Raw genomic sequence first — 61,302 nt, forward strand, 5'->3', positions numbered from 1 at the left:
AAGATATTTAAAAAATTATTAATCACATTTTTTTTAAGAAAATAGTTTATTTATTTATTAAAGTGGTTGTTTTCCCTTTATTTTTTTTGGTAAAACAATAAGACAGACAAGTCATGCCATTTGATGTGGTCCACTTGTTAGAAATGGCCCGGAAGATACCAATGATCTTTCTAACTAAGAATCTTTAAATACAGCATGTCTCTTTGCTATATTTTCGTCAAGTTTTACTTCTCTTCTTCTTGTGCCTCTTACTCTCTATCTGGCTTGTCTTCTCTTTCATAATTCTATTTCTCTAAAACATGGAAATCGAAAATGAACATGTTCAAAAGAATTCTTTTGAGGTATGATTTCTCTCTTTCTCCTTCCTTCTCTCCTAAATCTTTTTTTGTTCTTTTTTCGTTCATTGGGTTATTATAAATTTAGGAAAGAATAAACTCTTTTTTTTGTTTGATGTATACCTTTGCACATTGCCTTAGTGGCTTCTCTCTTGATTAAGAATTATAAGATCACTCTTCTTCTCAAGATTTAACTATTTCTATGCTTTTTTGTGTGTTCCTCATGGTTTAATGTTTGGAAGTGCTTCTACGATGATTTTCTTCTATATTCGAGTACTCAATTAATTCAAAATGAATTTTCTCCTGAGACACAAATATTTTGATTCTCAGTGATAGCTGAAGTTTTTTAGGTTCTATCCCGCCCAAAATCGGTTTAAACCCTGGGAAAAAGTTTTATTTGTTATAGATAGATGATAATTCATTTCAAAAAAGTACAAAATGAAGATTTTCAGGAGTAATCTTATTTTGTTTAGAAATAACTTGAAAACAACTTGAACTATGGTTGGGGAAAATAATGCTCTCCAGCCTTCTTGACCCCTATAGAGTACAGAGAGGTGAAAATCTTGTCTAAGATTATGTTTATTCATACATGTATTCTCCTTTCCTTCTTTTAACATATAATTTTTCAATTTCTATAGCTTCTTATTTGGTTATCAAACAATTTCTATCTATTTTCTTGAATTAATAAAATATCTCAGACCCAAATAAAATAAAATATAGTTATCTGAAGTCACAGACCAAGTTCCAAGTCTCAGTCATGAAAGTGATTTAATTTTTGTGATTTTTAATGCCTTTCCTATTAAAAAGGTTGGGGAAGTGAAGGATTTGGGTTTTGGAAGGAAGGTTTCTTGTTTATCTATTGTATATAAGTAAACGGCAATAGATTTGAATAGAAATTTTATTTTTAATATGACACGTATCAATAAGACACAAACAAAGTCACCTAATCCTTTGACCCAATAACAATATTAAATACCAATTACACATGACTGCTCAACAATCAAATTAGTAATTTGAATTCAAATTCATCAATAGTTCTACATCAAGAAACTCAAAACAGATAAGAATTGTCTAGTAAATGAATCATAGATCTAGAAGCTGATAAGTCTAAGACTTTCTGTAAAACTATTATAAAAGTTACACTACTTCCATCAATAAACAACTGAAAAAAACCCATATCACTCTAATTCTGTGTCATCTTCTTCGTCTTCTTTTCAAATCCTAACTTAACATGATGGTGATCTGGGTGTTAGAGTACTAATTACACATGAACTAATCAACAACTGAATCAATAATTTAAAGACTTCTCAACAACAGAATTGATTCGGTTGTTGAAGAATCCATAGGTAACTGGTATACAAATAGAAATACAGATTTTATAGAAGAAGGTTGTACCTACTACACAAGCTTCCATGGTTAGCTAAGACTCCAGTGGTTTAAGTTTGAATACAATAATGTCTTTGCCAACGTCAGTAGACAATTTCTTCACGTTTGGCATAGGTTTCTGTCATGCCTACCTCCAAAACCAGATCTTTCTCAAGGCAAGGTTGGGAGCCTAATGGAAGGTTAATTTGAAGTCTTTTACAGTGTAATAACGATTCAAAGCTGGGAATTAAGCTATGATATTTGAAATTAAGGTTTATAATATATTATGAGTGTGATCTTACCTAGTCATAGTTTGCGTTTGTGCTAGTTTAAAAATTCTATCCTAGGTTCCTTGACTGATTTAACTGTAAATAGTAGTTCGATTCAAACTTCATTTTCACAGGCATATTATCATGATTTCACTCATATTCAAACGCAAGAGAAACACAATCCTAATATTTTCATCTTAATTATGTAATTAGGGCGGACCTAGGACTCAACATGGAGAGGGGGAAAACAATAATTAAAATTTTTAGTGCTAATATTTAGAAAGAAAACCGAAATTTTTAGAAAGACAAGAGCAAGTGAAAAGCCGTGAAAAGCCACAAATAAAAGCATCAATATCATAATGGAACTCGACTCTCAGAAAAGAAGAAGAAGAAGAAAGAAAGAAAGAGACTCAAAGAAAAAAAGGGAGAGAAAGGGAGAAAATACCAACAAGTTATAGAGTTATTGTTAAAGTATGCTATCAGAGTTTGAGTTATAGTTAAAGTATCAACAAGTACTAGAGTTTGAACCCTTATATATTCTAACTCCTGTAATACAAAGACTATAAATAAATCTGTTTAGCCCCCATAGAACTCACGGTGACTAAAATATTTGCTCTATCGCCAACATAACATGCCCTGACGTCCATTCTTTTTGATCTCTTCATCTGACTTTTATCTTCTTTTTATTTGGGAAAAATCGAAATATCCAAAGATGACGAAAGAGAAAACAGCAGAAGAGAAAGCCATAGATGATTGGCTTCCCATATCTTCAGACCGAAGTGCAAAGTGGTGGTACTCAGCCTTCCACAATGTCACTGCCATGGTTGGTGCTGGTGTCCTCAGTCTTCCCTATGCCATGGCTCAGCTTGGCTGGTAAATATGTTTAATATTAAACCAAATCATGTTCTATTATGCTTGATCCGAATTAATTTTTTATCTGAAACCAAATTGGCTTCTTATGCTTCTGGGTTTTATTGTTTCAGGGGTCCTGGTGTGGTTATCCTTGTTTTATCATGGTTAATCACTCTTTTCACGCTGTGGCAAATGGTTGAAATGCATGAGATGGTTCCAGGGAAGCGATTTGATAGGTACCATGAATTGGGTCAGCACGCTTTTGGTGAGAAACTTGGTCTCTGGATTGTGGTTCCTCAGCAATTGATTTGTGAAGTTGGAGTGGATATTGTCTACATGGTCACAGGAGGCCAATCACTGCAGAAGTTCCATGACCTTGTAAGACCTAATGGCCCACAAATCAAGCAGACATACTTCATCATGATTTTTGCTTCTTGTCACTTTGTTCTTTCTTTCCTTCCCAACTTCAACTCCATCACCATTGTTTCTCTAGCTGCTGCTGTCATGTCCTTGAGGTACTTCTCTTTCCACCACTTCTCAACTGTAGTTCCTAAATGTGAATCTTGTTAGTATTCTTAATTAATAACTCTTCTCCTTTGTTTCTTTTATAGCTATTCTACAATTGCTTGGGCAGCTACAGTTTCCAGGGGAGTTCAGCAAAATGTGCAATATGGCTATCCAGGGACAACCACTGCAGCAACTGTTTTTGACTTCATGGGTGCCCTTGGTAATGTTGCTTTTGCCTATGCTGGACACAATGTGGTATTGGAGATCCAAGCAACAATCCCTTCTACACCTGATAAGCCATCCAAGGTACCTATGTGGAGAGGTGTGCTTTTTGCCTATGGTGTTGTTGCCATATGTTACTTCCCAGTCGCCCTCATCGGTTACTGGATGTTTGGCAATGGTGTGGCGGATAACATTCTAATTTCACTAAGCAAACCTGTATGGTTGATTGCCATGGCTAACCTGTTTGTGGTCATCCATGTTATTGGAAGTTACCAGGTGCAGTTTCACATCATCTCCATAGCATTCTTTTTTATTGTAGTATTAATCAGTTGTAATTAACATAGCCATCTTATCAACTCATCTAATTTTCTTCTTCAATCTTTGAATGTAGATTTATGCCATGCCAGTGTTTGACATGATAGAAACTACATTGGTGAAGAAGTTTCATTTCAGGCCTTGTTTTAGGCTTCGCTTCTTCGCAAGAACCACATACGTTGGTACGTAATTACTTTCTTACCTCAAATATGCAAATTAGGGTTTCATAAAGAGACTTAGGGTTACTACAACACTCTCTCCTTAATCACTAGTTTTGTAAGAGGATGAATTCTACCTAAGTCTCTTATCATATGTAACTTCTAAAACTCCTTTCCTTTCTTGGGCTCGTCTGCTTGTTGATCATCTTCTTTTGTTTTTTTTCGATTGCAGCATTGACGATGTTCATCGGTATGACCTTCCCATTCTTTGGTGCACTTCTTGGATTCTTTGGAGGATTTGCTTTTGCGCCAACAACATATTATGTGAGAGCTCATCTTCACACTTATTTCTATATTTGTTGAATCTATATTTTATGTTAACTTATCTCATATTTCTTGTGAAATTTTTAGCTTCCTTGCATCATGTGGCTTGCCATATACAAGCCCAAGAAATTCAGCTTATCTTGGACTGCGAACTGGGTAAGTTAAACAAAGCTAGAATTGCAATATTGTTGTTTTCCTTATAATATTTGATGTTTAATTTGTTGCAGTGGTAGTACTTGAGCTGATAATGAATTTTGAATTCATGTTTGATCTACAGTTCTGCATAACTGTTGGAGTACTATTGACGATCATCGCACCCATCGGGGGGCTAAGACAGATTATTGTTCAGGCCAGTACCTACAAATTTTACTCCTAGATCATCATATTGGTAGAGAAACCAAGAGAAGGTTGTTGTTTTTAGATGATCAGAAAAAGATGAGGATGATGATGAAGCTAGCCATGGCCATTGCTTATCTTTTACAAGAATGTCTGTATATTTATTTCTTTCTGAAAACCCTAGTGGTTGCTGATGATGTTTATAGATAATGGCTCCTTTGTATATAATGGATTAACACATGGGGGATGTTATGGAAATTTGTTATGACAAAAACGTTCTGAACCCATGTCGATCGTAAAGTTGTTTTTCATCAAAATTTGATTTAATAATCTCAATGGATCGGTTCAGTTGGCAAAGACCAATACTAGCTAAAATCTCCTTGAGACCGAGGCTTTACTCCTAAACAGCAAAAAAAAGTTCATATTATATATATATGGAAGGTAGCAGCTAAACGGACGTGTAAATATGTTAACTGAAGGTTTCTAAAGTCTCAACACTTAATTAATGGGCAGAAAAGAAGAAGAAAGAACATAGACAATCAATTAAGATGGAAAGTTACCCTTAAGTTGTGGGGGAAAATCTAAATTGTTAATGAATGGCTCAAATGGAATTCAATAGATTTAACAACGAGATCTCAATGAGCATTTAGCTAATTCATTCACACTTTCGTTCTGCTATATATATACACACTAGTAAAACCGCAAGTGGACTTTATCTTCCACTAAGCTTGTGGTCATCTAATCGATAGTGTGTTGGTTTTTCCATTCTACTACTTTGTAATCAGAAGAGTTGAGAAGTCTAGGTAGTGGGAGGGATTGAACCAAGCGTACAGCTTCTTTGGTTGCTAGCAGTTCCATATAAGTTGTTGAAACACTAGTTGAGACAATTGTTCATACTATTATAAATGTGATGTCCCGCATCTTTTTATATTATTATTTTATTATTGTGTGTGAATGTTCCAGTCTTTAAGATTATTAAAGGATCATGATGGTTGGTTTGATAGCCGATATTTCGGGGTTTCGTTCGATGGCATCAACAGCCACCGACACCCCTTGTGTTGGCGACATTCCGAACCTTGGTTACAAGTAATAACTAGACAACAAAATCCCATCTTCTACAATAGTTCCAATACTTAATAAAGTATTTACCCTAAAACACATGGTAGAATAATGTATGAATTATGTTGGATTTGAACCAACATACCCTTGATAATTTCAAGGGCTCTACCATATTGAGATAAGAATTCAGTTCGAGTAGAAACATAAGTGGATGATTTTAATTTTCAAGCATCTTAGAGGAGAAAACACATAAAAGTGGGACAAATCACATTTGAAACACAATTGCCCTACCCACAAAAAATTTAAAAAAATTAAAAAATGTTGAAGTCAAATTTTGATTGATAAAATCCTAAAATTCTGCTACCTAGATGATGTTTATATACCTTGCAAGCAACTACCTCTAGCTGCAAGGGAGGCAACTTGTTTAGTTCGGACAATGATTCAATCAAAACCTAAGTCTTAAAAAATCAAAATAAAGAATAAACTTCAATGTATTCAGACTTCAGTCCTTAACTCTGATATGGAGTATGTTAAAAGTTTTCTTTTGTAAGTGTGAAGCTCTCCATTAAGGTGGATTGTAACCATTAAAACAAATATGTTTTAAATTATTATATGGCGAGCTTGCAACCTTGCAATGCATAGGGAAAACAATCATATATTTCAATTTCTATAAATAAAAAATAATAATAATAATAAAATCAGTAAGAAGCTTTTTAGTGTTATTTTGTGCTGAATTTTGAAAAATAAACTTGCACTTTGTACCAAATGCTTCAATGGTTAGACTATTCAATTGATGTATATACATTTAAGAAATTAAATGAGTACGTAGGGTCAGGAAATTAATAAGTATAAGAGCAAATTGCACTGGCAACCAAAAATGGAGGCTTTAAAGCACTGACACCCCAAAATTGGATTTTCATCGAATATATTTGTCAATTTATCATTGAAAACCTTTCAGACATTGTTTATTATAGAGATATTTTTCAAAAATAAATAGTAATTTAACGGTTTTTAGTGATAAATTTGACAAATATATCCAATCCAATAAAAATCTAATTTTGGGGTCTCTGTGCTTTTTAAACATAAAGTGGGGGTGTCAGTGCTTTAAGGCCTCTATTTTGGGGTGCCAGTGCAATTTGCTCCAAGTATAAACATTTAACAGGGGGCAATTGGAAGGGAGAAGAGATGAAGAAAGCATCGCCAATCCAAATTCAAAACATTGATCTATAAAGAATACTTAGTTTTTAGGGCCATAGGCCCACAGGGGAAAGGTTTGGAGGTACAAAAGTTTGAACCCAAGACCTCTTCTATACAATAGACTATCATCACAGTATTAAAACCATATGCATTCTTCTATGGGATTTACATCATTTGTAGCTATAGGACATTAACTATCCATCAACCCCTTAAGAAGAGTCTGCCACATGAATATTGACGGATTCAATGGTAAAAAATATATATATTTTTCTAAAAACAAAGTAGTGATAAGGAGAAAGTGCAATAATTCAGAGTATCACTACCTTGTTTTTCAAGAAACATGTTCTACTCTTGATCATCATATCCATATAATGGACTCTCCTTAAAGAGTTTAGATCCTCTGCCCCTAACCTGCCTCTGTGCTACATGCTCCCACAATCAAATGAGGTGTGGGACCCATAAACAGAGGGCTTGCAAGTGTTAGGCCAAGTAGTATGGATTCAACACTCATGTGAATGTAAAGCATGGGGGCAAAGAAACAATTGATGCCCTTGTGGCTGAAGAAGATGTAGACTCGCTTATATAATATTATATTCACTGCTTCCATGGCTGTGGTTTGTTGTTTTACTTTACGTGGTTGGTGTGCCTATTCCTCTCTGTTTTTTATTGTATAAAAATTGAACCGGACCAAAATTAGAGCATAAGGAAAACCCAAAAAGAGACTGAAACTGACCAGATTAATGGTTATCGGGTCATTTGGTTGGTTTTGGTCTTAAGAATTCTAAAGTCCGGCAAATTATCAATCTGATCGGGTTGAACCAAACCGAACCGATATTTCATGAGGGTATTTACGGTAATGAAATATGAAAAGCAGTCTCGGAACAAACCGCGTGATTCATTCCTCATGGAGTCCAGTTCAGAGAACGTGAATTGAGCCTGGGAGATCTTTACGGAGAAAATGGTGAAGAAAGCGTTAACTCTGTATGCTTTCTATGCTTTCTAGGCACACGCGCTCTCTCTCTCCATCACTTTTCTCATCAAATCCCTAATCTTCAAGTACCCGATCGGTTGATTTATCTGAAGAATTCACTGATTCGTCATTTGCTCGTGGGATCTCTCATTCCGAAGCCTAAAGCTTCCCCTATTGTCCGTTCTCGTACTTTCCTGTAGAGTTCGGATCCATCTGTCAGGTAATCTAAGTCTAAAAGTGTTCAATTTTGCTTCCCCATCTCTCTTTCTACTGTAGATTTGTTCTCTCACTGACCTTGTTTTTGAATTTGATACAATAGGGTCAAATAATGCGTATCATGCATCCATGGAGAAGCCCTAGTGCTGGTTTCTCTTGCCACGTTCTTCTCCTCCTCGTTTGCTTTGTGCTGCTGGTACCCTATCTTGTTTTCGCTCAGGTATTTGTTCTAATTGGTGATTGGATCTATTGTCTTCTGAGTTCTGAAACCTGGAAATGATGCATTTTTCATTTAAGTTTATTTATTTTTGAATTTCAGGAAGTTGAGGTAGAGAGCGGAGCTGATAAGGATTCGTTCAGTGAATCTGGTAAAGCCTTGAACCGCCGTAGCAAAGTAAGCTGGTTTATCTTCTACTCTTCTTTTATGCTTATAGAATTTTAATGTTATTACAGTTTTTCATTTGTGTTTTAAAATTAATTATATTTTTCTTATATTTACTGTGAACTTTCGTCTTTGAATTATTTACAAATTTGTTGGGACAGATTTTTCTTGATAAACAACTTGGGAAAAATGTTGCTGCTGGAGATAAGAATGACCCGGATCTACTTAGTCTTACTGGAATGTCGGAAGGTCTGGGGGTTCTTGATGCGTTCTTTGCTAGTCTATCAATGATCATTGTTACCGAGGTTAGGGCACCTGGTTATTGTTATTTTAATTATGGGTAGTTTGAATTTTTGCTATTTTGAGAATCTCTCACCGAGGATTGAATGGCATCTCTAATTGCATTGTTTACATCCTGGCAAACCATCGTGTAGTTCACTGATCTTATAGCTACTGATGATTGCATTCATTTAACCTATTGGCTTAACCATGTCAGTTAATTTAACCAAGGGGGAAAAAGGAAAAACTACATCAGTCAAGGACCCGTTAAGAGTTAATATAGCTGGGCCAACTTGGAGATTGCCTTTTGCTAATTCCACTTGCCCGTAGAAGTAGGTGAAAAGCTGCTAACATCCATGCTGGGATGCATGCAATGCTACTATGTCTTATAAATTCTATTCATTGTTAAAAGTGTATTAGATAAATGCTGTTTAACGATGCTGTTATTGCTAGATTGGAGATGAGACATTTATAATAGCGGCACTTATGGCAATGCGGCATCCCAAATCGATTGTTCTATCAGGTGCTCTCAGTGCACTTTATCTGATGACAGTAAGTTATCCAATCCCTTCTTGTTTATGGGAGTCTTACCGATGCCTCCTTAAAAAGTACAATTTTTCTCTGAAAGCTGTTTCTTCTTCTTTTCTCCCCATTCTTGTGTCATGGTCATATTTTGAATAAAAAACATTGTTGTGCTACTTTTGGGTGTTCACAGCACCAGGTCTTATGGGTTACGTTTCATATAGAAGAGATTGCCTTCTAGTTTCCTCATTATTAAGTTTAAATTCATTATGCATGGAGTTAGGTGCTTTCCACGGGTCTTGGTAGGATTGTGCCAAATCTGATATCAAGGAAGCATACCAACAGTGCAGCAACAGGTACTTTGTTGTTCATAATGTAGCCATGAAGGGCTTTATTTCTCCTTAACGGATGGCCATTTTTTTTTTCTGTTGATTTATTTTCCTTTTTCTTCATGGTGAGCAACTTGCTATTGCATGTATTGCAAGCATTTTTTACACAGCCTTCTGCAAAAGGAACTCAATATAAAGCATTTCTTGGGTTTCTGGTGGAGTGGATGTGCTGAAGAGACCAACCCATTCACAACAAAGCATAAACCTTTATGCAATTTTTATACTTTGTGTCCATGATAGAGCCATTTTTACCTGGTTCGGTTGGGTTGAGTGACTGCTTTCCAAACTTGATTGAGGAATTGGAGCATAGGTGTGTATTCTTTTACCTTTTTCCAGATAAAGTGAAGTTAAACCTTTTATTCATGTGCAGTACTATATGCATTTTTTGGCCTGCGGCTTCTTTACATTGCTTGGAGATCCAATTCAAAGTCATCTCAGAAAAAGGAAATGGAAGAAGTATGTATTTCTCTGTTCATCAGCAGTTGCAAATGTCTTTGATGCTTTACATCAACTATAAACAGAAAATGGGGGAAAATAAGTAAATAAATAACCTGAGCTTTTTGCCACCCCTATCTTAAATTCTACCCAACATAAGGGACACTTCTTTTCTCTGAACTGTTTGATTGTCTCATGCAACTCATCCTAAACCCATTTTAGACTGCAGTGTAAGTTTTCAATCTGATAGGATTTACTGCATTTTATGCTTCCAAACATGCATCTAATGGATGACCTCGAACAGAGCTGATCGGAGAGCAAGGATCCATGTAGCCGACTCCATTAGTTGGGTTAAGGATGGATAATTATTGTATACGACCCCTAGATCATTTGGGTAAAATGTGATGTCAAAAGATATGTTCTTCTTGTTGCCTTTCTTTTTTGAATAAATTTATATCAGCTTATCCATGCAGTTCTTTCGAATTGTTCCATCCCGGAATTAATTCATTAGTGTGTCTGATAATCATGGCCAAATTGATAATATTCACACATTCTTTTGTCCCCTTTTGGGGGGCATTACTATGTCCAATGCGAATTTTGCATTTCAATGTGTGACAGATGTATTCCTTGAATTCTTAAAGGAAAGTTGTATAGCACTGCTGCCCGACCAGCTATGATGTATGGGGCAGAGTGTTGGACAGCTCACAAAGTGTCATATGGAGAAGCTTTGTATGGTAAGAGATGATGATGTTAAGACGGATGTGCAACAAAACTATCACAAATTAATTAAGGGATGATTGCACTAGAGCTGATTGGGAGTTGCTCCAATCAGTGATAATGTCTGAGATTCTCATTTGGGAGGCTATGGACACACTCAATGGTGGTTTAGGGATGCTCCTGTATAGAGGAGCTATCTAATCCTGATTGAAGATAGTAGAAAGAGCTAGGGCCAGGCTTAAATGATCATAAGGGAGGTTATGAGCAATGATATGTGTAGTCTGGGCCTCTTACCAAGTATAACCTTATATAGAGCCTATTGAGGGCAAGGATCCATGTTGCCGACTACATATAGCTGAGATTTTTCTGGCTTTCTGGGCTTTTTGCCTTTTTCCTGTTACTTCTATTTATCAATTCACACTTGTCACCTTACGCCTTTTATTATTATTATTTTTTGTGTGCTAAGTATGACCTCGTATAGACTATTTGAGGGCAAATATCCATGTTGTCTGAGATTTTCCTGCCTTCGTTGGTTGGGCCTCTTCCTCTTACTTTTGCTTATCATTTCACACTTGTCAAATTATGCCTATTTTTTGTTTATTTTCATTCCTCTTACTTTTTAGTTAGATTTCCCTTCTTTATTTTGCAAGTATCAATGTAGCTCTCTCCATTCAGTTGGTATGAGCCTGAGTTTCTTATTGTTGTTATTTTGTTTTCTTGTGTTTCTAAATTTAATTGGACGCTAACATGCCTAGCCAGCATGTAATTCTTGGGACTTCTGAATGAGTCATTCTGTTTTCAGGGCTTGGATATTTCAGTATTTATGAAATCCCGTGCTTTTAGGCAAAGATAAAGCATTAGCCATATGATTTATCTGATTTTCCATGTATGAGGAATTGCTAACAGATCAGTGACTGTGATCCTGTTTACATGTTATACTGCCAGGTGGATGCTTAGATTGTTTTGTTTCTAATTCGGAAGACTAGCTTCTATTTTAACACATTGTTGGTACAATTTCATCTGACCACTTTATATTGTTTTGGGAATTGACATACTGTTGTAATGTTGTTTACCTTCAACTGGACTGAATTTGGGGATCTTCAATTGGACTTTGTTCAATATCTTGTTTTGGGGGCTCTTGTGAAGTACTGCACAGTGCACATGCACACATCCTAAACCAAGAGTGGGAGTATGTGGGTGAAATGTTGGACCTAGTTGTTGCTTAGTTATCCAATTCTTATTATTTATGTTTGTTTTTTTTTTCTAGGTTTGTGTTAAGTTGTTCATTGATGCAATTTACTTTTCTTGTTTAGATATTGTCATAGTTGTCACGGCGACGAGGTGGTGCAAGGCGGTTTTAGCTAGTTGGAGCGATGAGTTGACGAGGCGCCCTCCGAGGCGCTTTTGAGGCGGTCGAGGCATTTTAGTGTACATCTCATAGACTAATTCATTATAAACATATCTTATATATAATAAAAAAACTAATATTAGCCATTTAGCCTACCTCAAGTCATTCAACATACTACAAACCACACATAGTAGGTCCTAAATAAATTTCAAGTATCATACTATCATTAACAAGAATCAAGATACGATCGAAGAAGGTTTACTGATCGAAGCAAAGCTGATGGAAACAAAGCATCAATCTTAACTGTTTGATGCTAAAAACAAATGGTTTGCACATGATGCATCAACCAAGCTTCTGAAAAATTCATGCTTGGGAGCAAATCGTAGGAAGAAAAAAAAAGCAGCATACAGTGATAATACAGTTATACACCAAGCAGTATGCAACAACCAAACCAGAAAAAAAGAAGAAAAAAAAGCAAGTTGTAACAATCGCAGGAAAAAAAACAAATCCGGCGACATACCGTCGCCTGAGATGGTGACCGACGCCGCTGCAACTTGATCGTTGCAACTACGGTGGCCTTCGTATGAGCCTATGAGGGGGGGGGGGGGAAGAAGCAGAAGTAAGAGAGTAGAGTGACCAGAAGTAAGAAAGAAAAAAAAGAGTATTTTGGTGACTTACCATCGCCTGAGATGGAGACCAGAGTGACCGGAAATGACTCGCTGCAAGCCTGCAACCGCCGGAGGGATTGCAGAAGAAAGAAGAAGGCTAAGATATGGTGGAGTTGCAGAAGAAAGAAGAAGAAAGAGAGTCGCATAAGTCCAAATCCTCCAAAGGTTGTTGCCGGTGACGCTGGCTGTCGCCGGTGATGACGCTAGCTGTTGCCGGTGTCACTGGTGTCACCGGTGGCCGCTGTCGAAGTCAGAGACGAAGAGAGTTGCAGAGGGAGAGTAGCAGAGAGCGAGAGGTTAGGGCTGAGTTTCGATCTATTTCAATAATTCAATCTCGTTTTTCCTTTTTTTTTTTTTATAATTAATTTAATGTTACAAATGATAATATGTAATAATATGTAACAGCTATATAACAACTCACCCATTAGATCTTTCCGATTGGAATCTACGTTTCAAATTAATTTTTACCTTTGATTTGGAATCAAATAATTTACAATTTCTAAACCCCCAATAAGGCGATCGCCCAATGCAATAAGGCGTTTGAGTCATTTGAGTCGACGACTCGGAGACGCCTCATCTCTGAGGCGACCGCCTTATTCACTTTGCCTGAGGCGATGGTCGCCATAGGCCCTAGATACACGCCAAGGCGTCGCCTAGGCGATGCCTTGACAACTATGGATATAGTATATGGATGTTGGATGGTCACATTTATTGTTCATGAAAAAACCAATATCCTCACTCAGAGATGGCTCAAATGTTTTTGCTGGTGCCACATATACACACTTTCTAAATTTTTAGATTGGGGGCACCATGTGGTGATAGCTTGCTGATTGTGAGTCACAGGTTTCTGTTGTGTGTGGGATACTGAACCCAGTTGGTTAACTATCCAATCCTTGTTATTTGAAGCCATATGCATGTCTTTTTTGTTCTGGGTATCTGCTAAGTTCATTGATGCAACTTTTTCCTGTTCAGATATAGTATGTGGATGCTGAATAGTCAAATTTATTGTTCATTAAACCAAGATGGCTCAAGTGTTTTTTGCTAGGGCCTCCCAAAGGGTGGGTGTTTCAGTTGCAGATGAGCTGACTGCCTTATTTTTGGGTTTTAGGGCATTATATCCTCTTGGATACCAGCATCTGTTCTATAGTAGGGTTTGCTCAAATTAGGTTGGAACGGTAAGAATTTATCTCTATAGATTTGAGCAGTAGATCGTCAGCTTTTAGGAGGGTTATTTTATTTTTTTCTGGCCTATGTCCAGTGTGAATGAGGAATTGGTAGGCAGTCTTTGCATTTTGGTGGACATTCAATTCCATGAGCTCTTGATGTCATTGTATTGCTCTCTTTTTTGTAGCTTATACTAATCGGCTACTCTGGAAAGATTGATGTCTTCAATCGAAGTATGGAGATCTTCATGTACCCAAAAGCTTGCTTCTTATAAAAAAAAATAATCATAATAATAGTAAATTGGGTTAGGCATTGGTAGCTTGAGGGGTGGGTGGCTTGTACTATCAATGCTATGGTATTTCTACAACATGCATATAGGTATATTGAGTCATGCTTGTGATTATCATTATCATCCTGTCTTGTTATTAATGCAGGTAGAGGAGAAACTCGAGGGAGGGCAAGGGAAAACAACAATTCGCCGTTTTTTTTCAAGGTTTTGCACGCCAATCTTCTTGGAGGTATTTCTTGCTTATGGTGAATCTAGTTACATATCTTTATCCTTGAATTTGAAAGTCAAGGCTTACCTACAAAAATATGGGGTACGCAGGGAAGTAGAGTTGTAAAATGTTAGCACGTATAAAGTATATGTTAAACATCATATTATAAAATTACATTTTGTTGTAGACTCTAATGATATTCTTGCTGATATTTTTTTTAGGGCGGGCATCTAGAAATTTTATTGATTCCGAAGTATTGCTCACATTATTTTTGTTTGTTTGGAATGCAGTCATTTATTCTAACATTTTTGGCAGAGTGGGGCGACCGTAGCCAGATAGCAACGATAGCTGTAAGCTATTTTCTACACTTGGTTGAATCTATGTTGTCATTTATGATTTCAACTAGTTCTGTATTTATCTGGACCCGAGCTGCGTCATCTTATATTATGCAACTGCTAATAATTTCCCATGAAATTGGCTTGTGACTTCCATGTTCTATATACTACCATTAATTGCAAATTCCAACTAACTTCATTCTCCCTTTCGCCACAGACACTTTTATTTGACAGTAGTGATTGGATCTCTCTCATTGTTAGTGAACTTGGCTTCATAGATGCAAACTGGTTCTATTTGATTTGATCAGTGGAATTCTTTTTCTGCTGCAGTTGGCAACCCACAAGAACTCTTTCGGAGTAGCTGTAGGAGCATCAATAGGCCATACACTCTGCACTTCACTTGCAGTAGTAGGGGGAAGCATGCTGGCGTCTAAGATATCACAACGCACAGTTGCTACAGTTGGGGGCTTATTGTTTCTTGGCTTTTCTGTATCTTCATACTTCTACCCTCCACTATAATCATGATTCTGTAAATTTCAACCAAGATACTGATAGTTGACACCAGATCTGGGCTGATTCTTTTGTACATTTAGTGGAAAGATTTTTGTAAACAAGATTGCTTTCCACGATGTCTGATTTTTTTTCCCTTCTATTTTGATCTGCATTCTGTCTCGAACACATTGGACATTTATTGTACTAACCTTTAAATGTCCAATAGAATTCTATTTGGCTTGTGAGCATATTGAAGGTTTTACTGTATGGATCATCAGGTTATTTAATTCAGGATAAAAATTTAAACGTTTGCTGATTAATAAAAACATAACAATTTGTGATGATTGTGCATTATTCCCTCAATCCTTCCACAATCAAAAGGACTAGAGGTTCCCCCCCCCCCCCACTGCGTCCGAAAAAGAAAAAAAAACAAAAGAGAGATTTTTACGTGTGGGTCCTAATCAAAATAACACCGTTAGTATTCATTAAGTATATTTAAATTTCAAATGTGGAAGAATCAAAATGTTCCTCAAGTTATTTAATACATTATCTTATTATAAATAAATGTATGTATTTTTTTTAACCATATAATTAATGCTTAATGACCAGTTAACTCTTTTTAAAACTATATATTAACACAGTGCATTAAATAATTTGATGGGTATTTTAGTAAAAAATTCAAAAAAAAGAAAGAAATTGAAATTGATTATTATTAATATTATTTTTTTGTAAAAAAAAAACTTCAATCTAAAAACTAGGGAGTGAAAGTAGGCCAATTAGGAATAAAGTTAGAATTGCATTAATCAAAATAAGGTGTAAGATGTTTGATACCTGCAATGATGGGATCTACGTCGCCGAATGGGCGCGAACCCACACCCCCTTCCCGTGGAGTGCTCTTTTATCGCTAGACTAACCCCTCATTGGCTAAAATTAAAGGGGCGTTGCGAGAATTGAACTCGCGACCTCTCGCACCCGAAGCGAGAATTATACCACTAGACCAAACGCCCGGAATCTTTAATTGGAATGTAGCCCAACACTTCTTTCCAATCTGATTCGATGATGTCCTTTTAATTGGAATTGATTGAAAGTTATTCTCTTCATCTTTTAGGTTGGATCGGTCCGATCCGAGATCGAACTCGATGCCTGATTCCGCTTTTAGATGCCAAATTTAATTTGAAATTGAAAGCTTTTAAATTCTGATGATGGCCCCTGACTTCTGATTCAACGCTTGCAATGCGCGTAGCGCCATAGACATATGCCACCATCACCCGTTGGGCATCCCTCAGCAAACTGGATTATAGATTTCCCGCCCTTTATCCTTCGCCTCTTGGCCACTTCTCAATCAACAAGATTTACTACCTCTACCTTTACTACCATTACTACCAAAAACTTCTTGGAGGCAGCTCCAAGCAGTAACTATCTTATCCCTTCTTTTTCGTCCACTGAATATCAGCACCGGACCCATTTCAGATCTACAGGCAATCCGTCAAACAGAAAGGAAGTCGAGTCTCTTCATGCTCAAGCTGTCAAGAACTGTTCCGCCCGACATGGGCAAGTGGGCAATCATCTGTTGAATTTGTATGTTAAATGTTCCAATTTGGACGAAGCCCAGAAGCTGTTTGAGGAAATTCCCATTCGAGATGTTCGAACATGGACAATTCTGATCACGGGTTTTGCCCAATTGGGTCCTGCTAAATTGGGGGTTGGTCTCTTCCGTCGGATGCAGTATGATGGGGTTTGTCCAAATTGTTTCACTTTGACTAGTGTTTTGAAGTGTTGTTCATGTCTTAACGATCTTCAGAAAGCTAAGGAAATTCATGGATGGGTACTACGGAAGGGGGTCGGATTCGATGTTGTTTTGGAGAATGCTATGATTGATCATTATATCAAACACGGAAAGTTTGATTATGCAAGAATAATCTTTGAATCAATGCCCAACAGAGATACAGTATCATGGAATATAATGATTGGTGCATATCTGCACATTGGAGATGTGGATAAATCAATTGAGTTATTTAGACGATTGCCGGTTAAAGATGTTGCCAGTTGGAATACAGTCATAGCTGGGCTGATGCAAAATGGATCCAACAAGAAGGCCCTGGAATTTCTCTATCAGATGGGAGAAATTGGACCTCAGTTTAAGAATATCACTTTCTCCATAGCTTTAGCCATATTTGCTTCTTTATCTCTGTTGGAACTAGGAAAACAGACACATGGCAAAGTACTAAGAGTCGGACTTCAGAGTGATGGATTTATAAGGAATTCACTTATTGATATGTACTGCAAATGTGGGAAGATGGAAAAGGCATTGGCTATCTTAAAAAACTCACTTCAGGCTTCTGATTGCATGCAATGCTCCAATAATTCTCATGCTGCTTCAGTGTCAAGTAATGTTCTGTGGAGCTCAATATTGTCTGGGTATGTTCAACATAACAGAGTTGAAGATGCTCTCAGGCTTTTCAGAGAGATGGTACATGAAGGGGTTGAGGTAGATCAATTCATTCTTACAAGCATTGCTTCGGCATGTGCTAATGCTGGAATTCTAGAGCAGGGATTACAGATTCATGCCCTAATTCAGAAAAGTGGACACAAGTTTGATGTTTTCTTGGGGTCTGCAATTATCGACATGTATGCAAAATGTGGAAGCCTGGATGATGCTCGATCAATTTTCCTTCAAACCAATAATCGAAATACTGTGTTATGGACGTCAATGATATCTGGTTGTGCCTTACATGGTCAAGGGAAGGAATCCATCCTTCTTTTTGAACTGATGTTGAAAGAGGGAGTCAAGCCAAATGAGGTAAGTTTTGTAGGGGTTTTATCTGGGTGTAGCCATGCAGGGCTTGTTGAAGAAGGCCATGCATATTTTAGGTCGATGCAAGAGGATTTTGGCATTGTTCCTGGGGTTGAGCATTTTACTTGTATGGTTGATCTTCTTGGGCGAGCAGGTCAGCTCCATGAGGCAGAGGAGTTTATCCACAGGAGTGGTATCTCACGTATCTCTTCTGTGTGGAAAGCACTCTTATCTGCTTGCCGACTTCACAAAGAAGTTGTGATGGGGAAGCGGGTGTCTGAGCAACTTCTTGAACTTGAACCATTCAGCGCAGGGCCATATGTTCTATTTTCAAATATTTGTGCAACTTCTCGTAGGTGGGAAGAAGTTGCAGAAACTAGGACTGTGATGGAACAAAGAGGCATTAAAAAGAACCCTGGGCAATCTTGGATTCAACTGAAAAATCAACTCTATAAATTTTTCATGGGAGATAGGTCTCATCCACAAGCAACAGAGATATACTCTTACTTGGAGAAGCTAATCAGTAGATTGAAGGAGATTGGTTACTCAGTGGACACGGAGCTGGTAATGCATGATCTGGAGGAAGAACAGAGAGAAATTCTTCTTGGCTTCCACAGTGAAAAGCTTGCAGTAACTTATGCTCTCATGAGCACACCTTCTGGATCACTTATTCGGGTTATGAAGAACCTTCGAATTTGTACTGATTGTCATACCTTCGTCAAATATACTTCACAGGTTATGGGTAGGGAAATAGTTGTGAGGGACCCATATCGGTTTCACCATTTTAAGGATGGAAAGTGTTCATGTGGAGATTACTGGTAACAAAGGCAGAACATGTGATTAGTGTTATCCATTTTCTTCTAATTTATGAGCCTTTATAAAGATGGTTTGAAATCCAGATTCAGTAGTTTGTTTCTCAGCTTCACTGCCTTTGCATGTCTTTCTCCCCAGAAGTATAACAACTTAAGTGGCAAAACAAGCATGCGGCACACCTCTTTTGCCACACCATCTTGCCATGGTGTAAGTTTTGTTTCACTTGTGCCTAAATCTATTCCAAATGAAAGCATCTTTGTTCGATTTTTTCTGGAATAGAAAGCTAGATATGTACAGCTCAAATGCTGTAATTATCAGGGGAGAATGGAATAACTGGTGACTGTCGTTTATCTGATGGGAAGTTTTGGTGAGGTTCTTCAAACCCCTTGGTGGTTGGATCTTGGAAGAGGGTTCCCATGTTGCAAAGGCATACTCATCAAACAGCTTTTTCAACTTTCAGCTAACAGTCATACTTAATCTCTCTCTGGTGGCTGTAATTAATCTCTGAAACATACACATCAGTCATCATTTAATCATTTTCAACTTTCCCTAGTTGATGATCATTCATCATTTTCTTATAGCTTGAGGGGAAAAAATGCATCAATCTGTTGATTTGGCCATCATTTCTTTCCACATTTCCTTGTGATTCTTTGTAGAAGTCTTAATTTCTGTGGAACCATGTTACTCTATTGGATCATGAAAAGCAAATCTGAATACTTATTCTATCTACCAGCTGATGAATTTAATATGCTTTAATATCTATTTAAGTATCATTAATAGAGAAAGTCTGGATCAAATTAATAGATTCTCCAAAACCCACATGAACTATGAACTGGTTGGAGTAAGTTGGCGAAATCTTTGCCAAGATCTCTTACAAAAGCCAACTATAAAATGACACAATACCTCCTAAGTAGTTAAATTTCCTTTTCTCCTTTAAAAGTTTGTGTCAAACCAAAGAGATTGTGATTTGAATTTGCATCTAAATTGTGTAATTCCTAAGTAGAGACAAGGAAGGTCAGGTGGTTTCCATCACTACTTGACAAAGTTGTAAAATTATGAGAACATTGTGCCTAGACTATGTAAGGACTTTAAATTCTGCTTTTAAAATGATAGAGAATGATAAGCTCATCCTCTCCCTGTAAGGTATTCTAACTCATGATTTTCCCCTTCAGAGATACTCTACACTCTTGAGTCATCCCTCCCCACCCAAGTAACCATCAAAAGACAATGATTTGGATCTGACCTGAAGTTAAGATTTGAGTGATTGTTAAGTATTGCTACCTAAAATTGACTGAGTCTTACAAATTTGTTAATGGGATTTCAGTTATTAAACTTGTTTAATGGAGGAACTTCAACATTAATTAGATGATCAGATTACTGTGCATAAGGTTCTAAATCTCAGTTTCAAGATTTGTTTCAACCGAGGTTTCTCATGTCTTAATTTAAACTAGGGTTTTCTTTATTAAAATTTACCATGCCATGAACTAGTCGAACGACTCGATCGAAACTAGAGTGGTTAAAACTAGTAGGAATTATTCAAAATAAATATCGAGAACACCAAGATATCAATGTGAAATCCTGATTGATCAATATTACGTATGGGTTTTTCTTGAAAACTTCAAAAATCAAGATATCTAGAGTCATTGACATTTTATCATACAATAATTTGTTACAAACTCAAGTTTTGTAATCCTTGGATCTAGAGAAATCACAATTCCCCAAACACCACCCTTCCCCTCTCCCTAAGAGAAGTTAATTAGTTTCAAATCCAACTTACAAAAAAAATAACATAAATAGGTGAGAAAACCAAATTTAGATACTTAGAAAAAGTACCTTGGCATGAACTAAATTCATTAATTTGCATTTAAAGATGAAAAGAAATCTTCTTAGTCTCTATCCATGCTTAACTATCTAATCTTTTACTTGAAAACCAAGAAATATCTAATAGAGAACTAATTTTGAACCAATACGTAAATCCCTTATAAATTACTTAAGGACCATACTGGATTTCTCTTTAGGAAAGGAGTATAAATTAAGTCAAAAAATAAACCCAGAAACCAAAAAGGAAAAAAAAGGAAAAATGGTTGGCTTAGTCTGCAAGAGAGGCAGGTAATCTGAGGAACTCATATCTGATTAAGATAAGTTAATTAGAAGGAATAAGAGCTTCTTAAATGAAGAAATTTATTTCGTGGGGCTTGATCGCATCACCTATTAAATAGACAAGTAATCAGCAAAAGTGAGTTTTAATTGCAGAGTTTAAACTACTAACAGCTCCAACTATCCAATCCACTCCATCATAAGAGAATTTCCTATTTCTCTCACCAAACTTGGGTGGATCCAACCTTTCCAATTCATACGTAAAATCATTCTTACTTGGAAATAAAGCCAACAACAACATTCGATATAATAAAAACCATTTTGAGATCACATTGTTCCCTAGCTAAACCACCACCCACATCCCTTCCTCTTTCTACTCTTCTTTCTTCTTTTCTCTACTTCTAGTTTCCTCTTCTGTTCATGAAGCCATGAGAAACCAAATGGAAAGGCTCGTTGTTCTTCCCTTCTCCATCGGCTGTGTCTCTGAATCGAGTGTCGCTGTAGGCTCTAACTATCCCAAGAAAACAAAACAAGGAACTAATAATCTATCTGGAACAAGTATGTATTCTCTCCCCCTCTCTCTCTTTCTGGGTTTCTATATAAACTTCTTGTCTTGTGAGGTTATTTTAATTGTTGTACGTATTTGCATCCTTGTGAAGAAGGACAAGAAGAAGGAGAGAGCATATCTGGTGAAAAAATGAGGAATTTGCTGGCTTTTCCAAAGCCTAGCATCTCAGCAGGGTTACAGAGGTTGATGAAGAGCTTCAAGAGCATATCTCAATTATTTGGTAAGTGGGTTTAAAAAGGAATGATTGATTTGTTGTTGTTCTAATTTGAATACTTATTTCTGTTGGATTTTTAATGATAGTTTACAAAGATGATGAGGTTGAAGAGATGGAGATTGGGTTTCCTACAGATGTGAAGCATGTAACCCACATAGGATGGGATGGTTCTGCTACAGCTAACAACCCCTTGAAGGGTTGGGAGAACCTCAAAGCTCCAGAAGTGCGATCACTTCCTAATATCTCTCTAAGGCAGTTTGAGTTAGCCATGGCTGCACAGGCTGATCATGCACCACCACCAGTTCTTGTGATTAATTCTTCTTCTCAGGTTTCTTAAATTAATTTAAATCACTGCTCGATCGACAATGATAATAGGTATTGGTGATGATGATGTTGTTGATGTTGCTGGCTGCATGGGATTGCATCAGGGAAATGAAATGTGTATAAGTGTGGAATTAATCATTTTTGATAAATTGATACCTTCTTCCCTGCTCCTTAATGCTTTTAATTAATTTTTTTTAGCTCATTCTTAACTTTTGGAAGCTTTCATTAGAAGATGACAGATTTTACAACTTCGATCACCTGTTCAACTGTCTTATAACTTTGGTAGCATTTACATGTAAAGTTCTAAAAATTGGACCACCATTTCTGTTGAGGGGTTACTTCTCATTAGTTGCTGATCATAGCCATTCAATAAATGAAGTGTGTGGACCATCCATCACCTCATTCAATAACTGGTCCTCCCAAAGTGGTCTTATGGCTCTCAAGTGTCCAATAATGATAATATATAAAATCAATTTGTGTGCCACTTTTTTTGTTTTTTTTCATTTAATTGTGGGGGGTGGAAATTTCAGAGATATCTCAAAGCCACCCTTTTGATTACAACATTAATTAGTTAGAGAAAATAATAAATATATCTTTATTTGTATTATTCTATATCTTATCTTAATAATATAAAATGACGAATGAAAAGAGAAGAAGAAATTTATAAAAGAAAAAAGAATATAAAATATAATTTTATTTTTATTTTTATTAAGGGCAACACTAAGAAGTTACAAGAGATTGAGGCAATTCAAGAATTATAAAATTATCTCATGATTTCAAAGAATTTGCCATCATAATATATTATTGTGCAAATTTAAGACGCACTTGAAAGGGAGGAGCCAGGATTTAACATTAGGGATGGTCACAATGACCTTTCAATACATTCTCTTTACCCTTAAAAGTTTCTTCAACAAGAGAGGGGCGCAAATGCTTATATTTCAGCCAAATTAATGATGATAAAAAAATTTAAAAAAATCAATTTGGGTGTCACGTTTTTCTTTTTCTTTTTCCTAGGGAGGAGTGTATGTGGAGATTTCAAAGATATCTCAAAGTTATCCTTTTCATTACAACCATTAATTAGGTAGAGGAAATAATGAGTATATTTGTTTGTATTATTCTATACCTTATCTTATAATATAAAATGCCAAAAGAAAAATAAAATAAAAATATTTTATTTTATTAAAGGCAACCCTATGAAATTTCAAATGATTAAAGTAATTCAAGAATTATAAAATTATCTCATGACTTCAAAGAATTTGTCATTAGAATGTATTATTGTGCAAATTTAAGAGACACTTGGAAGGGCTGAGCCATGATTTAACATTAGGGAGTTTTAGAATAACCTTTCAACACAATGTCTTTACCCTTAAAAGTTTCTCCAATAAAAAGTGGGGATAGGGAGTGCAAAGGTTGATATTTCAATCAAATTAATGACAACCGAAGAATAAAAAATAAAAATAAAAAGAAATGATACGGAAGTTTCATACCTAACCAGGTAGAAACCGGACAGGTCCCCACATCGGTCGGCCACCTCATGGCACTCGTCTCTTAGATCATCGGGTTATACCCAGATGTGGCTCCACATGTAATCGGGATATAGCCGATTGAGTTGACCAAGGCACAATGAACGCTCGACTAATACGGCAACCTTTCTCTATTAAGAAGGTCAACTCCATCGACGATTGCACGGGACTAATAGCAGGAAGGCGTGATCTCAGGAGATATGACAGCCCCCGTCGGATAAACTTACCAAATGCATATAAGGTAACATAATCAGTATAAGATTGGAGACATACCTATCCGTGTGTAGCTTTTGCACGAGACCTCACTTTATTCATTATTTGATTTTGCCATCGGAGGCAGCTGCCCGGCACACAAACCGGCCCGCATCTAACATTTCTTGCAGGTCTCATCGTCCCGAATACAAGAGGAGGCTCAATCGGATCCAGAAGTTTAACTGAGACGCATCAAGAAAGAAAAAAAAAAGAAGACCAGAAATGGGTTTCTTTAAAAAATATTTAAATAAATTGGATTTGAAACATGAACCTCCAGTCTGGGGGAGCTCCGGCCATATCAATTTGTCATAGTTTTGAAGTATACGTATATTTCATCAACTATCTTGCAAATGTAGCTGAATTTTTTTTTCTTTTTTAATTAAAACTAGATCGAAACCTTAGTTATGTAGTTATAGATAACCTGTCTGTTGTACCAAAAAAAAAAAGATAACCTGTCCGTCTACTTGAGCCCTAATAGTTTATCTACTTTACACAAAACTGTTCTTAAAAAGAAAAAGAAGAAGAAAAAAAATTATAGAACTCCTTTAGAAACATTTAGTTGTATCCAGAGCACATCACTCCAGCCAGACTCTTTCATTACGTGATCACACTCACTAAATCTAATCTTTAAACCCCAGAAATTAGAAGTTGTTTAACCCCTTGTGTGTTTTTATCCTTTTAATTTATAAATTAAAAGTAAAAAATCTATATCCATCAAAAGTTGTTCAAATACCATCAAAGTACTCCACCCAACTGTCTACCTATTGTAATCCTTACTCTATCGCTTTTCTATTGATAGAAAACAAAAAATTAGAAAAAGTTTTGAATAAATCAAATATGTTACATCATCACTTAATAACAGGGCACCAATAATTAAAAGCAAAATCTAAGGTTGGACTAACGATTTCAAAAAGATACATAGGATAAAACATTAGTTAAGTTATAATACACGGGACAGTATGTAATAATTATTTTAATTATTAAATTAATACTTTAAATAAGAAAGAGTAAAATTAGGGTTAGGGTTTGAATAAATTATGGTAAACTCAACTCTATTAGGGTTAATCAAGAACAACCTGACCTTATCCAATCGTTAATTAGGGAGAGACCCTAACAGCGTAAGGATTTTTAAGCACTGATAGGATTGAGTAGAATTTGGGTTTTAATTTCAGTCTCTAGGATGGAGACACCCCGGCCCGTTGACGGATTTTTTATTTGCTACAGCGGTTGTAGCCAGAAGCCAACAGTTACAATCGCGCCATGTGTATTAATACGCATCCAACGGTTTAAATTGAAAGTATGCAGGGGAGGGGATGTTGATAAATATGATTTAAATTTTTTTATATTTAAAGGTTTTAATTTTTCAAATTTATAAAAAGAAGCCCCTCGCTCATACCCCATTTTTAAACCTTCTCCATCTCAGATCTGAATTTTAAACATTCTTCTACTTCTTCTTCGCATTTGTCTTGCTCAATCTGTAAGTATTTGCAAGTTGATTGTGTCTAAACGGGGCATAAGAGGACTAGATTGTACTTCAAGGGAGGAACAAACTCAAACATCGGTCTAACCTAGAAGAAAATTATGTGGAGATCCCCAATCTGGAGCTCTGGCGAGACTTAATGGAAAGTGACTTGGTCCACAACTACTTGAGAATCGACCTTACCTCTCAAGAACAATTTGACAGTTTCTTCATTGTTTAAATTTTGATTTTGATATCTGTTCAGCTTATCTCTTTGATTCAACGGTTTCTCAAGAACATTGTTTCTTTAGCTAGGTTTCACAGCAAGGTACTATTTTTCTTCTCTTTCTTTGTTCAATTTGCTTGTATCTGGAGATCCTAGTTGTGGAACAAAGGTTTGTTCTAATTTTACTTCTTTTAGGATTTTAAATCTTTTTAATTCTTATGAAAACTTCCTTGCTTTTTTTCAAGTTGCGATGAGTCATTAACATGTTTTAGAACGAAAATACATTAAATAGGGCTGCAAAATGGAATTTTCAAAATTGCAATTTTTTCACAAAACCAAGTTGGTTGCCTGGGGCAACTAGGGTAGTCAACCAACCCCTGAAACTTTTGTTCAGGAGCGGAACCAATGCCCTGAAAGTCCAAGCTCTACCCTGGTTCCTATTCTATGCTATAGAAGGGTTCTATCTAATTTTGGGGACCTTCTACACGTGTCCTCACAATATATTTGATCCATCTACTAAGTTCGTCAACGTCCGAGTTAGATTTCCTTCCAAACTCTGACAAAACTCTCAACTCAATATCATTTCTATATATTTCCATTGGTTCAGAATACAACCCAATGGTCTCCACTTAGATGACCCACAATTGCCTTTTACCTACGCTCCAAATTTTCAGACCTACAATAAGGATTTTCGAGTTAGGATTTTGGGGGATTTCATAATTCTCCCTTCACCCATCTTCTTCCTACCCCTTGCGTCGCTATCTCTCAATCTCTCTCTAACTCACCATGAAAGTGGAAAGACATAAAACTTGAACAAAATCTGCGTGATTGGTCAACCAAGGTTCAGCGGCGCTGCCTCCGACATGGGCTGCAACCCACTAGATTGCTACCCAACAGTCATTGTAGGCAGTGTGGTGCAAGGCGGTAATCGGCGGAGACTACTATTGCATTAGCTCGGGAGGTGATCTTATTAAGGTAACGGTGGTTGGGAAAGATAATGGCTGATCCAATGTAGAAGCCTCCACCATGGAAGTAGATGAGGAGAGGTAGTTTCTTTTTGTTATTAACATCTTGATTGTCAGAGTTTAGGAAGGTATAAACAAGCAGAGATGCCAAATTCCAGTGAGAAATGATGTCTTTTGATGAGACATGGGTTTTTGGATTGTTGAGAGGAGGGACAAAGTTTGAACGCATGAGTTGCTCGACTTGGCCCATTTTGTAGACATGAACGAGAGGGAAAAGCTCTTTTGCTTCTTCTTGGTCACTGCAATCCATGGCTACTGGAGTCTGGGATGGAAGGGAAGAAGCAGTGGAGGGGTAGACAATGGAGACTGATAGTGAGTTACTTCAATCAAAGAGAGGACACCCTCCACCTATACGACAAAATGCCTATGAAAATTTGAAATTCTTTTCTTACTGTCAAGGCAATTACTCTAGAGGATGACTGAACCCCCACAAAAACAATACAAAGAGAGCATCGATCGCTCTGTTCCTCAAAGAACCACTTTGTTGTGCTTTCTTCTTCAACTACGTTCCTTTTCTTCTGAATGAAGAAACAAATTTACTGATCGTGGCTAGTACTGGAGGTTTGACCACCAGGTTACAGAGATCCTAATGCTTCGATCTTCAATTCTCCAAAACCACGTAACTGGAAACCGCCTCCTCTCCCTCTAACATACAACTTAGCAGTTTTCGCTTGAATTGCTGCAGGCCCTCTATGTTGATATGAATTTCAAAAAACCAGTAAGATTCAGACAATCTGTGTGCCCATAGATGAAGATGGGTGAAGGGATTCTCACTTCACCCACCTATGGATTAGATAAGAGAGGGTTAATGTTAAAAGGGCATTTAGGTAATTGTACCCATCACTTAACATCAAAACTTAACTATGGCCCTGTGGGTAACTTGTAATGCATGTGGATACTATGTAATTTTAAACATAATAGTGGGTGGTTACAAGTTTCACCTCTAAAATAGTGGGTGCCGTGTAATGTGCTAAAAATAAATGATGTAAGTTATAATGTAGAAACTTTGCTATACTGCAACGTGGCACATGAACAATAAGCCAATCTTGCAAGTTAAGAGTTCAAACTTGAATGTACAATATCATTCACCTTAGTTTAGATCGCTTAGATGCATTATACCTAAACAAAACATCCCTCTTTTCTCTTTTAGGAATATTTTTCTTACAAATGGAACGGCACGTTTCAAAAGAACATCTCACACATCTCTCCTATAAGTCCTTTTCTCCTAAAAGATCCACCCTCATCATTCTCTATGTATTTTATTAGTAAACGCAAAAGTATGAATATTGCATAACTACTAAGATGGTCTACATATGTCCATTTTGGTACAGTCGGAGTGCAAAAAAAATCGTGTTCACCAATAATTCAACAATAGTTCCTTTGGTGTTGTCTTGACCTTCTAGTCTTAGGCTTTGCTTTTCTATAGCTCATTTTGTTTATTTGCTTTGAGTCATTTGGTGTTGTTGATCATTGTCTTTGTTTTCTATATATTAACACCCCAAAACTTCTTTCCTTGTAGGTTAAGGAATTTTTTTTCATTCATTAAAATAAAAGAAAAAAAAAATAACATGTCATTGCTAACTGAAGCAGTGTTGAGCGCCCCTCTTTTTCTGTCCGTTGCCCAAATTTCATCCTTCAAATACTTTTTAGAAGATTTAACAATACTTTATAAAAAAAAATTTGAATATAAGATTCCTTTAACAAGATACTAAATTGCCATAGAATTTTACGTGGCATATTTTCTTATTCAATCATAATAAAAGACAAAATTTCACTTAGAATATAAGATTCTTTAACAATATGCTAAATTGCGAATAGAATTTTTATGGCATATTTTCTTATCTAATCATAACAAAAGACAAAATTTCACCTTCATTTCCAGGCGACATTTGTACCAGTAATTCAAAAAAGGAGACTACTTTAAGAACCAAAGAAGAGATGTAAAGTGGCGTCATTTTCAATCCTTAAAAGGAAAGACAAGGAGTAGGGGAGTTAACCGTTCCAATGTAGGGTAGATGGAATCATGGAAAGAGTAAATGGAGGACAAAAGAAGTAATGGTGATGAGACCGCGAATGCGGCTTGTAATAGGAAAAAACAAAATGAACTTGAATATTGCGCATTAAATGCGCAATGCTTACTGCTTAAATCTGGACTCGGGACTGTAGGCAGTACAAAGATGCACATTAAATGCGCAATACTGAAGTGAAACTAGAAAAAATAACCATGTGATTGGATGGGACTGACTCAAATACTGTGCTTAAATTCGCAATATCTACTGCTAACAGTCGATATTGAAATCTTGATTTCAACAGTTCTTCTTACATATGGTTCTCGACCGTTGGCAGACAGTGTACAATGTACAACACTGAAGTTAAACCCCGATTGAAAAGACAAGGAAGAGCTTTGGTGGAAGATAACTAGAAAGAAGAAATAGCAAGAAAAAGCCAGGGAAAGAAACCAGCTTAGAGTGAGGAGAAAAGACAAGGAAGAGCGTTCCCTCCAGAAAACTGTTCCAAGTTCATTTTTTTTGTGTTTGGGAATGCACGATTTTTGGTTGTTTTTGGTCAAATCGTAGTTTTTTTTTTGGTCAACAAATAAAATTCATATCATTAAGTACAAGAGTGTAAGTGACGCCAGAAAAGAGACATCAACCATGAATCGTAATTTTGTTTAATTGACCAGATAATGGTGGGTGAGTCACAAACTGAGAAGTAATGATTTTTTAATTTCAGAAGTACTGTTACCCAAAAAACATAAAATAAAAATTCAGAAGTATTTAACTGAACAGATACAACCAGGGGAGTTAGAACTAATGCATTTCAGATATCACCCGGAGAATGTGAACTTGCTCTTCCACTGTCCACCGCACTCCTCTTCCTCTCACTCTGACCTCTCTGTGTGTGTGGGCAATAGTGACCAAAGATGACTATGTCACTGCTAGAGGTATTGCAATGAAAAGCTTTAACAAAGCTTACTGGGTAGAGAGGTGTCTTAACTCATTGATCGTTTTTTCTTTCTTGTGATTCCAGGGTTTCACCAAGTCCCTTGCAATGACTGTGCTTTCTGAGGTTGGGGACTACACCTTCTGCGTTGCTGCGGTAAGCAGATGGTTGTTATATTGCTAGTCTTGCTTGTGTTCATGTGATTTGTTTCTCCCCGTTAAATTGGTTTCTTCTGTCATTTCGATGCATAAGAGTTCCTTTCTGAACTCATTGCACTGGCCAACGTATAGCAACTTTCCAATTCAAAAAAGACTTGTTTATCCACTGTCAAATGTACTTCACTGGGTGTGAAGATTCTTTTGGTAATACTACTGGAGGATTGTTTCTTCCCTTTGTACTTGCCTCCGCCTTTATGTAGTTTCTTTATAAAATTTGCCTCATCAACTTCACCTCAGAATTGTAGTCTCCAAACCTTACACTCTGGGGGAACCAGGGGTGGATCTCCTTGAACCTGGTTTGGACCTGCTCAATGAGACAAAAAGGTGAATAGGTTGACATCGAGGACTAGGAAGCCACCTCTGATGATCAACTTAGTAAGTAGAAGCAGCAACTTTCCCCAGAGGATTGGGATTTGTGGCCCTAAACTAAGAAGATGCAAAGCTGAGGAACCATTTCACTAGAGTTGGAGTGAATAACGAGTTACTTCAACTGAAATTAGTTTTTGGTACTTATGGGAGAACTTGTTTACTCCTAGTCGTTGGATGACTTGTCCTGATCCTACACTTCAGAGTCCCTATTGGGGTTGCTACAGCTTAATATTCTGTTTTCTTAATTGGACTTGTAATTTCCATTGTGGTTGCATCAGTCTTGCAAGCTTTATTTGAGTGTCCCGAGTTCCCTTTGTGGTCGTTTCCTTCACGTTGGCATGTCCGGCTGCCCTTGCGTTAGTGGGATTAGTTACCATTTATGGTTCCATTCTCATTATGATAGGGGTGTCAATTTGTAGCTTGAACAATTATAACCAAATTCCACCGGCTTGAACCAAACCTTAATGGGCTGTGTTTGGGCTAAGGGGGGCAGTGCTCGCACTAGTCCGAACCGAACTGCAACCCGTTATAACCCGTTTTATAGTTTTACTACTCTTCTTATGAATGACAAATTAGAAAAAAGAGAAATAAGAAGAGCATGCCTCAAAGTTTACAACTGTCATGTGTGAGTTCCATGTATTATGGTTAAACTAATGTACTAAATTTCCTTTTTCTTTTGGTTTTTTTTTTTTGGGGGGGGGGGGGTTATGCGATTGTTGGTTGGTGCATCTTCTCATGAAGAACTTTTTTGGATATCCTTGTTTGGTAGTTGTTTATTTATTTATTTTGTTATGTGATTATGTTGTTTATATGTTTTTCTTGTGTTATGAATTTACAAGACCTTTAAAAAAGAATCATATCTGCTGATTTTAAGGTGGTGCTAGAATTTGAAACTGCTAAGCACATTCTTCTTGAATATTATGACAAAAAATGTTGGATTACAGTTGCCCTTCGAATGCAATTTAACATGATTGTGGTTATTACTCTTCCAAGCACCGTTGCCATCATAATTATCCATCTGTGAATATGTGTTGTCTTTTTCTACTTCTTAGATATATGATTTCCTTTTTTACTTTGTTATATAACCTTGCTGTCTTATAGTTTGTTATAGTCTGATTGTTTCCAAAGTCTTTTATGTAGTCTAAACCATTAGCCCAAACCGTTAGTCAACCCGAACCCAAACCGCACCAAACTGAAACCGGTCTGAAACTGTTATTTTCCTAAAGGGCCGTGTTTGGGCTAAGTGTTTCTTAGCCCGAAACAGTTAAGCCCAGCCCGAAACCACTCCAAACTGCACCCAAGAAAGCTGGCTGAACCCTCTAGGAGGGATATTTTGGTCACTTTAATCCTAATTTGGTGGCTGGTTTTTATTTTCAGAATTTTATCTTTATTTTCTAATGAGTTTTAGTCAGTTAGGAAGTCCAGTTTGAGTTGGTTGTAGATTAGATAGACTCTTTTAGGAAGAGGGTTCCTATCTTTTAGGAGGGTTCTTATCTTTTAGGAGGATTCTTATGATCAGAGTTTGTTTTGAGTTAGTTATTGAGTCCTTGGTTATCTTAAACTATAGCACATGTGCCATTAGAGTTTTAATTAAAATAGAATTCAGGCATGTGCTTATTAGAGACTTAGAGTTTGAGATAATTTATTTTCAGCATGTGTCTTTTCCAGATTCGAATTCAAGAATCCAGATCATGTGGTGGGATCCTAGTTTGTTAAGGAATCCCACTTAATGTTAGAGTCTTTTAGTAGGCTATAAATAAGCCTATTGTTCTTTTTAATTCCTTAAGTCTAATTATGTGATGAATTAGAAAACTGAGTTTTGAGGACTGTGGTTCCTATTTGAGGGAGCATGTTGGATTTTAGAGAAAAGCTTTCTTCTTCAATGATCTGCAACTTTGTTTAGTGTTCTTCTCCAACAACTCCAGCATCCTCTTCCAAGTCCAGCAGCCATTAACAGCCTACAGCAAGCTTCAACAAGTAAGTACAGCCCCTCCCCTACCCTGTGATCCAACCAAGGACCCTCCCCCACCTTCCCTCTCGTGTGCAAGCATCCCCAGCCCCTCCCACACCCCTGCAGCAGCCAAGAAGCCCTTCCCCACCCCTGCGCAACTAGAGCCCTCCCTGTTGCTGCCGCAGCAGAGCAGCAGCATCCCCAGCCCCCCTATGGCTCCTAGATTCCTTCCCCCACCCTTCCTTGCGATACTCTAGGCAGCAACCCCACCCGCCCCACACCTTGCAGCACGCTTTCCCCTTCTCTTTCTCCCTTCTTTCCCTCTCTTCTCTTCATTGCACCCTCCCCGCTCTTCTGTCTAACTTGTGGCAACAGTAGCAGACAAAAAAAAGAAGGAAAGGAAAAGAAAGGAAGAAAGAGAGAAAGGGAAAGAAAAGAAAAAGGAAAAGAAAGGAAAAGATTCAAGAAATTGCCCAAGATTTTCAGTTCCTGGAATTACTTTTTCCCTAAATTCCCCTTTCAACCCATATGGATCTAAAGATTAGTTGGTTTCTTTTTTACCAATCCTTAGAATAATATGTACCCTTCCTCTTTATTTTGTTACATACCATATTGACCTTGGATATCTCAGAACCATTCCAATGGGAAATTGTTAACCATTTCAAAATTTTCCCTACTATCTCATCAGACCCATTTGGTTTTCCCAAGGGCTTCCATCCAACGCCCATCTATTTGTTGAGAAACACAATATTGGTGTAATGGCTTATGGATCAATGATCTCAAGCCCTCTATTTATAATTAAGTGGAAAGTACACTATTACAAGGAATAGAATTTTACATGAATACAAACTCTAATTTAACTCCTATACAAACTCTAGTTGAACTCCTAATAGAATCCAACACTCCCCCTCAAGTTGAGGCATAGATATTAGTCATGCCCAACTTGCCTACAATAGGAAGGAAATTTCTTTCGTTCAAACCCTTAGTGAAAACATCTGTTACTTGGTCTCCAGATCTTACAAAAAGCTTACAGATAAGTCCTTGTTCCAACTTTCCTTTGACAAAAAACCTGTCAATTTCAATGTGCTTAGTTCGATCATGTTGCACCGGATTATTAGCAATACTAATAGCAGCCTTGTTGTCATAATATAACATCATAGGGTTTGGAACTTGGACTCCAATATCTTACAGCAAGCCTTTCAACCATAGTAGCTCACAAACTCCACGAACCATAGCTCTATATTCAGCTTCGATACTAGATAAAGCTACCACATTCTGTTTCTTACTTCTCCAAGTAACTAGATTACCTCCAACAAAGGTACAGTAACTTGAAATTGACTTCCTGTCTAGAGACCCAGCCCAGTCTGCATCAGTGTATGCTTCTACTTTTAGATTATCAATGGCCGTGACAAAAGTATTCCTTTTCCAGGTGTTCCCTTCAAATACTGTAGTATTCTGATAACAACATTTATATGAGCTAAATATGGATCATGCATGAATTGGCTCACTATACCTACAGTATAAGCGATGTCTGGCCTGGTGTGGGACAAGTAAATAAGCTTCCCTACCAGTCTTTGGTATCTTCTTTTGTCCACTGGTTCTCCCTCTTTTTCTTTAAGTTTAACTCCAGCTTCAATAGGGGTATCAACTGCTTTACACCCCAACATTCCCACTTCTGATAATAAATCTAGGACATACTTTCTTTGGGATAGGGATATACCTTTCTTTGATCGAGCCACCTCAATCCCTAAGAAATACTGTAACTTCCTTAGATCTTTAATTTCAAACTCTCTGCCAAGAAAGTCCTTCAATTTTTGAATTTCTTCACCATCATTCCCTGTGATGACAATATCGTCTTATGTTAGTACCTGACTTCTTGACAAATAGTGTATGATCAACATTGCTTTGCTTGTACCCAATAGAAGTCATTGCCTTCAGGAGGCGTCCAAACCAGCATCTAGGAGACTGTTTTAACTTATAAATTGACCTCTTCAACCGACAAACTTTCCCTGCAGTATTGTCATCGGAGAAACCATGTGGGATTTTCATATAGACCTCTTTTGCTAACTCCCCATGTAAGAAGGCATTCTTTACGTCTAGTTGGTGCAAGTTCCAGTCTTTGTTCACAGCTACAGACAACAGAACTCTGACAGTGTTTAGTTTTGCAACAGGGGCAAAGGTCTCCTGATAATCAATCCCATAGGTCTGGGTAAACCCCTTTGCAACTAGTCTAGCTTTCAACTTGTTGACTGATCCATCCATATTTTGTTTAACCAAAAATACCCATTTGCAGCCCACTGATTTTTTTCCTGGAGGAAGTGTAATCAGCTCCCAAGTGTCATTTTTCTTTATTGCCTGCATTTCCTTTACCATAGCTGCCTTTCATCTCGTATCAGCATAGGCTTCCTGCTAACTTTTAGGAACAGATACAGATAACAGAGAGGATATAAAAGCACGGTGGGAGTCAGACAAAGAGTTATAAGAAACATATTTAGCTATGGGATGTTGAGTACAAGATCTGACCCTTTTTCTAACAGCAATAGGAAGATCAGAAGAAGATACCTTAAGGGGAACAGTAGAATCTGATTCTAGAGCAGGAGACTGAAGTGGTAACGTATCACCTTTCTCCACCTGCTTTAGCCGGTTGTATTTCTTCCTCTGATAAGTTTGTTACCTCCTTATTTTGGTCAATCTGATTTTGAAAGACACCAATAGTGTGTCTCACAGGAGTGGTCTCCCCCTAGCTAGGTTCTTCACATGGTTCAGAAATCGAAGGGGAGGATTAGAGTCCTCAGGTATACTGGCCGAAGTCTCCCCTTGGTTAGAAAACTCTTCTGGGACTTTTAAGTTGTGTTGGTGTGTGATAGGAAGATCTAGAGTCGGAAAGAACATCTCTCCTCCTCTAAGACTCTCCCCCTGGAGAGGTGTAAAGTAAGGGCAAAACTCATGAAAAATTACATCCATGGATACAATGGTTTTCCTGGAAGGAGGATGATAACATTTGTACCCTTTCTGAGTAGCAGAATACCCAAAAAATATGCAGCGTAGGCCGCGGGGAGCCAACTTACTTTGGTGGGCTGTGATTCTGGCATAACACACACATTCAAAAACCTTTGGGGAAATAACAAAAGAAGAGGCACCCTGAAGAATCTCATTAGGACATTTAAAACCAAGTATCCTATTGGGCATCCTATTCATAAGGTAAGAAGCAATGAGTATAGCATCTGTTAGAAAACAAGCTTTAAACAATCAAAATAGCAGTTGAACTTGAACAAAGAAAAGAGAGAAGAAGAAGAAGAGAAGAGAGATGAAGAACTAGTAGAAAAGACCTGTGATTTTTAGCTAAAGAGTCTAGAATCACAGAGCACTTTTATTTATAGCTTCTAATGAATCTAATACAACTTGAGAGACAAGTAATTGCCCTCTAGAAGAAGGAAACAAAATATTACAGCTTTAGTAACTTCCTAACTCCTAAAATAGAAAGTTCAGAAAATAGAAACTACCACCAAAATAGAAACTATGCTTTCTAAAAAACTCCCAAAACTTATGTAGCAAGATTCCCACATTAGAAATAGAAAATATAATCAAAACAACAGCAAAATACTGTTCACGTGAACAGTAAAAACACTGTTCACGTGAACAGTAAAAACACTGTTCACGTGAACAGTAACTCCAAATTTATGTTTACTTTAACACTCCCCCTCAAGCTGGAGCATACAAATCTCCCATGCCTAGCTTGCAACATATAGACTGAAAACTTGGTCTGAACAGAGCTTTGGTGAACAAATCAGCTAGTTGGTCAGTAGAACTCACAAAAGGAGTTGCTATAAGCTTCTTCTTCATTGCATCACGCACAAAATGACAATCTACCTCTATATGCTTCGTTCTCTCATGGAACACTGGATTACTAGCAATGTAAGTGGTTGCCTGATTATCACAAAACATTTTCATAGGGGCAGAAACTGGAAATCCTATTTCCTCTAACAATGAACGAAGCCACATCAATTCAGCAGCGGTGTGGGCCATAGCCCTATACTCAGCTTCAGCACTAGATCGAGCAATGGTGGACTGTTTCTTACTCTTCCAAGTCACAAGATTTCCACTAAGAAAAGTACAATAACCTGTGGTTGACTGGCGATCAATGACGGATCCAGCCCAATCTGCATCAGAAAAGGGCAACCAAGTCCATACTCCGATTTGGTCGATAGATGAGCCCTTTTTCGGGCGCACTTTTGAGGTACCGAAGCACTCTCATCGCTGCATCCCAATGAGCCTTCCTAGGAGACTGCATAAATTGACTCAACACACTAGCAGAATAAGAAATATCAGGACGAGTAACAGTAAGATAAATAAGTTTCCCAATAAGACTCCTGTAACGATGGACATCATCTAACAAGTCACCATCATCACGTCCTAACTTCAACTGAGGATCCATGGGAATGTCACTAGGTTTAGAAGCAAGCATGCCAGTCTCAGTCAAAAGATCTAACGCATACTTTCTTTGTGACAAACTTACTCCTTTTTTATTGCAGATCACTTCAATCCCCAAGAAATATTGTAGATCACCTAAATCTTTGGTTTGGAAATATTTTTGTAAGTGTGCCTTAACTGTATGGATTGCATCAACATCATTGCCTGAAAGGACAATATCATCAACATAAACTGCCATAATGACAACACAATCACCCTGCCATCTAACAAACATAGAGTGATCGAATAACACCAGTACAAAACCAAAAGACTCCACGGTCTTGCTAAATTTCTCAAACCAAGCCCGTGGAGACTGTTTTGAGTCCATAAATCGCTTTATGAAGCCTCGCAAAACACAAACACTTGCTCCTCCCCCCCGAGCAACATACCCCTGGAGGTTGCTCCATGTAAACTTCTTCATGAAGATCACCATATAAGAATGTATTTTTTATGTCAAGCTGAAAAAGAGTCCAATCATAATTCACAACCAAAGATATCAAGACACGGACACTAATTAAGTCTTGCCACGGGAGAAAAAGTCTCAAAATAATCTACACCATATGTTTGTGTATAGCCCTTAGCCACCAAGCGGGCCTTAAGCCTTTCAACCGTACCATCGAAATGGTACTTAATTGTATACACCCACCGACAATGGACCACATCTTTCCCAGGAGGTAAGTTGACTAAAGACCATGTATGACGAGAATGTAAAGCATCCATTTCCACATCCATAGCGGCTTTCCAGCCAGGAATTTTAAGAGCATCGGTATGATGGGTTGGAATATGAACGGCAGACATAGACAAAGCAAGGCAACGAAAGCTAGGAGGGAGATGAGAGGTAGAAACAAAATTGGAAACAGGATAAACAATGTTAGAGTGTAAAGTGCAAGTACGAGTACCTTTCCTTAAAGCAATTGGTAAGTCATCTGAAGGCAGAGTGGGATCTCCACTAGAAGAATCCGCCGGTGGAGAGGATGAAGAAGGAACATCCGTAGGGCCAGCTTCAGGCTCCACTAAAGGAGAGCCGCTAATATTGTTAGGAGGAACTCTACCATCCACTATATGTTCGGGCAACTTATGTCTTCGCTGATAAACCCGTAGAGGAACATTGCTAGTGGAAGGAACTAAAGAGGGAATAGGAGGAGTATCATCCAAAACATTTTCAACAAACACATATTGACTTAGATAATAAGGAGTGTCTTCAAAAAAGGTCACATCGCACTTGTAAATTGTTTGCGAAGAACCGGATCATAACAATGAAAACCTTTTTGAGTGCGTGAGTACCCAAGAAAAATACACTTAATAGAACAGGGGGAAAGTTTATCCAAAGGATGTGGTATGTGAACAAAACACACAACCATAAATTTTGGGTGGAACTGAAAACGGTTCTCTATTGGGAAAAACAATTGAAAAAGGAGATTTTTCAGAAAGCAAAGGCAGAGGCATGTGGTTAATTAAATGACCAGCAGTCAAAATTGCATCACACCAGTAACTTTTTGGAACATTCATCTGAATCAAAATAGTGCGTGCAACCTCCAAGAGGTGACGATTTTTGCGTTCAGCCACTCCATTTTGTTGGGGAGTGAATGAACAACTGGTTTGATGAATCATTCCAAGAGAATCACACAAGTTAGATATATCATGTTGCACATATTCTAAAGCATTATCAGACCGAAAAATTTTAATAGAAAGAGAAAATTGAGTCCGAATTTCATGAATAAAACTTTTAAATGTAGTTAAGAACTCTGTCCGATCCTTTAAAAGATACAACCATGTAAGATGGGAGAAATCGTCCACAAAAGTAACAAAATATCGAAAACCATGCCTATTACTAATTCTACAAGGGCCCCAAATATCGGAATGAACAAGAGAAAATAAGGACTCACTACGAGAGATAGAGCGTGGAGGATAGGTGGCACGATGATGCTTCCCTAACTCACACGCTTCACAATTTAATCTAGACACTGATTTAAAAGAAGGAAATAAAATTTTTAATCTAGGTAAAGACAGATGGCCTAAACGACAGTGCCACTGGAGAGCATCTACACAATCATCAGAAAGAACCGCAATAGGGGTAGCATAGTCCAGATAGTAGAGTCCGTTCCTTTCACACCCTCCACCAATTGTCTTCCTCGTGTGAAGGTCCTGGAAAACACAATAAGTGGGAGTAAAAGTCACAGAGCAGTTTAGTGCTTTAGTTAATTGACTAACAGATAATAAGTTAAAAGGAAAGTTAGCAACATGAAGTACGGATGATAAAGTAAGAGAAGGTGTAGGAGAAACACTTCCACAACCTAGAATAGGTGTGGAAGTCCCATTAGCTATGACAACAGAATTTTTAGTGGTAGATTTAGAAAAAGAGTTAAAAAGTGATGACTTACCAGTCATATGGGAAGAGGCCCCTGAATCGATAATCCAAGGGGTGGGAGTAGAAGTGAGAAGTGCTGTGTTACCTGCATGAGAAAGTGTGGCAGCGAAGTACTAGTGGATGTGGAAGCGCCGGTTTCAATATTTTGCAATCGGCGAAGGATTTGGCTTACATCATCTCTTAGGAGTCTTAGACAAGTCCCCCCGAAGAAGATCCAGAACCACTATCGTTGTTTGCTACAGTATCAGTACCACCATCAGAAACGGCGTGATTGGCAAGGTGCTTGGCCCACTCTGGTTTTCCATGTTTGGCCCAACAAGCTTCCACTAAGTGCCCTGTTTTACCGCAATGAGTACAAAGTCGAGATGTCTTATCAGACAGTTGAACACCCCGACCTCCAAAAGACCTACTAACTCCCCCTGAACCACGACCACGTCCCCTTCCATAAGAGGTAGTGAAGGCTGAATTTTCTCCTTTAGAACTTTTGTTTGGAGAACTCCCTTCAGGCAAGGCAATACGTTGAAGTCTAGAATATGCTTCACTAAGATTAGGGACATACTCACCAGCAAGAAGATGTCCTTTGACAGATTTCAGTTCAGGGTTCAATCCTGCAAGAAACTTAGACACAAAAAATTCATTCCGTTGGGCCTTTAACTTCTCTATATCAGTGGTGAGAGGTTGAAAGACATTCAACTCCTCCATCATGCCTTTAAAGGAGTTGTAATAATCCTGCAGAGACTTGTCAGCTTGCTGAAATTGAAATAGCTTTTCATAAATACTAAAAATCTGAGTCATATTTTTAGCTTAGGAATAAGTCTCTTGCAAATCATCCCATATTCCCTTTGCAGTCTTATGGAACATAACATTCACTGCAATATCAGGTGCCATACTATTCCACATCCAAATTTTGATGATTGCATCATCTTGGATCTAACTAAAATAAGAGTTGTCAGTCTCAGCAGGAGGTTCATCCTCAATGAACTTAAGCTTACCTTTTGCAAGTATGTACACCCGAACCGCTTGTGACCACAACAAGTAATTAGAACTACCTTTGAGCTTGATAGATGTAATTTGAACGTTTACATGATCTCCTTGAGATCCTTTTGATTCAGCCGTACTCATGATTGAGTCACGTGTAAGTGAAGACATTAAACTGAGGTAGATAGCACTCAAATCAGTTTTCCAAAACTTGAAGTAGAATGAGCAGAAATTTTTTTTTCTGCAACCTTAGGACAGAATAGGAGAAAAAAAAAAGAGGGTAGCAAAGGTATCCAAGTTCTGGAACGTGTAAGAGTAAGGTAATAGGTAGAGAAGATCAGTTCACATTATTATCTGATCTAACAGTCCATAATATACAGCATTAGGTGGCTGCACACCAAGGAAACAAAAAAAAAAAAAAAAAAAAAGAATTTCAGAATAGAATATTGAGAACAACACTATTTTGATTCAAAAAAGCTTTGATACCATGTTAGAAAACAAGCTTTAAACAATCAAAATAGCAGTTGAACTTGAACAAAGAAAAGAGAGAAGAAGAAGAAGAGAAGAGAGATGAAGAACTAGTAGAAAAGACCTGTGATTCTTAGCTAAAGAGTCTAGAATCACAGAGCACTTTTATTTATAGCTTCTAATGAGTCTAATACAACTTGAGAGACAAGTAATTGCCCTCTAGAAGAAGGAAACAAAATATTACAGCTTTAGTAACTTCCTAACTCCTAAAATAGAAAGTTCAGAAAATAGAAACTACCACCAAAATAGAAACTATGCTTTCTAAAAAACTCCCAAAACTTATGTAGCAAGATTCCCACATTAGAAATAGAAAATATAATCAAAACAACAGCAAAATACTGTTCACGTGAACAGTAAAAACACTGTTCACGTGAACAATAACTCCAAATTTATGTTTACTTTAACAGCATCACTTTAATATTGGTCAGGTACATTCATAGCAATCATAATGGAACGAGCTATCTCTAAGAGATGCCGATTCTTCCTTTCGGCAACCCCATTTTGGGCAGCCGTATCAACACAACTGGTCTGATGTATTATGCCAGAGTTAGAGAGATATCTTTGAAATTCACCATCAATATACTCTGTGCCATTGTCACTGCGAAGGATCTTCACAGTGGCATTGCACTGAGTTTTAATCATATTATGAAAATCACGAAAACATCGGAAAACCTCATTTTTTTGTTTTAAAAGATAAATCCATGTAGAACGAGAGTGAATCAATAAAAGTAACAAAGTACCTATGGTCAGTAATAGACACATGTCGGCAAGGACCCCCACACATCAGTATGAATTAGCATAAAAGGAATAGGTTTTCTATTATGAAGAGAAGGTAAATAAGTTGAACGAGTCTGCTTCGCAAAAATGCAGGCTTCACAAAAAAAATTATCCTCATTACAAGAAGAAACCAAATCAAGAAATATTTTCTTAAGAGTTCCTAGAGTGGGGTGACCTAGCCTACGGTGCCACTGATGAAGGTCTGATATTACCGAATGGACCGGATTATAAGATGTAGTCAAAGCGACGCAAATTCTCCAATCGGCTCGAGCAAATAAAGTCCATTGCCTAGTTACCACGTCCAATCTCCTTCTCCGTGACAAGATCCTGGAAGACACAATAAGATGGGGAAAAAATCATTTTACGATTCAAGTCATGTGTAAGACTACTGATAGAGAGCAAGTTAGTAGAGAAAGAAGGAACATGTAAAACTTTAGACAAAGAAAGTGATGGAGAATGCTGAATGGTCCATTTTCCAGCAATGGAAGAATAGGAGCCATCAGCAATTCGAACTTTATCCTTTCTAGAAGTTGGAGAATATTGTAAGAAAGAGGAGGATAAACCTGTTATATGATCTGTGGCTCCTGTATCAATGATCCAAGGAGTAGAAACTGAAGAAGCTTGAAAGCCTGTAAAAGTTTTACCTGAAGTAGCAAGGTAGGAGTTGGTATGGGTAGTAGAGGAAGCAGTGGTCGAGGCTGTACCGGCAGTAGAAGACTGCAAAATAGGTTGCAGAGTAACGAACTCCTCCTGTGAAAAACCAACGTCTGCAGAGGGTGTGGTGGAAACTGTCTAAGAAAGATTAGCCTTTGTTTTTCCCTTTCTTTGTGCTCGTTTTTGCTCAAAATCAGTAGGCTTCCCATGCAGTTTCCAACAATTTGCCTTGGTATGATATGGTTTGTGACAGTGCTCACACTTGACAATCTCCTTAGCCGGATCAGATTTAGTGCGAACAGACTGTAAAGCTGATTTCTCCATAATAGGAGTATGAAGCATGACTAATCGACGACTTCCCTCACACTGAACAAGAGCATAAGAATTTTCTAGTGTAGGAAAGGGAGAATGACTTAAGACTTGTACTCTGATCTGATCGTACTCCACATTCAAACCTACTAAGAAGTCATATACCCGAATTTTATCAATGTGCTTCCTATAAGTAGTCACATCATCTAGGTTACTGGGATGATAATCCCCATAATGATCCAACTCCTGCCAAAGAGATCGCAACTCAGCATAATATTGGGCCACTGTCAGTTCCTTTTGGGTAGTCTCATGAAGCTTCTTTCGTAGCTCATAAACCTGTGCATCATTCCCCAACTGTCCATAAGTTTCAGTAGTAGCCTTCCAGATTTGGGCTGTAGTATCAAGTAATAGGTAACCCTGGGCAATATTTGTATGCATGGAATTCAAAAGGAATGACATAATAAAAGAGTCATTCGAGATCCATTTATCCTGTGAAACGCCTGTGGTAGTAGGTTTGATAGTGGTGCCCGTAATGTGTCCAACAAGTCCTCTTCCGGCAATAGTCAGGTAAGCAGATCGGGACCAAATCAAATAATTTGTCCCATCAAAGCTTACCGAAAGAGGATGAAGAGTGGGGTAATGTTCGGAGCTAGTGGGAGCAGGAGTACCATCAATAATTGTTATGTTGACAAAATTATCTGCAGTTCTTCAGTCTTCGACCTTTCGAAGTAACAAAAATGTTGCAGAATGCAATAGCCGAACAACCCAAAACAATTCTAAGTAATGATAACACGTGAAAAGTATCTCCTCAGGTTACCTCCAATTAGTATATTGTTGAACCAAAGTACACCAGGAAAGTTTCCAGGAAAGATTGGAGGGACACAATCGGTCCGCTTAAATACCAGACTCCTTAGACAAAATTTTCCTAGACATGCTCTTAATCACCCAATATATATTTTCAGGATACTTGAAAAGAAAACAAACACGGTCCAAAGAGCAATGGGTCCAAATACTTTTTTTTTTTGGCTAATAGAACCAGAGAAAAAAAATTTGGTTTGGTCTACTGGTTTTTGGCTAATAGAACCAGAGACAAAAAATCTGGTTTGGTTTATTGGTTTTTGGCTAATAGAACCAAAGAAAAAAGGAAAAAAATATGGTTCTGGTCTAGTCTATTTCATACGATGGGTTTTGGCTGAAAGGAATGTGTTGGACAATGAACCAAGAACTGAACCAAACAATGAACTAAAACCCGAACCAGAAGTTGAACCGAAAACTCAAGCAACTAAATCAATAACCAATCGACTTATCTTCTTCCTCAGACCTGAAAAATCGAAGACGAGGACACCTCAGACGATGGCAATGGGGATGTAAGCAGGCGACGGCGATGGCGACGGAAGCAGAGTCTGAGACGATGATGGTGATGCTACCCTTGCTTTGCGATTATGTACAGAACTATTTGTGTTGTGCACGATTGGAGCGATTGAGAAGATGATGCAGCAGCAGTAGTAACAATCTTTCTTCTTGTTCTTCCACTTCTACCGTTTCAACAATGGAGATTGAGTTATCTGAGCCGTGACGATGGCTAAGATGATGGCTGAAGGTGACTGTGGCGGAACTTCGATGGCGGAACTTCGATCTTTTTTTTCTTCTTGGTTTTGTCGAATTGATCTCACTGTATGCTTGGTACTGAAGAACAACCAGAAAGGGCAATGAGATTCTGGGTCTTCAATGGGTTTGAAGGATTTCCAGAAAGAAAAGGTGATGGGCGATGAGTTTCGATACTCTTTCTGCGATAGCGGGAGAGAGGCGAGGAGGTAGGTTCGACACTCCTCTTTTTTTCCTTCTCACTTCCCTAATCAAATTTAGGCCCATCTGGTTTTCCCAAGGGCTTCCATCCAACGCCCATCTATTTTTAAGCAACCCTTAAGTACCATACAAATTTTGCATTATTTACTGGAAGTTTCTAGACAGTTCCTTAATTCTGGGGAATGTTTTCAAGAAACACTAACCTTAGAATTGGATTTACATTAGATAACTTTCAGAGTTAGTGGAAAAGGGTGTTGGAGGATATTCTCGGGCGCAGGTAGAGCTTGACCAAACCGGGGGGACTTTAAGAGGATGAGGGAGTTGCTGACTGAGCAGTGGAAGAAAGGAATTTTCTTCAATAGGAGCTTGCCATAATGGACAAGGAGATTATTACAGTTGGTTAAGTTGTACTAGAAGTTCAATTCTGTTAGAGTTTTGGTTCATGTGATTTTATATTTTTTGTTACCCAAGTAAAGGTATTTATGTAATATTGCTCTTTCCACTTTATAAATAAAGGGCTTGGGATCACATTGATTAATTCAAGCCATTTTACTACAATCGATTTTCTCAACATGGTATTAAAGCTAAAGGTCGATTAGGGAAGAAGGAAAAGAAAGAAAAAAAAAGAAGGAAAAAAGAGGGAACTAGAGAAATCGATTCTCTCTCTCTCTCTCTCTCTCTCTCTCTCTCTCTCTCGATTTTCCTCATTGTAGCAACTCTATCATTGTCGCTGCTTCCACCTCCTCCGCCATTTGCAACTGAAGAATAGAGATCGTACTGCAAAAACAGAAGGACCATACTTGCAAGTATCACCAAACTATCACCTTTGATCCTTTTTATTCAACCTTGCGAGCTTCAAACTACTAGAAAAAAAAAAAAAAAAAAAAAAAAAACATGCATCCTCTTCTTCATTCGCCATGCTTCCTTCACATCAGCTCTTAACTACAGCTGGTTTGGGTTTTCGACCCTAGTTTCCACCATGCTCCCTTCCAACACTAATTTCCCCAGAAAAAAGAAAAGAAAACCCGATGTTTCAGGGGTCTCTTTTGTGAATTTGCATATATCTAGTGTTTATTTGTGATTCTCCATATTAAATGGGTCTATTGTGATTTTCTATTATATCCAAGGGTTTGTTTGTGATTTCCCATATATCTAGGGGCTATTTGTGATTTTCCATATATTTGGGGGTTTATTTGTGATTTTTCATATATTTAGGGGTCTATTTGTGATTTATCATATATCTAGGGGTCTCTTTCGTTAAAAAAAAGAGAGATGCTGTCCTTTATCATATGAATCTTATAACTCCTTAGATTTGTTTGGATGGTCCGGCTATTACATTTTGTGATGCTTCAATTGTTTTTGAAAAGGTGAAGTCTGAAGAACTGTAGACAATTTTTTTTGGCATGGCAACCATTGATGGTACTATTGCTCCCATTGGCTTTGAACATTACCCCACTCTTCCTCATCTTTCGGTAAAATTTGATGGAACAAATTATTTGATCTGGTCTCGATCTGCATGCCTGACTATTGCCGAAAGATGACTTATTGGACACATTATGGGCACCATTATCCAACCTACCACCATAGGTGTTCATATAATAAATGGATCTCGAATGACTCTCTTATCATGTCGTTTCTTTTGAATTCCATGAATCCAAATATTGCCCGTGGATACTTATTACTTGATATTGCAACCTAGATCTGGAAGGCTACTACATAAACATATGGACAATTAGGGACTGATGCACAGATTTATGAGATATGGAAGAAGCTTTATGAGACTACCCAAAAGGAATTGACTGTGGCTTAGTATTATGCTGAGTTGTGATTTCTTTGGATCATTATAGGGATTATCACCCCATTAATTCGAATGATGTGGCTACTTACAGAAAGCATGTTGATAAGATTCGGGTATATAACTTCTTGGCGGGTTTGAATGTAGAGTATAATTAGATCAAGATACAAGTATTGAGTCGCTTCCCCTTTCCTACACTAGAACATTCTTATGCCCTTGTTCAGTGTGAGGAAAGCCGTCAATTAGCCATGCTCCATGCTCTTATTATGGAGAAATTAGCCCTACAGTCTGTTAGCACCAAATCTGATTCGACCCAGGAGATTGTCAAGTGTGAGCATTATCACAAACCATATTATACCAAGGCCAACTGTTAGAAGCTCCATGGGAAGCTAGCTGATTTTGAGCAGAAAGGAGGACAAAGAAGGGAAAACTGAAGGCTAATCTTTTTGAGATGGTTTCCACAACACCCTCTGTAGACATTGGTTTTTCATAGAAGGAGTTAGCTACTTTGGGATGTATTTTGCAGTCTTCTACTACTGGTGCAGCCTCTACTACTGCTTCCTCCACTACCCGTAGAGTTTCTTCAATCTTGGACCTTCTTTGATCAGATTGAACAGAACCAAAAGTTGCACTAGCAAACACTCATAAGAAGCACTCAAAATCTAGGAGAAATATTAATAATCTGAACTATGGAGGCTTAAGATAGATGGGAAACTATTTGGCAAGGAATGCACCAGAGCAGTTAAGAAGAACAAGGTTGGTTCACTTTTGAATCAACCCCAGTTCTTGCAAATCTTGATTTGAAACCCTATTTACCTTCTAAATTCAATATTCCTCATATGAATCATAACTTGAAATTTATCGATCCAAACTTGATGAACTTGGTGAGCATATCATAGGCACTAGATCTGGATTCTTTCTGAGTTTCATCCAATTCTGAATCCATTAGACCCCCCAAACCCATCTCAAAAGAATGATCTCATATCACCTCTTTTGCCTTAACCATCAGAGCACTAAGCCATTCTGCCTTAAGGTTATCCATCAATAGCAGCAAAAAACATCCCATCATAGCCTCAAACTTCGATTCCCTTTCCACAGGCCATAACCAAATCTATCCTAAACCTTTATTCTTGGAGCCTGGAACCAATTCTAGCCTAGATCTTTGGCAACTTATCCTTCATTCAATTGAGTCTAATCAACTTGTTGGAGGATACTGCTATAGAGAATCCTCAGGTGTTGGGAGAGGTTGTTTGAAGGGATTGTGCTTGGGAGAATGATTGACTGTGAGAAGAGCTCATTCAGTCAATAAGCGAGGTTGAGGAGAAGTTTTCATCCAAAAGGGAAAATCAAGCGAGTTTCAGAGAAGTGCACAAGAAGGCTATTCATCTGGAGAATAATCTTACGAATTTGCATGCTCATAAGGGGGGTCGGAGGAGGGTGTACATCTAGCTCTAGGTTGAGACACTTCGCTTGGAGAGTGACAAGAGAGGATGAAGAAAACAGAATACATATTGGTGGCCACTTTGAATTCTACTTGACAAAGTATTGACCTGGTAAGGAGCAGCCAGCTTGAAGTGGAGCATAGGTTGCAGGCAGCAAGATGAGCGTCAGGCTCTTGTTAATTCATACTCTACCAAAATGTCGGGGGCAAATGCTCATAAGGAAGTTTGCTGGAAGGAGGTAATGCAGGACTGGGGTGTTGTGGCTGATCAAATGTCTGCAGATGGAGTTGCAGTTCTCACAGGTTGGTCAGTTCTTCAAGTGGTACAGCAGATAGAGTTGCAAGATTTTGAGGATCTTGATACCATCATTGAAGTGTATGATGTATTCAGAATACATGGATATGGTGTGCTTGACCTTCCTGAAGTTTGCGAAGAGAGGAATGATTATGCAGGGTCTATTCCTTGAGAAATTTCCTGATAGTTTCATTGCCGGAAATCTGGGGGAAGAAGTGGGAGGGAGAATAGATAGCTGAAGGTGAAGAGGAAGAAGAATGTTTGGAGAGGAATTCTCCTAGTTGAAAGAAGGTGTTGGTGTTGCATATGGGACTGTGGAGGGGATCCTCAAATTCACTTGCTGGCTATTGCTGCCTGAATCTTCCTTTCTAGTGGTCTGGTTCTGAATCTATCTATACAGCCTAAACCGCAAGAAACCAAGGGTACAGCCTAAACCACAAGAAACCAAGGGTAAGCATCCTCAGAGGTGGCCCAGGGTTAAGCTCTTCAGTGACTAGATCAGATCATGATAGAAAAATAGATAATCAAAGATTAGGGACCTGGGATCAGAGGTGCAAATGGAAAGCTTAGGTTCATTCTCTAGTGATGAAACCTGCATGTGTTTTCTCTCTCTCCACCTCTCGGTGTCTGAATGTCCTCCCTTTGGAGTTCTCCTTCACATTATATGTCCTTAATTTCTTTTGGAGGGAACAGTTACTTGTCGTTGTCAGCTTATGACCGTTGTCCTCTCTGTCAGGTTTTGTGTTTGAGCCTTCTCATATGCCCTTCCCTGCGCTGTGATGTTACACTGTTTTGCCTGTTGGCTGAGGATTCATTACCTGATTGTTTTTGGTTCAACCATTCAACAGCCCTCTAAATGTCACCATGTTATATGTGGGTGTATAATTGCTTTATGAGTTATGACACATTGACACAAACTGAAGATACCGATATACCATTCAAAGGTAAGCATCATTTAACAGCTTAGAATCTGAAGATACAGAGACTCTTAATACTTTATATGATCACAGTTCTTATATTATTCTATTTCTTCTTTTGGTCCTGTTTTTCCCTGATTCTTTATGGTCATTGTTAATTCTAGAGGTACTGATTGTTGTCTGACATCATGTTGCATGTCTTAAGATCTTGGCTATGCGCAATCCGAGGAGGCCTGTTTTTGCAGGCTGCATGGCATCTTCAGTGGTAAGCGTGCTTACTGCGTTTATTTATTTTAAACTGAGTTTATTTATTTTAAGTACTACAGTCGTTTTCTATTTCTTCAGTCTTCTGGTTACAAAAAATGTTACTATTTGCAGGTGATGACTATTCTTTCTGCTCTTGTTGGTTGGGCAGCTCCAAGCTTGGTAAAATCCATGTCTCTATGGTTCCACCAATTCATTCTTGAACAGAGAATAGATCATTAAATCATGTGTAAAATTATTGCTCTGTCATATTGAGGTGGTTTCAATCAAATTGAATAGAAAGTTGTAAAGGTTCAATATAGATAGTATATCTTTTTTGACATCATTTATATAATGAATCTAAGAGAACTGTAATGTATTAACACAGATATAAAGGTCTAAAAGAGAACAAGAGACTTGACCATCTCATATTTATCACTTAAAACATGATATTTTACTAGCATGAACACACCAGCCAGTTTCCAAGTACCTAAATCAGCCTCCCCTTAGTCCCCTATCCAACCAACAGAAGCAGAAGTCCTCTAGCTCAATTGTCTAGGGTAGTAGTGTGTTTCTGTTACATATGTAGAAATCTATTAAATTAAAAGAAGTAAAAATAGGTGAAGGAAGAGAGTAAGTAGTAAAAATAAGCATGAGGATTGAGGAAATAGGAGAAACAATAGATGATTTATGGGTGTATAGAGAAAAAAAAAGTGCCTCCTTTAACATTATTATTATTATTTTATATATTTTCATTCTCAGTTCAAGGATGTTTATCCTACAACAGAGCAGTTGTGTCCCTCCCCCCACTACACTACCATTGTCTCTCATTCATAACCTAAAACCAGAGTCATCATGTGCTTAGGTGAGCAAGGCATTCACTAGGCGACACCTAGATGGCCAAGGCATTCACAAGGTGACACCTAGATGGTCAGGCGCCACCAAAGCGCCTCAACACCTATGATGCCTTGACAGCTGTGCCTAAAATACTCGGCATAACTTCCCATACAACAATTACTTCCAAATATACTACCACAGATGTGATTGTATGAACTAACATAATAGCTTTACACATTAAATATATAATGAAGTAAATACAAAGTTACTCTCACACACACGAGGTTCCACGTAGGCATGTATGTTACAAATGAACAGTTACAGTCTACTGAGGGGAACAAAAAGTCATTTGCAGTCCACGCTTGCTCTGACCTGGGGGGAAAAAGATAAAAAAGTTCAGTATAATAATAATTGTTTACTTGCTTGTAATTAGCCTTTAGTCAATGGAGGTTGCTTATACATGGGCTTTAATCAAAAGGCTGCATGTAATTGTGGAATTTTTAGTTCTAACTTCTATAAATACTATGCTCGGTAGAAGATCCATTGATCATCAGCTCAGCTATGAACTACACTAGATGTTTTTATTGATCTTTCAGTTGTGAACTATACTAAATATTGTAATGTGATCGTGGAAGACAGATTTCTCGTAAATGGGCACACCATGTAACCACCATACTGTTTTTTGTATTTGGGCTTTGGTCTTTATGGGAAGCATACACCGAAGATGGGTAATCTCTACCTTCTATTTTCATCCTTAGAAGTTGTTGGCATTTGCATAGTTGTATTTCATGCTTATTACGTTATTCAGGAAGTTAGATTTTTTGCACTGATGTTTTCCAATATCTCTTATCCCACAGTGATGAAAATGAGTTAGAGGAGGTTGAAGAAAAATTGGTATGTGTTCTGAAAACACCCTTCCCAACACCCCCCCCCTGCGTGTGTGAAAAAAGGCAAAGAAGAAAAAAAAAACTCTTTTGTGCAATTGGTTTTCTAATTGAAGTTTATTCCAGAAATTTAGACTCTAATTGACACAGGATGCAAAGTAGGAAATGGTCTTAATTATGGGTTCAGAGCTTTTAATGCACATTGCTTTCCAATAGAATACACACATGAAAGATTTATGACATTCCTTACCAGAAGAGAGGATAGATTGGTTCGTGTATCAAAACATAAGAAGTGAACTCAGTTTCTTTCCACTCATAGTGAAGAGAGAATCTTTTCATCCATCTGATTTTCTCATTGCTTTGCAAGAGCGTATTATGAATCATAAATAATCAGGGCGAAGATACATTATAAACCCTAGTTCCAACCGTAGTGTTACATCACCATTGGTACCTTTGGTGTATGAAAACTTAACCTAATAAAAGAAACACTGGTAAAATTTAAATGCAAATGAGAAGAAGCACTTGAAGAAATAACTGAAGTAACCTTGTAATGACCTCCCAGCCCTCATTTTAATTATACGAAAAGGTTGGCTGTGGTGGGTGCTTCCTATAGGCATGGCGCATGCTTCCAGATCGAAATCTGTTGAAAGATTGATGCAGATCCAGTACCAAATTGTCCTATTTTCCCTTAAAATCAACCTAGGATTGAAAGATACAATGTTGGGCTTTTTTTTTAATATGTTTGTGTGGTCATGAACCTATTCTATGGACCCAAAAGTTTAGCACTTAGGTTAAGTATGAAAATAGTTTAATTAGTTGCTTCAATTATGTAATTTTGCCCAACTTAAGTTATAAGCGTAGAATAGTCTTCTTCTTATGTTTTTTTTGAGTTCTAAGAGTCTAAGTCAGTCAAGGCTAGTTAGTTTCTGTTTGTCCTAGTTTAAATCAATTTCTAAGTCCTAATTTCGATAGGATTTTTTATGTCAGGCTGTATATGAGCCCCCCCCCCCCCCCCTGGTGCATCAATTAGATCAGAATATAGTTGAATATTAATGAAAGCTTCTCTTTGAGCACTTTGTGTGTTGTTTTTTTTTTGGTTTTGTCAATTAGTTTGAAGATCTAAGAGGTCTGGTTCTAGCAATTAGTTTGAAGATCTAAGAGGTCTGGTTCTAGCAATTAGTTTGAAGATCCAAACCTAGGAATTTTCTAAGTGAAACCAAGCTTAGACTCTTGACAGTGGTTGTATAAGAGACAGCCTTTGGTCTCAATCTGAGTATTCCATTCTCAAGGCTCCATCCTGGTACTTGGCAGCCTACACTCCATTTCCCTTCACATATCAACCTCCTTTATTTTATTATTATTTTTTTATAACTTTTTACATGCAACCCCCAACTTTGTGGTGATTTACACTGCACCTCCCCCACTTTGCAAACCTTATAAAAAGCCCACAATGTCTTAAGGACCATTTCCAATTAATGATTGGAGTTCAATTTTTTTAATATTGACTAAACTGCCCTTAAACTGATAAAATGTCTAAATTGTCATTGACGTCATTTTATTTTCATTGTTCAACCCTAGTACCCTTAGTCAACTTGCATGACCTCACTCAACTCACTCACCTCACTCTCTCTGCACCAAAGCCTTGTTGCCCACAGTGCTCACTTCCAACAGCTCTATAGATGACCAAAAACAACCAGCGGCCATATAAGCAACTGCAAAACACCTAGAAACCCCCTTCCTTTGTGGTCACAGGAGTACAAAAGCTATGTTATTTCCTCCTCTCTACTTTCATTTGCACTGAGCATCCACTCACACACACCCCTGGGCACACACACATAGAGCCCTGTAACCACATGACCACCACCTCAAACATTGTGCTCTATAAAATGCTTGTGAGAGCCCTGCACACACACACACATGCAGCCACATGGAGACACCACCACTACCATGGTGGGAGATCTTGTGAGATATCTCGGTTTTTTCATAAACCGAGACGAGATAGAGATTGAGTTCTGCGAAATGGGATATCTCGCTCGAGATCTAGCCATATCTTGCTATATCTCGCTATATCTCGTTATGTCTCGCCATATCTTGCTGGAACTCTTAATTTTTGTTCCATTTTCCGCAGATTTCAGCTGGATTTTTACTTGCAACTACTCTTAGAACATCTACAACATCAAAGGAAAATCAATCATTCTCTGTGTCACACCCCACCCGTCGGTCTCGGTTACCTGCCCGACAACCCGTGGGAGCGATCCGTCACAGGATCCACGGTTCTAGTCTATCAATAATAATAAATGCAAGTAAAGACAATCATGAGCAAGAATGGTTCAATAATTAAACAAAAGGATTACAGGAGTCCAAATACTCCAATAAAATAATCAAGGAAAGAATAAATAATCAAAATATAAATGAGTTTAGCGGAAGCAATCAAAAAGAGTTATATGATTTTCTTTCCAGTTTCCTTTTCTAAACCTAAATAATGTTTTTCATGAATTACTTATGCATGCATGATAGATTGGATCCCCCCCCCTGACGCTTCCCTTGGGCGCTCTATTATTGCCTCCTATTCCTGAGGGGGAGATCAGGGGCAAATAGGGATGGACAGCTCGAAGAGAGCGCCTCATCGGAACAAGAGTACAACCAATTCATAGAGGGGAAGTCGATAGACTCTTTTCCTTGTCCTTGAAAGGAGAGATATATTCTTTTGTCGGATCCCTATTTTCCTTTGACGGGCATCATCCGTCTTCGGAGGTTGTTCATGAAATCACCGATTCCGTTCTGGAAGATGTGATGGAATGGGAAAGACCAGGCAACTGGGCTGCCCACCACCAACGCCTTAGGGAGGAGACCGATGAGGCACAACCCGTATTGGAGCATCTGTATGAAGAAAGACAAAAAAGTTATATATATATACAAAGAAATACAGAGAAGGGTCATCTAAACAAAGCCACTGTCTCTTGAAGCCTTTGTAGTAGTCCTTGATTTCTTCATTCGGGGCACGGGGCCAGGTAGCCATCGGAGACAAAAGGAAAACGAATCTCTTGTGGCTGAATCCCTATTCTACACTTCGAACTGCAAGCATTTCTTCATCTTCAATGGCAAGTGAATGCCCTTCGCTATATTCTTCCTAACCTTCCCTTCCTTCCTGACTTTCCTAACCTTGCCCGATCCAACAGCCCTTCCAAGCTGCTGATTCAAATAGGGCAACTCAGAATCACCAACCAAATCGGAAACTCAATCCTAAACTTCGGAGTGGAAGATAGCAGAAGGCGGGTTCTCTGGATGTTGGCAAACGGGCATGAGAAGGAGCATCGTTCCCTGCTGGAGATCCTTTACTAAAACCCGCTATAATATAAATGCGCCACCTCTTCTTCGTTTTGCTTTTCTGTCCAAGGCGATTGAGGAGCGGAATGAATTCTGCTAATGTGCACGGAGTTTAGATGAAATCAGGGTGGACCTTAGGGCTGCTGTCTCTCATGCCACTGCAGAATTGGGGGTTCGCAACAACTTTGACAAATTGGTGCAAGAGCTGGCAGATCATCCACTCTTCCCTGAAGCAGAGCAGGTTAACATTGAAAAGTTGCGTCAAGTGCGACGGTTTGTAGAAAAAAATGAATGAGATGATGAGTGCCGCAGCAGTAGCTTTGTTGATGGTAGCCGACGCGTTGAAGGCCAGGTAGGAGATTCAACGCATAACCAACCAAAGCATGGAAGTGGAAAGAGAGTTGACAGCGATGGAGGACCGGCCGAACTGGAGCGAAAGCTTGCAGAGCAACATCGAGCGATCGCTGAAAAGGAGTCCGTTCGAGCCGATCTGGATGAAAGGGTTGCGGCTGTTCAACCTGACCCAACCAAAGAAAATAGAATAGTAATAAGTGAGACGTCTTAGCGCACTTCTTTTAGGCATTGGGCTAATCTTTCATAAGAAGCCACTACTCGCAACGAGTTCGGTACTAGGTCAGCTAAATGTTGCTACGCTCAGTCACAATCCACGGTAGCACGCACTAACAGGGAATTCGCTCCAAAGCCAGCTTTTGTTCTATACCCATGGTCAAACCGATCGAAGTATGTGTACATACTGGTAGGGGCGCGCTTAGCCAATTTCCCAGAGCTTGGTGGGGCAAGATCGGAGGCTCGTTTAGACCTGGGGAAAAGCAGACTGATGAGTCCGTCCATTCGGGATGTCGGCACACCAACCGGATCGAAAGCCCAACCGATTCGAGTCGGTCAGGCCAGTAAAAGAAGACTAATTCACACAGTGTTGTTTTCTACTGGCCACCACATTCAATTTCATTGCGCACAAGAAAGCAGGCCGCTTCGGAGCACAGCTTATTTAGCTCGGAATAATGGGAGCGAGCCTGAGTGGTAAACTCCGATTGATTGTTAATGTGAAATAGTAGAATAGGAGAAAGCCTTGTTTCCGGGTACAATAGGTCAACGAAAAGCCAACTCAATCAATACGTGAAAAAAGCTATGATGGAGCCGCCCTTCTCGAGTGAGTTTCGCTTATCCGCCCTGTTGTTCCCATGTTTCGGAGCGCTAGCTTCAACAAGCTTTCGATCCGATCCGGTACTCTTTTTTCTTCTTATCGATCCGAATGAATCGAATCAGTCGTCCTTCCTCGCCTTTGACAAGCGGGTTGTCTTCCTCTCTTCCTTCCATTACCGACAGCTAGGAGTGCCGCTACGCTAGGACTACTAACTAGTGTGCTAGGGCTAGCAGAGCAACTTCTCGCTGTGCCCAATGCCCAAAGGACACTATCCCACGGATGGGATTATTCCATTACTAACTGACCTGTTGAGAGGATAGCAGCAGGGGAAAGAAAAAAAAAAGTAGAGTTAGGTTCTTTTCGTTTGTGTAAGCATCTCTTTCCTCGGTCGATTCGTCTGCTCATTCAGCCTATGATTCTTATCCAATTGCTTCTGTAGATCAGTCTTATGAGACGAATTCGGCTGGAGATAGGCATTCGGATTCGTTACTTGGGGCTGATGAGGATGAGTTACTTCGGGCTCCTGAGGGTGAGGAATCCGTTGTTTCGGGATAAACTGGATATGTTAGTTCGGCCTCGGCTTCAGGGCTTGACAGCGCCTCTTCAGCCTTCCTAAAGCATCGAGCATTGGCCTAGTCCCATGGTGAGGATATTAGGCTTTCTCCTCGATCCGCAACTACACCGGTGATTTCGACCATCATCCTACGATATTTTTTAATGGTATCGAAAAGTAGCTTTAATGCGGTAGGCTTTTTTCTTTTTTAATTTAGCAGTTAGGGTGTTAGCTTCAATGCCCCCCGAGGGGGGAAAGGTTCAACCTTTCATATGAGGGTTTATGTTTGCACGGGATTAGCTTACATATGTCATCGGGTACCGATTTGGAACTCAGTGTGCGTTATCAAACCTCACATTTGCGGAAACCTATCTTAAGCTATTGAGGGCTAATGGAACACTAACTATATATCAAGGATAAAATCAAGAGAACCTGAGTCAAAGAGCCTCCTAACCGAAGCGGTAGAAGAAGAGGAGGGGGATTTTGAGTTTTAAACAAGGGAGGAGTGATTCCAATGCCAGGGGTGAAGTAAACCGCAACAATCTAAGTGAGACGACGGCGAACCCCAACTTTATGTAGTAACCCACCATTTTCGGGGACCGAGACAAACCTCACGAACTGCTTTCCCAGGCCAGAACATAGGCGATTTGCCCCGTGCAGAAAAGGCAGTAATCCCTTTCCTGACTTGACTTCCCGCTTTTTCTATTAATTAACTGAAAAGTAACGTATCACCCCGCTTATTCATTTTATTAATCCCACCCTCTTACCTCTGACTTCTTCTTTCTACTGTGCGTCCTTTCCTAGTTTTTTTCTCCCTTCCTACTTGCTCTTACCTACACGCCACACCTTATCCCGTTTTGTGAAACTGATTCTGCGAGAGCTGGGTCTGACACTTAACAGGAGTTTACCAGCCAAAGACGATGACGATTGCTTACGAGCTGCTCTCCTCCCTTCTGGCCATTGAAAGCATTCCAATTGCAGCTTCTTCTTAGCTTAGGATTCGTTCAAAAGAGCATTTCCCTAATCTAATGCCATGCCCTGAGTCCTAATCTCCGTTAGCCCTACTCCAACAGCTAAATCGATGGCATCGCTTATTCCCTCAAGCCGCCTTCAAAGATCGGATTCTTCCTCTCGGGTTCCTTCACTTAGAGTAGTGAATCCAGTGAAAGCCGAAGACTAAGAAGAAGGTACGGAAGTCGGGAAAACTACTTCATACGATAACGATACCATTCACAGCGGAACAAGAAGAATCACAGTCGACTCAACTTAAGCTATCGAGTCAGTAGCCGCCTTTAGAGCTGGGAGTTGTAGGGTAGCAGCTAAGAAAGACTAAAAGGACTCTCCTCAACCCTCAACCTAGACGTAGAACTCCTAGCTCTGGAGCTGATTGAATTGATTCTTTTTAACAGCTACCGACTCTTCTCCTCGCTCACTGAACTCCCCCAACCTAGTCTCAGGTCAAGAGATAAGAGCGATGGCATACCAAGAGTCACTCGCTTCCATTGGGCGAACTTTCATCTGTTCTCTTTCCTTCTTTCTGCTTTGATGGTAAAATGAACCACTTTGCTTATCACAGTTAGTTCGATTTTCTTTGATCCTCATCTCGTTCACTCACAGAAGACCTTGCCTAGCTCTACTTTCTTTCTTATACCAGGAACCCTAGCTTAGACGGAAGCCTTTCGCTCGTCCCTTCGCACGTGAATGAAGAATCCTCCCCTTTGGTCGATGGTTTTTCGATCTGATCTCTCACTTGAAGAAAGATAGCCACTTGGATTATCTACGTATGATAGAGTTCTATTTTAAGTAAACTGAATGGCCTTCCGCTTTCTTTGTTCGGAGAGCGTCGGAGAGTTGTTTATTAATACAGCAGGGATCCGCGGGGGCAGGCGAGTCCGGTACTCTTCTAGAATTGGCAGGGGGCGCCCCGGTCGACGAAGGAGTGACATTAATCAAAGAAAGCCACCAGTCGAAGGACGCCATGTTCGTAGCTATTCTGCTTGCAGCCTACCGTTCACTCCAAGCAAGGGTGGTCGTAGACCAGCTGGCATTCGCGTTAGAGTGTTTGGGGCAGGGGAACTAATGAATACAGATTGAGCAAGACTGAGCTAGCCAGCCCGCCTCTCTGCGACCGAAGACCCGCATATCCGCCTGCTACAGATGCTTGCTATGCGCTGGCCTATCCCGCATATGAGACGGATTGCTCCTTTCCTCTAGCCTCACCCCCCCCTATCGCTTACCGTTAACGGCTACTGCTGCTCCCGTGGATGCTATGCCAGAGAGAACTGGCACAGATGGATTCCTTCTAAGATCCATTCATTCAACCTTCGCCTCTCTCCCATTCTTCCTTCCTCCTTCCCTCCTTCGTGCCCGACCCGGTCAGTAGGCGTCAGTGTCTAATCCCTCCGTCTCGTTTCGTAGGAATAGAGTCGTCCAAGTCATTGCTCCCTAGAGGAAACCGGTCTCGGAGCTTCATGAGATAGATTGACGGGCATCGGATATACGCGTGAACATGCAAGGGTGGTCTGGAAAACCCCGGCTGTGGACACTCTTGTTAGGTCCTTGGATCGGATCCTACCTATTCTTTTCTTTTTTTTTTGAATCCTCATTCCGTACATCTCCTCGTCAATTTGGGCATGAGCTCCTGGGCAGCCTAGATTATGGGGGAGAATGGCTCTGTGACTCCATATTTAGGCTTGAAGGGAAAGCTACGTCTCGTAGGTAAAAGGGGTTACCCGACCCACCTACATCCCCTAATTGCCTTCTCTCCGCTGTTTATGGAGCGACCTGCGCGTAGGTTTGAATGACAGGGTTTGATTGTTTTCTCAAACATTCGGGGTCCTTACCTCAGCGGTGTCGAAGTTCTTTTTGGTTACGCCTCGGGAGTCACTCCAAAGGCTGATCTTTCAACGGTTGCTGCAGCTGGTGTAATGGATTCTGATTCCCTACGATTCTAACGAATCTCCGGGTATCTCTATCCTTCTCGGCGGGCTGATGAGGCCTGTTATGAAAAGGGATAGATAGGCACTGCCCCTAAAAGGGTACTCCTACGGCGATATAGATGCCATCTGGATACGACCCAAGAATCAACCATTATCTATCTTCCTAGTCCCTTTGTCTGAGCACAGTTGACTCTATTAGTCTTAGTCCTTGTTCAGTTAAGATGTACATTAAGGGTACGGTCATTACGCAGCAAGATATCTTCCCCCCAGGAATGAGCGCACCGATAACGATCGGACCATGAAAACGTTCTAATTAACCTCTCAGCCCAACCTCTTCCTTCCTATACTAAGAGTCATATTCAAAAGGTATCCCAACACCGGTAATGCCCCATCTCTTAGTCAATCCGCTACGCACCTTAAGCGTGCGAAGGAATCCGGAAATAGGTTCACCCCTTAGAAGTGCGGTAGTTCAATCCTTGCCTTGCCATCGAGAGTGAAACTTTATCCAACTCTTCCATCTGAATTACTTCTTCAGTGCTGACTTCGACCTGATCATCTTCACTAATACCGAAATCGGCCAAGTAGGCCGAAGTCGAATTCCGGGTCCTCTGCTCGGTGATGTATGCTACTACTCTAGCTACACAGGCTCGAACTGCCTGCATTCCTTTGCTCTCTATGATTAACCCAATCATGAAGACAGGATTGTATCAGCGAAGTCTGTCATCGGCCTCATGGTGTTCGGGCGCGATAACTCAGCATAGATCTTCCTCCAGTCAACAGCATTCATCTTGCTCTGGGCGACGGCCCTCTTCGGCCTGCCGTACTTGTCAATACCAAAGAACTTGATTGGGCCCACATCCTCATGATATAGCATGGCATCCGCATTGTGGACATCGGCCACAAAAGGCAACTCATCCGCAGGCACAACTTCGACCTCATCACCATTCCAGAATACAAGAACCTGGTGGAGGGTGGAAGGGATACATAGATTGGGGTGGATCCAATCCCGACCCAAAAGTGCGTTGTAAGAGGCCTTTGTGTCAACAACAAAGAAGGCGGTCATCGTAGTCTTCTTACCCACCGTAAGTTCGATCGGGAGTATGCCTCTTGCCTTTGTAACTTCTCCTGCGAAGTTTGTGACTGTCTGAACGGTCGGAAGCAAGTCTCCTTCTGTCCTTCGAAGCTTGGCCAGCATCCTGGTGGGCAAGATGTTCACCGCAGCCCCATTATCAATCAGAACTCGGCTGAAGGGCTGCCCTTCTAAGTGGGCTTTGATGAATAAGGGTTTCAAATGATTGGCCGATCCCTGAGATGGCCGTTCGAACACAAATCCGGTTCGGTCGAGTCCGAGTACTCCTCCCTTGACCTCTTATTCTTGAGGACTAGTACCCGAGGCTTGTCCTTGGGTATTTCCTGTTCGATCACGATTTCGGCCATTGGTCCACTGAGCTCGATCACATCCCCATCATCTCGGGACTGAGGTTGATTGGGAGGAGCCTGCAAGTAGGATGGCAGAGTGAATGCCATGTTGACGCTCACCCCTGCCGGTATCGAACCGAACTGGATCGAACCGTCGCTGAGATCATCCACTTCATCCATCTCAGTGTCACCATCTTCGAACAGTGGATTTTCCTTACACTGCTGGACCGTAACAGGAGTTTCTGCCTTTCTATGTTCCTTGGTCTTCGAGCCCCCCCTATCAAGCAAGGGAGTACTTCTTTTCCACGAGCACCCATTTCTGTTTGACTGTGGCCGAAGTCTGCCCAGCTTCGGCCTTGTTTTGTGGTTCCGGCGCAACCAGCGCCCCTCCCGCTGTCTGGCCGAAGTTGGTGATGGCACTTTCCTAACTTCGGCCTCCCTTTTCTTTAAAAAAAAGTTTCGTTGCCACCTTCTTTTCTGTGAGGCCGTCATTCGAGGAGGGCGTTGTGGAAACTTCGGATGCTCAGCCCTGTACCAACGTCCAACTTCGCCCACTACGGGCTTCACTGTTCGCGGTCGTCGTCCCTCTTGCGCCCTGATTTCGAGGCCTTCAGTTGGCTGCTGGAACTTCGGGCTTGCCCCCCTGGCCCTGAACAGAACAGGTCGGCCAGATGGCCCATCCTTGATAAGCTTGTCATGATGATCCTCAGTCCTCCTGGCCGAAGTTAGTTTCTTCGGCCTAACCACGTTCTCAAGCTGCTTTCCTTTTTCTGATGATCGAGGCTGGGGTTCCTTCTCTGTCCGTGGCCTCTTGTTGGTTTCCGGGGCCCTGCCCCCCAGGCGTTTCCACACCGACTGGGGCTGTTCGATCTTCTTAACTTGCGTCTCTTGCCTCTTCGGTGGGTCGCCGAAGTAGTCTCTACACCTTGGGCAGAGATTGTTTTTGATCTTCAGAAGCTGAAGCTGATAATCCCTCATTTCGTCTTCGATCTTTTGCTTTTCTGTGTCTCTTCGATGAAGTTCGTCCATATCAACCTGATAATCACAACATCTTGAGGAGGATCTTCCACTCTTTTTCCTTTGTTGCCACTTCTGCGGCCGAAACATCTAGGCTGCCGAAGCCCGAATTTCTGCTCTATCCTCCAGTTCCTTTTGACTCAGCTTTCCTTTCGGCTGACAAGCTTCCCCTTCGTATGGTTCGAGGAGTCTTGGGGGCACCCACGTTAACCGTCATCATATTTATGCTGAGCTGATCGAGGAAGGGGTGCTTGTCGATCCCCATTCCATTACCTCCTTCTGCTTCTTTCTTCTGTCTCCCATCAGTAGGAGTCCCCTGCCGATGTATTCCTGCAAAAGATCACGAAGCTTAACACAGTCAGCGGTCGTATGATTCCACATGTTATGGTATTTACAAGACTTCCTCTTTTTCAGCTCTTCGGCCGGGGGTATGCGATGTCCGGGCAGGAGT

General features: G+C 39.2%; 4 protein-coding genes and 1 non-coding gene across 5 annotated transcripts; 4 read left to right on the forward strand and 1 right to left on the reverse strand.

Moving 5' to 3' along the window:
* Nucleotides 1-222: 222 nt before the first annotated feature.
* Nucleotides 223-5,153, forward strand: LOC149010609 (lysine histidine transporter 1-like). Its single transcript, XM_089161274.1, has 8 exons — nucleotides 223-341; nucleotides 2,682-2,842; nucleotides 2,953-3,336; nucleotides 3,433-3,826; nucleotides 3,942-4,047; nucleotides 4,256-4,347; nucleotides 4,435-4,503; nucleotides 4,625-5,153. Exons 1-8 carry the CDS (start codon nucleotides 300-302, stop codon nucleotides 4,721-4,723), a joined length of 1,347 nt encoding a protein of 448 aa, XP_089017400.1. The 5' UTR covers nucleotides 223-299; the 3' UTR covers nucleotides 4,724-5,153.
* A 2,678-nt stretch (nucleotides 5,154-7,831) lies between these two features.
* Nucleotides 7,832-19,113, forward strand: LOC149010610 (pentatricopeptide repeat-containing protein At2g03880, mitochondrial-like). Its single transcript, XM_089162458.1, has 11 exons — nucleotides 7,832-8,129; nucleotides 8,229-8,345; nucleotides 8,445-8,519; nucleotides 8,669-8,812; nucleotides 9,240-9,338; nucleotides 9,592-9,664; nucleotides 10,068-10,153; nucleotides 14,464-14,547; nucleotides 14,817-14,876; nucleotides 15,192-15,377; nucleotides 16,597-19,113. The coding sequence occupies exons 2-11, from the start codon at nucleotides 8,238-8,240 to the stop codon at nucleotides 18,967-18,969; spliced, it is 3,288 nt and encodes a 1,095-aa protein (XP_089018584.1). The 5' UTR covers nucleotides 7,832-8,129; nucleotides 8,229-8,237; the 3' UTR covers nucleotides 18,970-19,113.
* TRNAP-CGG (transfer RNA proline (anticodon CGG)) lies at nucleotides 16,289-16,360 on the reverse strand. The gene has a single exon. It is a non-coding gene; the product is annotated as a tRNA-Pro (tRNA).
* Nucleotides 19,114-21,377: 2,264 nt separating the features above from the next.
* Nucleotides 21,378-22,548, forward strand: LOC149010612 (CRIB domain-containing protein RIC4-like). The gene is made up of 3 exons (XM_089163277.1): nucleotides 21,378-21,615; nucleotides 21,717-21,845; nucleotides 21,926-22,548. Exons 1-3 carry the CDS (start codon nucleotides 21,486-21,488, stop codon nucleotides 22,174-22,176), a joined length of 510 nt encoding a protein of 169 aa, XP_089019403.1. The 5' UTR covers nucleotides 21,378-21,485; the 3' UTR covers nucleotides 22,177-22,548.
* Nucleotides 22,549-29,364: 6,816 nt separating this feature from the next.
* On the forward strand, nucleotides 29,365-51,231 carry LOC149010613 (GDT1-like protein 5). The gene is made up of 6 exons (XM_089163752.1): nucleotides 29,365-29,592; nucleotides 29,679-29,747; nucleotides 48,673-48,732; nucleotides 48,846-48,893; nucleotides 50,187-50,275; nucleotides 50,405-51,231. The coding sequence occupies exons 1-6, from the start codon at nucleotides 29,572-29,574 to the stop codon at nucleotides 50,574-50,576; spliced, it is 459 nt and encodes a 152-aa protein (XP_089019878.1). The 5' UTR covers nucleotides 29,365-29,571; the 3' UTR covers nucleotides 50,577-51,231.
* Nucleotides 51,232-61,302: the final 10,071 nt, after the last annotated feature.

Source organism: Hakea prostrata, chromosome 7, assembly GCF_041222555.1.
Source record: "Hakea prostrata isolate BN-2017 chromosome 7, UWA_Hpros_2, whole genome shotgun sequence".
Taxonomy (NCBI): domain Eukaryota; kingdom Viridiplantae; phylum Streptophyta; class Magnoliopsida; order Proteales; family Proteaceae; genus Hakea; species Hakea prostrata.

Excerpts from the sequence above, each read along its gene's own strand:
- LOC149010609 (XM_089161274.1), top strand. The coding sequence starts at position 300 with ATGGAAATCGAAAATGAACATGTTCAAAAGAATTCTTTTGAG. Across the intron at positions 3,337-3,432 it reads GCTGCTGTCATGTCCTTGAG|CTATTCTACAATTGCTTGGG; the intron begins GTACTTCTCTTT and ends TTTCTTTTATAG. Across the intron at positions 4,504-4,624 it reads TATCTTGGACTGCGAACTGG|TTCTGCATAACTGTTGGAGT; the intron begins GTAAGTTAAACA and ends TTTGATCTACAG.
- LOC149010610 (XM_089162458.1), top strand. The coding sequence starts at position 8,238 with ATGCGTATCATGCATCCATGGAGAAGCCCTAGTGCTGGTTTCTCTTGC. Across the intron at positions 8,346-8,444 it reads CCTATCTTGTTTTCGCTCAG|GAAGTTGAGGTAGAGAGCGG; the intron begins GTATTTGTTCTA and ends TTTGAATTTCAG. Across the intron at positions 8,813-9,239 it reads CAATGATCATTGTTACCGAG|ATTGGAGATGAGACATTTAT; the intron begins GTTAGGGCACCT and ends TGTTATTGCTAG.
- LOC149010612 (XM_089163277.1), top strand. The coding sequence starts at position 21,486 with ATGAGAAACCAAATGGAAAGGCTCGTTGTTCTTCCCTTCTCCATCGGC. Across the intron at positions 21,616-21,716 it reads TAATAATCTATCTGGAACAA|AAGGACAAGAAGAAGGAGAG; the intron begins GTATGTATTCTC and ends ATCCTTGTGAAG. Across the intron at positions 21,846-21,925 it reads GAGCATATCTCAATTATTTG|TTTACAAAGATGATGAGGTT; the intron begins GTAAGTGGGTTT and ends TTTTAATGATAG.
- LOC149010613 (XM_089163752.1), top strand. The coding sequence starts at position 29,572 with ATGACTATGTCACTGCTAGAG. Across the intron at positions 29,593-29,678 it reads TGACTATGTCACTGCTAGAG|GGTTTCACCAAGTCCCTTGC; the intron begins GTATTGCAATGA and ends TTGTGATTCCAG. Across the intron at positions 50,276-50,404 it reads GAAGCATACACCGAAGATGG|TGATGAAAATGAGTTAGAGG; the intron begins GTAATCTCTACC and ends CTTATCCCACAG.